General features: G+C 35.8%; 1 protein-coding gene across 2 annotated transcripts; it reads left to right on the top strand.

Annotated features, from left to right (window-relative positions):
- The first annotated feature begins 23660 nt into the window (after positions 1 to 23660).
- olfm1a (olfactomedin 1a) lies at positions 23661 to 69017 on the top strand. Of its 2 annotated transcripts, none has more exons than XM_007243871.4 (6): positions 23661 to 24196; positions 38690 to 38839; positions 40974 to 41129; positions 44282 to 44501; positions 60346 to 60452; positions 67168 to 69017. In XM_007243871.4, exons 1-6 carry the CDS (start codon positions 24131 to 24133, stop codon positions 67834 to 67836), a joined length of 1368 nt encoding a protein of 455 aa, XP_007243933.3. In that variant the 5' UTR covers positions 23661 to 24130; the 3' UTR covers positions 67837 to 69017. The 2 variants fall into 2 exon arrangements, with proteins under 2 accessions (XP_007243933.3, XP_007243932.3); XM_007243870.4 differs by lacking the exon at positions 23661 to 24196 and adding an exon at positions 32603 to 32987.
- Positions 69018 to 72089: the final 3072 nt, after the last annotated feature.

Below are 72089 nucleotides of genomic sequence, written 5' to 3'. Positions count from 1 at the left end.
CAGGATTAGCTACTAGCAGACTTCCTCTGAGGGAGGGATCTGCACCTACTGTCATTGGCAAGTTGGCAAGTCAGCAGATGAGAGAGGTGAAAGCACTTTTAAATGATGAGTTTTGTGCTTCTATCACAGCTAGTTTGGACACATCCTCTCCCTCATTCAATGTTTTTCTTTTACTTTTTGTTCCTACATTGTAAATGAATACAGAAGTCATTCAGACTATGTATGAATGTGAAATATTTAAGGAATTGTATAGTAACTTAAAAATGAAAATAATTTTTAAAATAATAATAATCTGTAAAGTATTTAGGTTGACTCTTATCTGGGAAGCTGTTAACTTGTGGTTTCTGAGGCTCGTAACTCTTATAAACTCATTCTATGCACGAGGGGAAACTTTTGCTCTTCCTTTCCTGGGGCTGTCCTGATGAGAGCCAGTTCCATCATAAAGTTTTTTAATGGTGTTTACAACTGCGCTTGAGGATACTTTCAAAGTTTTAGATTGACAGATACTATGCCATAATAAGGAATAGAACATTACTAAAATAGGGCTGTCAACTGTATACCAACTTTACCTCTTCACAACACAACTAGTACTGTATTTGGTCAGTAAGCGAAATTGTATCTTCTATGCTGGTTTGGCAATAACAGTTGTACAGATGATTGTATGGTAGCAATGTAGGACGAAGCCAGTAGTCGGTGTGCTAATGCTACTTTAGCGATGTTAGACAAGGCAAAATCTACAGATGATTATATGGTAGCAATGTAGGATGAAGGCGGTAGTCAGTGGGCTAATGCTACTTTAGTGATGTTAGACAAGGCAAAATCTACAGATGATTGTATGGTAGCAATGTAGGATGAAGCCGGTAGTCGGTGTGCTAATGCTAATTTAGCGATGTTAGACAAAGTATATTTGGTATCCTTGACGAAAATAGCGTTTCTCTTCAACAGAAATGGATTTTATATTGCGTCACTCATATAACCCTTTGTAGCACCCTTATTGCTATGAGTGTGGGACAAGAAACATATTTATTTTTCCCATTTCATACAGAGTAAAATCACTAGCATATGCAGTCATCTTCTTCTCCTACAAAAAACTGGCTAACCGCTTTCATGCAGCTGAAATTGCCTAGAGCAGCTCCATACATGGTTCGGTTCCTAGATCTATGTATAATGTATGGCCTCTCATTGACCACAGTAAATTAACTGAGAGAACCTTTGCCGCCTGCGGGAGTCTGTAAAAGCAGTATTACAGTCCATCAGTGGACCTGAAGCTGCCTCTCCTGTTTCTAATGCTAAAAGAATAAACGTCTTTGTTGTGGCTAATTTTCTCTGGGAGGGAAACTGTAGAAGATGTCTAATGGAATTTGGATGATGGGATCATTCGTGCCTGATCTGCAGTAGTCTGAGAGATGGTGAGTGGAAGATGGTTTTAAAACAGTCAACAGGCTTGTGATTGGAGAGCTGTAGAACACAGTGATAAACTACATTTACAGTATATGGGCTTAAAAAAAAAGATTTTACTTAACAGCCAATGGCTTGGATATACAATGGTTAGAATGTACAATATAGAGCATTTTCATAATTATCATCTCTATTCCTGCTCTGACACTTCTTTGGAAGAGATCTTTGACATTATGTAAAGATTATTTTTTCAATATGTTTTTTAAAGAACCACTGAACACTACATGATATTCTTTTTCATTAATAGCTGGAATGTGTTTCTTAGAAGTAATGAAACATGAAACATACCAATCCTGCTTACATTTTTTTATAAACCTTTCCTAACCTTTAAAAATGCTTTTATTGGGGTAATTTCTGACTCTGTAGCGCCCTCTTAGGTTCAGCTCTGCTAAAGGCGAGGATGATAGTTCAGTGTGCTTTGGTACATGAACAAATCACAATATACAGATCAGTAGATCAATAATACTGCCCCCGCACTCAGCTAATGAGCTCTCCCTCCTGCCCCGCCTCTAAACCCATACTTCATCCAGCGCCACTCCCAAATTACCCCTTACATTTTTGAGCCTGAAATTTGAACTGACAATGGAGTCAACAAAAATCAGGGGTTTTAGTGCCTCTTTAATTAAAGGTTATTCCATACATCAGGTATTACTTATTACAGTAATATTTAACAAGTTAACTAAACAAAATCCAAAGTTTTCTTCATCAGCCTATTTTAATTGAGGCACATCTTCTAAAATAAGCATCTAAAAGTAGACAACCATGCCCAAATTTTACAAATCCCAAAGGAAGAAACACACAGCCACACAGATAATTAATTCTTTTTATACCTTCTGTTATCCAACCCAGTATTTTATACTGATATTGCCCTCATGCCTGGACCCATCCATTCAGATATTCAATTTAATTCAATCAGGGCACCATGGGGGATTTCTTTTTTGTACGACATCACTTCAAATCAACTTTTTAGAATCTTCATTTTAAATAGAAAATATGTCAAGCTTTTAGCATCTGACAAAATTCTAAATTTCCAATTTAAATATAATTCAGGTGGAAATACACAGAAAAAACAGGTAGAATAAGTACATCATCACACAGCTGGAACGTTAAAACGTGAACCGACAAACATCGAGTCGAGAAACGCTACGAAAAGAGAGAAGAAAAGTAAAAGTAAAATAATTACATATTGCCCAGCCATAGCAGCTAGCCTAGGACCTGATCAGCATTAGGCTTGGTGGTCACCCTGTTGTGTTTATTGGGTTTATACTGTTTAAATGGGATTAAGTGGCAGTTCCAATGGTGGAGAATACTCTAAGGTGTTGGGCCAAAGGGTGGATGGGGTCTCCACCAGTAGGCCACCACTTTATGAGAGAATCACTGTGCATTTGGCACTCATTCACGTTCTCTCCTGTTCTAAATTTGCTCTAAGTCTGATCAACAGGACTATGACCTTGCCTTGTTACTCTATCCAAAGTGATGCCACAATACCAAATGATCATAACACTAAACACTTTCATTTTCTATCAGTAAATATGATTTAAAATTTATAACATCTTAAGGAAACTGGGCTATATTTCTACATTATTTGGCCCACCAATGTACAGGCTAATTAATTTAACTTTGAAAGTACACTGCAAACTCTACCCTCATGCACCTTGTAACTTTATCCCTCTCCCGTAGCCTGATATCTCTTCTGCTCTACTAAGAAGACCTTTTTATAGCCTTATTGATCTCCAAATTTATCTCATAGCTCTGTATTAACCGTACTGCTTGCCAGACCAAAATCCAGATTTATTAATCTCCAAATAACACAACAGTCCAATAAGATCATTCTCGCTGAACAGACTTCAACACAGCCTTATTAATTTTTTATAATAGCCCCATATAAATAGCATTAACAGCTAGATACACCCAATCTTCAGTGAAACACAATGTTCTCTACTAAATGTCACACTATCTCAACCTAAAAAAAGCCTTGTTAGGCTACAAGTAATCCCATAATTCTAGATACGTCAACTGTCCCATAAGTTCATTATAAATATTAGCTTATTAATTTCCAAAAGATCTTGTTTTCTCTGACCTTCATTTCTTAATGTATTTTTTTCTTTATTCAGTTGAGTAGTTCTTGCCATAATCAGGATTAGCACATAAGATCCCTCTCACTGAACAGACCATAGCACAGCCTTATTATTCTTTAATAATAGCCTCAGAAAATAGTTCCAAAACTATATATATATATATATATATATATATATATATATATATATATATATATATATATATATATGTTAATGCATATAAACTGCATTAACAGCTAGCCAGACTCAAACACAGGTGCTTAATCTTCAATTAAACACAATGTTCTCTACTAAATGTCACACCCTCTCCACCTAAAACAGCCTTGTTATGCTACAAGTAATCCAATAATTCTAGATGTCCTATTAGTTCATTATAAAAATAATCTTATTAATCTCCAAAAGATCATATAATTTTCTAAATTCATATTATTTTGAGTACACTGCCCTGACCACAAGACCAAAACCAGACCATAGTTCAGCTAATATTGAGAGGAATTCCCCTTTTTTGAGCAGACCAAATTTTGATGGTTTTATTGATGTGCCACCTTTTAGTCCAACTATTTCACCAAAAGATTAGAAGGTCTGGACCAAAAACAATGTTTAAAATGTCAGCTGTTCATTGAAACTAATATTTTCGACATATAATTTTGGTTTGAAGTCAACGTATTACTTTAACAAGACTGAAAAACAGACTTCTGTCAATCTTTAATCTAAACACTGCCCTATTAAAGGGGCCCTCAAATGGAAAACTATGTTTACTTTGGCTAAGAATAATGAGAGTTTGGGAAGTAAAAGGAACAAATCTTGAACTTTACACACTGTTGTGTCCTCCTTCAAATTCTAGTATAAACAGTATTGGAACAAAGTCCGAACCAAGGTTCAGGGTTTTGTTTGATTGTAAATATTTGGTCCAGTTAGTTTTGTTTTCACACTGTGGGTTTTTAAACTAGTGTGGGTGGCATAAAGAACTTTGATACATCACATACATCACCAACATGGTTAATGTAGGCAAGTTCTATTCGGCGAGTTGCCTTACCAAGTTTTGTGCAAAATTCTGCATCCCGGCCAGCAGTCATACACTTACGTACACTTACATTACATTATGTTATGTTACAGAGCTTTGCCAAACATTCATGTAAAGCAATGCTGATTGTTCTTAGACCAGTTCACCAATGGTGGAACAAACTACCTTCACTACCAGATCAGGAGAATCTCTCACTATCTTTAAAAAACACCTAAAGACCTAACTTCACTCCATTCTTTTCCTCCTCTATCCCACTGTCCACTTTGGCTTCCTTTAGGACCTGTCCATTTTTTTCTAATTTTTATCCCATTTTCTTTCCAATTTACACAGCCAATTACCCAACACACTCACTACTAGTGGGACTAGTACCCAACCCACTCATTACTAATAGAAAACACTTTTTTTTTGTAACAGACCAATTTTTTTATGATTTTCAGTCCTGCTATTTGACTGAATGATTTGAAGGTCTGGACCAAAAAAGGCGTCAAAAAATGTCAGCTGTTCATTGAAACTCTGTTCCATTTAAGTTGAAACTCTAATATCAACTCTGCCTGGCAAAAAAAAAAAAAGTTGCCATAAAAAAAAGTCACACACTCTAATATTTGGTTGGACCGCCTTTAGCTTTGATTGCAGCATGCATTAACTGTGGCATTGTTTTAATAAGCTTCTGCAAGGGCACAAGATTTATTGCATTAATTTTCCACCAAGATCTTTGATTGGCATTGATGATAGTAGAGTCTGACCACTGCACAAAGTCTTCTCCATCCAGCACATCCCAAAGATTCTCAATGAGGTTAAGGTCTGGACTCTATGGTGAACTATCTCAATCCATGTGTGAAAATAATGATCTCATGCTCCCTGAATCACTCTTTCACAATTCCAGCCCTATGAATCCTGGCATTGCCATCTTAGAATATGGCCGTATATGCCCATCAGGGAAGAAAGATCCATTGATGGAATAACCTGGTCTATATATTCAGTATATTCAGGTAGTCAGCTGACCTCATTCTTTCAGCACATACTGTTGCTTAACCTAGACCTGCAGACCAACTGCAGCAGAAACCCCACATCATTTACTTATTAAATCCAGGTGGCAGTGTATAAGTAAAGTTTCTTCATGACAACATAAACAACTTACCTGTTAGTACGTATGTTAAAAGACTATAAAATAATAAATAATCAACTCAGAGCCTTTAAAAAAAAAAGTCAACAATAAGAAGAAACCTCAGAGTAGTCTGCAGATTCTCATGTTCTACTTTTTTGTCTTTCCAAGCAGAACAAATGAACATGAAAGTTCTCAACCTGTTATTAAGAGAAAGCTGGAGGGTAGAGGTTATGTAACTTTAATATAAGGTTATTTTAACTTCCAGCTTTCAGAACCTCCGCTCCTTGTATCTTTGCTCATAAAGCAGAGCATCTCTGACAAACATACACAAACAAACCTCATGTCGAGACACACAGAGTTTCGGGATGTGTCAGGAATTTGTCTAACTTCCTGAAAAGAAAAGAGCGAGTGTGGGGTGAGACGAACGTAGCCTCTTGTCACGACATTGGTGGGAAAAAAAAAAAAACAACGCTATGTTGCTTTGTGGTGTTTGTGAATGACGTGTTGAAACAGTGAAGAATGCGCTTACCTGTTGTTTAGTGACGAACGCAGACTCCTGGGATTCACAGCTTTGCAGTGTGAAAGAACGTAATTAGTTATGCAACCCCAAATCAGAAAAAAAAAATTGGGGATAATGGATATTAACCTGGACTATTATTTAATCGCTGACAGTATTAACCTAATAAATCTCATGTTTTGTTTGCTCGACTTAATTTCATTTTAGTCCAGGTATCCAAAAAAAAAAAACATTGTAATCTTACAGAGATGCTTCGGCATTGCAGATATCCAGCAACTAAATAAATGTTTCAGTTTTTCCTATTCTTCCTGCAAACACATATTTTTTGTTCCAAAATCCCCCACACATTCTCGACTGCGGACAGCACTGTGGACAGTACATCATCTTCTTCCCCAGCCATCCCTTTGTAATGTGTGCAGCATTCTGCACACATTCTGCAATGTGCTTACACCACCCCACAAATACTCTGACAGAACTTGGTGTTTGGACTTGTTGCCGATAACAATCTATATGTTCCTTTTCCTATTTGAACCTTTCAAAGATCTAAAATTACAGTCACAATTTTTTAAGAAGCTAAAAGTAATAGTTTTTAGGATATTACTCAAAGAAAGTTTGTAAAACGTGTTGAGCAAAAAGTGGCTCTTATCAGGAGTGCCGTGAACTTGCAGTTTATGGTCATCCTTTCCAGAAGACCTGATGAGAGCCAGTTTCATCACAATATTTCAACTGCACTTGAGGAAACTTCTTCTTTTACATTTTTACATTTTTCAGATTGACCTTCGTTTCTTTAAGTATTTTTTTCTTCACTTAGTTGAGTAGTTCTTGCCATAATATGGATTAGACCATTACTCAAATAGAGCTTTTCGCTGTATACCTGTAACTCTACCTCTTCACAACTTTACAACTGATGCTCTCAAACTAACATTAAGAGACAAGAAATTCAGCAAGCAATTAACTCTTAATGAGTTCAGCACAGCTGTTAACTGAAAGCCTGAATTTCAGGTGACTCTACCTCACAATGCAGAGATGTGCAAAGCTGTCATGTAAGATATATACATACACATACTAAAATATAAAACCTATTATGTTTTGTTTAACACTTTTTTTGTTAACTAAATAACATCATATGTTTTTCTTCATAGTTTGGATGGCTTTAATATTAATCTACAAAACAGAACTTTTGTTAAATAATAAAAACAACACTGAATGAACCTAATGAAACTTTATTATTTTATGTATTATTTATATTATTATTATCATTTAACCCCAGTATATGTGGTGAAGATGATCAGCTTCAGCTTATATTTACTATATTCAAGATATACGTATTTATATATTTTTTTTTAACAATTCTACCAAAAGACTTTTGAAAATGTCAATTTACAAGAAAAAAAACAGCTCTGACAAAAATGTAACAATTTAATAGAAGATGGTATGGAAAAAACTGAAGTCCCATTGTTACCCAAGGTTTTGTAACATCTCAGACATCCCAAGTTGCGAAAGTTGATTTCAGGGAGGTCTTTGCAGAGAACAGGCCAATCAGAACCCTCTCTGTTTTCTCTCTCTCCTTCCCACACACAATTAGAGAAAAAAAGTCTGTCGCCTGTATGCGCGTTTGTGTGCAGTGCACTCTTGGGGCACTCGTTCTGATGTTATATGTGTCTCGCGGGCATCAGGGAGCCACTACCGAAACGCGGTTGGTTTGTCTGACATCTAGACTCTTATGGATTCAGATGTACATTTAAGGTAAGGGTGGGACCAATGCTAAAACATCTGGGTGGAGTTCAAAATGGTGACAGGCACTGATTTGTGTAAATCGAGGTGTTTTAAAACAGCTGAAAGCTGGTTATTGGTCAATGTAAAGACCCCTCCTAGTATAAATGTTGAGCCTTTTCAATAAATAACCATATATATATTATCAATTATAGGTTCATAAATATAAGTCTAATCCAGGTCCAATGCTGCATTCCATTCCTTTGGATATCAGATTTTTCAGTTCTCAGTGGAAAGCTTTGTCTGCAATGCTCCTACAGGTTGTATGTTCTGTATGAGTAGGTGCACAGATGTTCCAAATAAAATAATGTTCAGCTAATGCACCCACTGTAATTGTACCATAAAGCATGAGCTCTTCATTGTTGCCATGGATCCTGCTCTGTTGCATGGAAGCCATTACATACTGAAGAAGATAGAAGATGTTATTCCATGTTACTCATGGTCATTTATGGATGAGCACAAAACATAAAGACCTGGAGAACAAACACTCCCAACACTCCAACATCCAGCAGTGTGCGTGCATTCGATTCATGCGTTTTATTGATGTGAACCTCACATCAAAAGTTTGCAGAGCCCCGAGCATCAGTACAACAGTACTGGCAGTGTTCTGCAGAGCTATTCTCCTAATGAGGCTATAAACCAGGGCTGCTAATGCTGCTGCTGCTGCTGCTGCTGCTGCTGGAGCTGCTGGAGCTAGAAGCTGATGGGGCCGACCGGTGAATGCTGTTGATTAGGATAATTGAGATAAATGTGTCTTTTTCATTCATAATTCAGCACGCTTTTGCTTTGCTTCCATTTGTGGTGATCATTTGGCAGTTGGAGGAGCTATTCTCACTGTGGCACCGCGGAATTACTTCACCACACATTTCATTGTGAGCGATATCGTCTTACGTTTGAGTCAGGAAGGAAAGAATTGAATGAAATGGGCTGCAATTCTAAGCAATCCAAAGACATTTACATAATGACGTGAACAGGCACTTTTTCCAGGCTGCTCTACAGTATTTAGACTAGAGGAATAAGAAAATATCGATTTGGATTAGATACAGCAGCAGTGCTGCTGGAGTTTTTAAACACTGTGTCCACTCACTGTCCTCCACTCTCTTAGACACTTTCACACAGGGGCGTTGCCTGGGTTTGTAAAGATCCGGGGCTCAGCCCAGTTAATTATATATATATATATATATATATATATATATATATATATATATATATATATATATTTACAATATGTTTCCTGATATATAATGTTTACCACTATAATGTGTAGTAAAATATTTTTTATTCAGTTAATTTAAAACTGAACAAAAGGTGCACAAAATCTGCAAAATAACTGTTGGTTACCTAAAAATAGTATCATGAGCTTTTGTTAAAGGACATGGACCAGATATATTTCATCAGTAAATCCATTCTTTAATAAATGATGCAAAACAGTACGTCAACATATTTCATGTAACAATGTAATAATGCAAACAAATTCACTTGTTTCTAAGTTGTTCTTTTACCTTTTATGACACGCTGAAACAAATTATTGAAAGAAATCCACAACATCCAGCTTCTAACTAACTAGTTAACTAAATTATTTTTGTCCCCAATAGCTTACAGAAAGTCCTGCAATCCTAAATTAATAAACACAATTTAAAAAATGAAATAGTGATTAGCTGATCAAGGACATCAGGGCAGATTACACATTACAAATATAGTTTTTTCTCAAACCTTGATTACATATCTATCTAATTCCAAATTTAAGCTAACTGACTCACAAGCTGTAATTTATTATCTGTGTGTTTTGATTCATGTATTTTTAACCAGCTATCAGAAACAGTGTCATCACAGTTTACATGGTTCTCTCCGTTACCTTCTTTTAGAAAATCTCTGTATATCCATATATGCTGCAGCCCGTTGTTAAAACTCACAGTGACATTACTCACATTACATTTTTTGCTCAGATCAGATTTGGCTATCTTGACTGTTCACATTCAACAAATGTAAGTGATCTGTACCTGTTTGTAATGTGTGTAACAAATCTGTCCCTGAAACGCCTCACATGCGCACACTGATACGTGTATAAACGTCGCCTTCTTCACCAACAACAAAAAACGTCAAATTTGAGAGAAGAGGGACTCGTAGCTTTATAAAGGGAAATTGATGCGTTTGTTAGCAGCTCATATGTGAAGCATCTTTTGCTGGAGTGGAGAAACAGCAAACAGCTGGTCTGAAGTTTATGCTCAGGTTGAGGAGGTGAAAAAAGGCCAGGCGGTTTGCTTTTGCTGTTTTTTTGCAGCTATAGCTGCACAGCTGCACCAAGAGATGTGTGGGTACGAGATAGAAGCATGTAGCAGCACGTGTAAAAGCAAAAAGAAGCATAAGAATTCTGATTTGACCGTTCACATTCATGTTGCATGACCATGGATTGGATACTAATCTAAATTAGTGGCTCAAATCTGATTTGAAAAAAAATGGATTTGGCACGTTCACACAACCATAAAAAAAATCAGATCTCAGCCACATTGAGCAAACATTTGGCCTGGTAATGTGAACGTAGCCAGAGAGAGACAGAAGTTCACTGTTGTTCCATAGTTTTTTTTTTGTCATCCTCCCAACTAACAGAGAACATTATAAGAATGTTTAGCAACATTTTGAAAAGGTTTCAGGAAGGTTAGCCTGTAATATTACAGAAACCATTATATTCTGAAGAATATAGAAGGTGATATTCCATGTTACTTCTGAAAATGTATAGATTTAAAGTCAGACAGAGATAGAAATTCATCTGTTGCTGCACAGTTTGTGTTTCTTATCCTCCCAGCTTACAGAGAACGTTATAAGAACGTTTAGCAATGTTTTGAAAAGATCCCAGGAAGGTTAGACTCTAATGTTTTGGAAATAATGGAACCTGAAAACCTGTGACATAATAATGGTTTGCATCACATCATGTTATTAGAACGTTTCTTACATAATATTCCCAGCTAGGTGGATATTAACATTATGGAAATGTTACAAGTAACTTTCCCAAAAGTACAAATTAAAACATTGACACAAATGGTGCTGCAGTACTAAGCCCCTAAAGTGATTATGTAAAAAAAAAAAAGGGCATGGGAACGAGATCCTAAGGGGTGGGAATGAGATAATTAAGGTGTGGGAACAAGATCCTAATGCTTGGGAAAGAGATAATTAAGGTGTGGCCACAACTTATTAAGGTGTGGGAACGAGTTAATTAAATCATAGCCATAATGATCTCGCTCCCTCGCCTTAAATATCTCATCTCAATTATTACTATTTTATTACATGATATCACCTTAGGGCCCTGTGTACTGCAGCGATTTACAAATATTAAATAAAAACACTAATAGGAGCATCCAGAAAAAATACTGATTAAACATTCAAAAAAACATTCTATATACCAATTTTTTTTTGCTTTTTTGGTATTCTTCTTTTTTGGTAGTCCTTCATTATTGGTCCACAGGATTTTGCCCACAGATCACTATTGGTGTACTGTTCTTCGTCCAGCAGTGAGACAAAGGTGTTTAAGAACTCCAGCAGCACTGCTGCTCTGTCTGATCCATTCCACATGAACCAGCAAAACACTAACTAATACTAACTACTAACAAACTCCACCAGCATGTCAATCAGTGCCAATACAGTGCTGATAATGAATAACCCAACACTCAATTAATGGCTGTCCTGCAGTGGTCCTGTGGGGTCCTGACCATTGAAGAACAAGGTGACGTAAGGAAAAGTATGCAGAGAAACAGATACAGGACTACAGTCTGTAAATACTGTATAAAAATTATGTTTTTTTTAATGATTATTATGATAGGGGGGAAAAAACAATAAGGTGGTCATAATGTTTGATCGATATACCCCAGTACTCAGCTCTAATATAGACTTCATAATATGACAGGAAACAGGAATCAGCTGGAATAGATGTTTTAAGGGACAGGTGGCCTTGAAACGGCAGCCCCTAATTGAAAGCCTCCCATGTGGGCAAAACGCATTTTCCCGTGAAGCATCAATCAAACCTGGTTTTATTGGAATATGTGTCCTTCTACGACGTGATTCATCTACAGATCTCGAAAAACCTCTTTATTGCTTTTCTGCTTGTAATTAAAAGTACATTACCGACAACAATGGGGCCTGGTGTAATTGTAAAAGTGCCATCTTTATGAGGTTATGGCTCAGAGGGTCTCAGCGTTGGAAACGATTAAACAGAACACACACCCGGCATTGTTTTCCTCCCCTAATCTCGGAATCAAAAAGCAGGCAAGAGACAGCAGAAGAAAGTAGGGCATGCTTGTCTTGGATTTCTCAGGGGCTTCATTTTGGCTAAGCGCACCACATTGCTTATGCATTCATTAGAAAACTGAAAAAAAAAAAAAAAACATGCAATTCCTCTGACACGCAGTGCAATCGATTTATGTCTTGGCACAACAGCGGCTTACCTGCTGCCAACATATAAATAGACTCTTATCAAACACAGGTCGACTCCAATAGGAAAAAAGATCAGAACCCGTATCAGAATCTCTCTTATTTTTACATGCGCTTTATATTCTGTGAACATTTCATGAAGAACGAAAACTAGAATGGGGCTAAATTTACATGGGACAAAACTGCATTATGTTAGCATACATATAGAGTATCGTTTTTCTCCTTTCTCCTATTGGCTTATTGGCTTACCATCACAAATTAGTATACAAAACATTACTGTACTATGGTGACCATGGGAAACCTCTGAACCCACAAAGTGTGATTGGCTGAGATATGCTCTAGGAGTGCTGCCAATATTGCCATATAATGGCACTCTGACCGAAGCTCTTCAAGTATTACTCCACCACATAAAAACATTAGCCATTATAATGCAGCAACATTATTACTGTTATTTATTTTGTTTGAACATTCTCTACTTTCCTTCTGTAGTTTTACTTTAAGCATATGTGCAACATGTGGTTTTGCATGGTTTTGTTGAAACCATTGGCTGAGATTAGCTCTAGTAGTGCTGCCTATATTAAACTACAGGGGTTGGACAATGAGACTGGTTTTAGAGCACAATAATTTATTGTCCTGAAAGACAGTTCTGGTGGAAACAGGAGAGCTGAGGTGAACATTGAATTCTGTTGTGATTTGGGCAGCTGTGGTTTTATGTTTTTTGGATAAAATCCGGGTTAGCAAGCGAACATCCCTTTCAGACAGCTTCCTCTTACAGCGTCCACAGTTAATCCTGTTGGATGTGGTTTGTCCTTCTTGGTGGTATGCTGACATTACCCTGGATACCGTGGCTCTTTATGCATCACAAAGACTTGCTGTCTTGATCACAGATGCGCCTGCAAGACGTGCACCAACAATTTGTCCTCTTTTGAACCCTGGTATGTCACCCATAATGTTTTGTGCATTGCAATATTTTGAGCAGAACTGTGCTCTTACCCTGCTAACTGAACCTTCACACTCTGCACTTACTGGTTCAATGTGCAATTAATGAAGATTGGTCACCAGGCTGCTCATATTTAGCCATGAAACCTACCACACTAAAATGACAGGCGTTTCAGTTTCATTTTCCAACCCCTGTATAATGGCACTCTGACTGAAGCTCTTCAAGTATTATTCCACCACATAAACATGTAAGCAATAATACACAAGAGGGACTGCTGTAACTTGTAATACTGGCACTGCTGTGCTGATCTGTAGCAATGAGATATGCTAAGAAGTGTTCTATGAGTGCCATTATCAGCCGGTAATGCACTGTAACCGAAGCTCTCTATGTGTTACTCGCAACATACAGGTAACCAAGCAATGATGCAGCGCTTACAAGCCAAACAGCGCAGCTACAAACAAAGCAGCAATGGAACTATTTTAACTTGCGGAGTAACTGCGGCCTTGTGCCTATGACCGCAGAACAGCAGTGCCAATATTACACATTATAGCACAAATCTCAAGGGTATTATTACGATAATACCACAGTTCCATTATCGCTGTTTATTGATAGATTTAAAAATGAGTTAAAGAGGATAAGGAAATACAATCTGTCTGGTTATAAACACTCCGCGAGTTAAAGTAGTTCCATTGCTGCTCTGTCTTTTTATAGCTGCACAATTTGGTTTGTAAGCGCTGCATCGATGCTAGTTTAACTTTATATGATGGAGTAATACAGGAAGAGCTTCAGTTACAGTGCATTACCGGCTGATAATGGTACTCATAGCATGCCTCTCAGCCAATCACATTGCCAGGTCACAACTAACTGTGATATAATGGCCTTTATAAAGTAGCAACATTATTAATTATGATTAATTTTGTTAAAAAAAATCTCTACTCTCTTTCTGTAGCTATAATTTTACCTTATATATGCAACATTATAACCTTATATTTGCATTGTCTTGTTGAAAAATGCAAAAGTTGTCTTGAAGGCTCCATATATAAAACAACCCCTCAACGTGATTGGCTGAGATATGCTCTAATTGTGCAGCCTATATTGCACTATAATGACACTATAATCTGACTGAACGGCTTCAAGTATTACTTAAATACATACACATGTATCCTAGCAACAACATAAGGGCATATACGAAAAAACTTTGGCCATTACAAAGCAACATTTTTGTCATTATTAATTTTGTTTTTTAAAAGTCTCTATTCTTCTTTTTAGCCATGCTTTTCCAATCTATTGTTATAAAAAATGCAAGTCATTTTGGAGGCTGCATATGTTTTAGGCTCTAACATCTATATATACTTTTAGGCATTAATGCTGCTGTCACATAACAGACCCTGACTTTGGATGGATATACAGTATATCAACAAATTATAATAAAGTTGACTAAATAAAACACGACATAGCTAAGCAGCAGGAAAACACATTTTTATGCTAGTGACCTCAGATCTTAGAAAAGATCAATCTGGGTCAGGAATATGGCAAGAATATATGAATAGAATGAAAAAAAAAAAATCATGAAAGCAGAGCCTGTAGTGAGGCAATGCCTGGAGTCTCCAGAGGCCCTGATAAAGCGGAGGATGAGCAATAAATTGGATTCATTTCTTGCTAATGTCATGCATCCATTACACAGTAGAGTGATTGTAATTTAGGAGCACTTTTAGCCGACCATTCATGCATTCAGAATACAGTTTTCAACACTTTAAACGATCTATTCCATCAGTACTTGAATAGTTACAGTAATAATTATCATTTTGGCTGTTTTATATTTGCATGCTTATTTTTAGAAAACACAGAAAGAAATTTAAACAAAAAAAAAACACAAAATATCATACTTTGCCATAGCTGTGCCAATGCTATAAATTCCCAGTTTCTGTCAACACCAGAACATATGTAATTTAAAGAGTTTTTAAAACCACTACCAACATTTAGGAAAATCATTTCTCAACATTTTAAATGCTCTTTTATTAGATCTATTGGACAAATGTAAAATGTAAAAAAATGCAGAGTAGTAGAAAGTCTGGTTAGACACCTTTGTACATGGGAAAGACAAAAAGAGAAGTCCAAGACAATAGTTTTAGTATGATTGTGGCACATATAGTTGAGTTTACACTACAGAAAGAGCCTAATCCAGAGGTAGGCAGGCATCAGCACCCAACCATGAATGATCTTGCTTCAGCATCACCAAATTTATCCATAAACTCACTCAATATGTGATCACTGCCATCAGAATTTAAGCTGAGACAAAATATTAAAATCGCAATATACAGTATCATACCGTTTTCATTTGCGATACATTATTGATATGTGGCGTCAAATGTTGATATTTGTGTTGAAACACAGGCACTCCCTAAGGCTCCCTCACTTGCCTGCCTTGGTAAACCTGAAGTGAAGAATATTGGTTGTTAAATTCTGTGAAACTATTTGCTTATTTAAGTGTATTTAAATAAAAGATAACACACAACCCTTATGCCATGTACTTGAAGAAGAATTGAGAAAACAGTATCACTACAGCTGCATTTATGCTATTTTTTCTGTTATGTAGCTTCTGAAAATAAATTCATGCGGTGACAAATATTGGTTGTCAAATTCTGTAAAAAAATGACATAAATAAATCTATAATTCCCGGATATTTGCTTATTTGAGACTATTTTATCTCTTTTCAGTTACACAAAATCGGAGAATCACAGTATTGTGATAATATCATTATTGTGTGCACTGTACTGTGTCATGATAATATTGTTTTTCAGTATTCCTACACCTATTCAAGGTCCTACCTCTTTAATATATTTTAAAATTATTGTGTTGCAGCAGTGTTTGGTGCTGTGCCATTTGGATTGTCAGTCTCAAAACATTACTCTGATTTTGTAGTATATCTGACTTCCTCAACAATACATCTTGGAAATGTCTGTTTCCCCTATCCTGATTGGATAAGAGATGCCCTTCATTACAGTTTAGAAAGAATTAAATGCACTCTAAACTAGGGGTTGGACAATATATTGATATCACACAATACATTGTATAATTTCTTGGCGCCCACTTCATTACTTCATGTGATGGTGCTAATCAAATGAATAGGGTAAACCTGTGGTGACGAATATTGGCTGTGAAATAAATCTATAATTCCTGGTATTTGCTTATTTAGGAGTTTTTCATCCTTTTCAGTAACAGAGATGCTTTGAATTGTTTGTATTGTAGAGAATCATTACATTATATGGGAAATGTATTGTGACAATATCATAGCGTGGGATGTCTTGTTTTTTCCTCCCCTACTCTGAACAATTCTTCTGGAAAGTGTTAAAAGGTTTTTATTTTTACTTTTATAGAAATACTTTCACTTACACCCATTTAAAAATAACTGTGGAATATTTCTCTCCCTGTAATCAGTTATTATTCATATGCATATAAAAGATTGATACAATGTTAGCCGCTAGGTGCTACATCAAAGTATGTGCTGTGTGTCCAAGGACTTTATATATTTGTAAATGTAGAGTATACACATATTTGTTTTATTTTTTATCATTTATTTTGCCTCTATAATGACATTGTCTCTTCATTAAATTCACATTATTTGTATTTATTTATTTATTTCACATTTATTACATTAATATTTGTTGTTGTGTTGTTGGTGGGTATGTGTCATTGCTGGACAGCAGCCAGAGAGATAACACATACCATAAACATGCAGGGCACCAACAGGCTGTGAATAAACGATCAAAGTTATATCATCACTGTCCTATGGAAAACACTTATCTCCATATTTGTACATTTTTAGTTTTGTACATAATTTAATAACAGACAAACTGTCATTTACACGGTTCCAAAATGTCTTGATGAACGGACCAATAGAAACTCTTCAAAACGACCTGAAATGAACTCTTTTTACATTGACTTCCATTGAAAGTTTACAAGTTTTTTTCTCTCTCCTGTAAAGTTGCTGTTTTGCACATAAGTGTTTTAATTGGACAGCGATGATATATGAGAGACAAACACAGGCAAAGGAAACAATACTTTGTAATGTGGGTAAACAGACAATACTTGGCGAGGTGTGTGTGTGTGTGTAGTGAAGGTGTATATATAGTGGGGTGAACAAGTGAAATCAACACTCCGGTGATTGACTTCCTGGTGCATGATGAGCAAAGATTGGAGCTTGCAGGCAGAGCTGGAGCGCCCTTGGAACCAGACGTGACAGTATGTGCGTTTTCTACTGCCTGAGCTATAAAATATAATGTAATAAAATAATATAATAAACTCTCTGTAAGACAGAAGCAGAGATATGTTATTTTTATTCATGAATTTATTTATTAACTGATAAATCTGATAAAATGGCATTGCATTGTGCAGCTGGCATCCGACTAGACTCTCAATGTACAGCTCCCACACAGTGCTATGTGTCATCTGTCACAATCAGCTTTGAGTTTTGTTTTGCTTGTAGTGTCTCTTCACTTGGCAGAGCTTTCTCTTCTTCGTGATTAGCCTCCAGAGTGCCAGTCAGCTCGCCTGCTTTCTGGTTTTGAAAAAGTTTTGCTGATATATTTAGAATAAAGTTTCTTTCTGAATTTTTTTTTATTGGTTTGTTTTTCTCTGACAATATCAGCAGTCATAATCTGAGATTTGTTCATCTTGCCAAGACTTGTGCAAGCTTTGCACAAACATTTTTCATTTTTGTATCACTTTTGTCTGTCGGATAGTATTTAGCATATTTGAACATGATGCTTTACTCTGATGAAGCTGGGGCATAAATTTCAATGGGTTAATGTTTTTTTTGCTGGTAATTTATTGAATTCATTCTTTCTTCTGTCAGTAAAATGTTCTCATTGTGTCACTGGCTGCAACACAACCCCAAAGCATAATCCATCCACCATCATGTTTAATAGTTGGAGAGGTAAAAAAAAAAGATTTTTTTTTATTATTTACACCATAGCTTCTGTCATCTGGTCAATAGACTGCATGGACTTTTTACATTTTACATTTTAGAGAGGAATTGTTCAGAGCAGGGGTCTGAATCACAGGACATCCCATGTATCAAAGATAATTGTCTTATAAGAGTATTATAATATTATCGTTATTGTGAGCGATATATCGTGTTAATACAGTATTATTAACACGATATATCGCTCACAATAACGATAATATTCTAACACTCTTATAAGACAATTATCTATGATACTTCATACTAAAAAGGATAAAATACTCCTAAATAAGCAAATGCCAGGAGACCTCAAATCATGATCCATCCACCTTCATGTTCAACAGTTGAAGAGGTGATCTTTTCATGAAATTCTTTACCCTTCTTCTACAATCATGATTTTGTTTACAATACAAATACATATACAACTAAAAGTGTAGCTCAAAAATACATTTGTAACATTTCTATTAAAATATTTTGAGCAGTTTTTGATACCATATTTATTGATTGACACCATAGCTCTTTTACTCACCTTTCTGCCGTGTACTTGAAGAAGAATTGAGAAAACAATATCAACTACATTTTTGCTATTTTATTTCTGCTATGTAGCTTCTAAAAATTAATTAATTTGTGGAAACCTTATGCAGAAGTGGTAATTTCACATTTCACAGTTAATTATAATTACACGGAGGTAACCCGTAGGTTTTAGGTTTAAAGTTTATAACTAAGGTGAAAGTCTGAGCAGGTTAAACAGTCATATGCACAAATGTGCAGTGTAACCTAAATGAATTAATGTGAGGATGTAGTGCAAGACATCATTAGATCGGGAGGCAGGCCAGGCAACATTGGGAAAGGATTATTGTGGCAAATATTATGAGTAATGAGTTTTTACTACAGAAGAAGCCTGATCCAGAGGAAGGCAGGCATCAGCACCCAACCATAAATGCTCTCGCTCTTGCATCCCCTACTTATTTAGTTTTTACTGTGCTTGGGAGCTGCTTAGAGGAGTCTGGCTTCTGATTTTTGAGACAATGTTTGCATTATAATTGCATTATAATCCATAAACAATCCATAAACATTTTGACCCAGCTGCTTTTACTTTATATATAACGTTATGAAGATCACCCTTTCCATTCAGTGTTTTTTTTTTTTATAATAAAAAATAATAATATTTAAAAATAGAAAAGCTTCATGTGACCTTTGAGGCAAGGGGCTTTGCACTGTGGACAGGCTGACACATCATTTCTACAGTTTGTGAGCCTTCAGTGTGTCTTAAGCTGCCATGGTGATGGCATTTAGTGCTGCAACAGAACAGTTCATTACTGTCAGCGAGTGGAGAACGGTTCGTCTGTAATGACATCATGTGAGGATGCTCATGCTCAATAAATGATGCTTCAGAGAGTTAAACACTGAAATAAAGTGTTGGAACACCTGCTCACTAATTGTTTAAGAGTCTATCCTGTTTTTTGTGTTGGAGTTACTGTCTCTACTGTCCAGGAATTGATGTGAAGATTTGATTGCATTCAGCTACAAGAGAGTTAGTGAGGTCAGAATGTTGGATATTGATCACCACCTCACATCATCATCAACTCAACCCATCTTTTCTTTTTTCTCTCTTTTCATTTTTTCATTTTTTGTTTACTTCATGTAACCCCTTTTTCTTTGTATCTTTAGTTTTTTGTTTCTATCTCCTATCTTCATTTTCTTGTTTTCTGTCCTCCAGTGTCCTTCCAATTGTCCTCCTTTCTATTCTAGTTTCTTTCTCAGAATTTCAACCTTTCCTTCATTTATTTTCTTGCACCCACTTTTTTTGTTGTTTTTTTAGTTTGCTTCTTTTGCTTTTGTTATCTTTTATTTCTTGTCCCTATGTTTTTTTTTTTGGCAATTATTTTCTGTATTTTTAGTAATTTTCTTCCCTCTTTCTACTTCTTATTTTCTTTGTTTCCCTCTTTCTTTTTCCCCTCACTGTTCCCTTTTTTATTTCCCTTTCCCTTTTTGCTCTATGTTTATTTTTATTCTCTCCCTTTTTATTTTTGTTCTTATTGTTTCTGTTTGTCTTTCACTCAGTATTTCTACTTTAATATGTTTCCTTCTTTTGTCTGTTTTCCTCTTTTTCTTGTTGCTTCCTTATTTTCCCTTTTTATTTTCATATTTCCATTTTCTTCCCTTTCTTTTCTCTTTTTCTGTCTGTTTTCATCATTTCTTCTTTCTTATTGTTTCCTAATTTTATATTTTTCCCCTTCCTTCCCCCATTCTGTTTCCCCTGTCTTTCCTTTTTCACTTGCTCTCATTATTTTCCTCTCTTCTCCTTGTTTCCGTCTTTCCTATTTTAATCCCCTCTCTCTATTGCTCTCTTTTCTCCCTTTTTCCCCTCACACATTTTCTCTCCCTCGTTCTCTCCTTTCTATCTCCCCCTCTCTCTCCCTCTCTCTCTCTCTCTCTCTCTCTCTCTCTCTCTCCTGCTACAGTCTCCCAGTTCTGCCAACTCGCTGAATAACGAAATCCACTTCATCTTCCACAAATCAAGAAGCTAAGGTTGGTCGTAGTGGGGGGTGTGTGGGGGGGTGTGAGGAGCAGGGGTGCGCAGTCGCCATGACAACCAGTCGTTCCCAGTGTCACAGTTCCCAGATTCACCAGATTCAATTTATATGGACCTGAAATCCCCTGTCCAAACTTGCTGATATATCCATCCTTAAGATCTTCTCCTGTGAGTGAGATAACACTGTTACAAAATAAGAAAATAAAAAAATAAAAAAAATATTCTGGCAGCAGGAATGGCAAAAAATAATAGTTTCTTTTTTTTCTTAGAGTTATAAACTGATTTTGACAGTGATATATCTGGATAACAACAGTCCTTTTCAGTAAAATGACGTGAACATAAAAATTGTTTTTTTTTTTTTTTGTTACAAGTGGAAGCTAAACACTGGTAAAACTGTTAAAAATCACGTATGTTTTTTTAACCATACAGTTTAAAAAATGTTTTCATAAAATTAAAAGACACGTTTCAATAAATAATAGTGATTCTTGTCATTTCAAGGTGGTTTTACAAATAAAAGATAATAAAAGAAAAGTATTGTAAATTCTGTTGGGGTAAGCCAACGTATGTGAGGATGTGATCTGTATTTGGGAGTTTTAAACAGTATTTAACAGTGATATATGCATAACAACGCTAATTTTGTTTAAAACTACAGCATGTGTTGCTACTGTTTAAACAAAGAATGCTTAGTGTGGTTGAAATTGACAGCTAAATGCTGACAGTGGGAGGCAAATGAAATTCAGTCCCCAGACACATAGAGAAAATGCATCGATGGCTTTGATAAAACTGTGAATAAACACATTAAAATTGGTTATGCTGCGTTCCTTGCAATTACACATTCTTACCACAGAGGCCTCTAAAATCCTCAAAAGCTCCAAATTTGCAGACTGTCTCTTTAAGAAAATATTTTACATTTTTTGCTAATTAAAAAAAATATTTTTATTTATTTTTTTATTTTTTCATTTTCTAGCACCCTAATAAAATGCATCAAGGAAAGCTTGAGAAAAAAAATAAATAAACAAATTGAAATAAAAAGACATTTTTTGTAGGCTTTTGCATCTCTGGGAAGCTTGAGCTGAGCCCCCCAAACCTGCTACCTTTGATTAATCTTTCAAAATCAATACATAATTCAGCATTGATTTAACTGATCCACGCATTGATTCAGCTCTGAATAAACAAATTGAAATACAAGCTGGGTCTGCAGTGCTCACTGCAATTACACATTTTCACCAGAGAAGTCTCTAAACCACTAAATACCCCAAACATGTGGACTGTCCTTTTAAGATCATTTTGCAGAATTTTTTTTTTGCAAGTTAATTAGATTTAAATACATTTTTTGCTTTTTTCTTCTTGTCAGACATTGCCAACATTGCTTCATCAAATGAACTGATCCATGATGTTGATTCAAATGCTTTAGGATCATTTAACAGAGAAAAACAGTGTTTTTAAACCAACTAAAACCTTGAAGAACCTTATTTTTTAACAGTGTACAAGAATGTAGAATGAACAATACACTTAATTTATTATTAATTAATTCATTATTAATTAATTGATTGATTATTAATTGTAATTAATAATATTTGAATTGTATGATGTATTATTTATTTATTTTTTTATGCCAGGTATTTTCTAGCAGTAGTTGATTCACCTTTCAAAATTGAAACATAATTCAGCGTCTGTAAATCCCTGAATCCCCTTAACTTGCAGACTGCTGCTTTAAGATCATATTGCAGAGATTTTTTTTTTTTTGCAAAATAATTAGCATGCAAAATTATATAACTGTTTATATGTATTTGGAAAAGATTCTGGGAAAAATTCTCTTCTCTTTCTACATAGCCCCCGTCCGCACTTCCTCAACCCCACCCACCCAATAAATAAATAATTTAACATCGATTTAACTGATCCATGACTGAAGGGTCTGCAGTTTTGGCTGCATTTACACATTCTCACCAGAGAGGTCTCTAAATCCCCAAATCCCCTGAACTTGCAGACTGTTGCTTTAAGATCATATTACAGATAACTTCTTTTTAGGTTTTTGTTTGCCAATTAATTAGCTTTCAATAAAATATATATTTTTCTTTATGTATTTGGGAAAGGTTGTGGGGAAACATAAAATATATTTTTTGTAGGCTACAGCTTCTGCTCCTGCCGAGACCCCAATATCCACTCCCTTCAATCCCACCCACCCAATAAATAAATCATAATTCAACATTGATTCATGACTGATCCATGACCGAAGGGTCTGCAGTATTTACACATTCTCACCAGAGAGGTCTCTGAATCTACAAATCCCCTGAACTTGCAGACTGTTGCTTTAAGATCATATTGCAGATCTTTTATTATTATTATTATTTTTTGCAAAATAAGTAGCATGCAAAATTATATAACTGTTTTTATGTATTTGGGAAAGATTCTAGAAAAAAGTATCTTCTCTTCCTACATAGGCCCCATCCCCACTTTCTGCAGTGTCTGCAGTGTTGGCTGCATTTACACATGCTCACCAGAGAGGTCTCTAAATCCCCAAATCCCCTGAACATGCAGACTGCTGCTTTAAGATCATACTGCAGAGAATTTTTTTTTTCAGTTTTTTTTGCAAATTAATTAGCTTGTTAAAAATATATATATATATATATCTTTTGTAATGTATCCCGAATATAAATCCCCAATATAAATCCCCATAATAAATGTTGCTAAAAAAAAACACAAACAAAAAAAAAAACATTTTTTTTTGAGGCTACAGCATCTCTTCCTGCTGAGCCCCCCCATCCCCACTTCCTCAACCCCACCCACCTTCCCTCACTCCATCCTCCCCCTCCTCTCAGACCCCTGCTTGAATTTCCCACGCCTGCTCGTGTCACATCCGGTTCAGCACCACGGCTAGCTGCCCTCCTCTCCCCCAGATCCGCGCGCTGCTCTCCTCCACACCTCCTGCTCATCCTCCTGCTCATCCTCCAGCCTCCACAACTTTCCCCCAGTGATGAAGTGATCTGATCTCTCCGGGCTTTATTCCTGCTGGGTGGTCCTGCCTGCGTTCAGCCTCGCGCTCGGAGGAACAGGGGGGCTTTCAGAGAGAGAGAGAGAGAGAGAGAGAGCAGCGGAGCGGCGACAGACAGCGCGAGCTGCATGCAGTAAATATGCTAAAAGACGCCGAGCTGAGCTCATCCTCGCCTTCCTTCTGATCCTGAGGGCGCGAGAGAGGCTCGAGACGGGGGTCTGAGAGACGATCGAGACTCAGGGGGGCGACCAGAGCGCGAGAGAGGGGCGAGGACCGAGCTGCATGTGAGAGAGCGAGCCCCGGGATCAGCTGGTGGAGGAAGATGCAGCCTGCAAGCAAGCTCCTGACTCTCAGCCTCCTCGTTCTGATGGGCACTGAACTCACCCAAGTAGGTCTATAAACGCCATTTTCCTCCCATATCCAGCCACTGCAGGGCTAATTAGTCTGATAGGCGAGCAGTGAGACAGCTCTAACAATGCTAACCATAGATAATCCAGCTGCTGTACCTAATAATGTGGCTGCAGGGGGTACCAGCTATTCTTAGACCACATAAATACACAGTTTGAGTCCAAACTTTTGATTTAAAAAGGTAAGAAGACGAGAAAATAAAGCTTTATACGTCTTTATACTTCGTACAATTTTCAGTGCCTCATGAAATTTAGCCATGCATGTTGATTTCTATATATATAGAAATAAATAGACTATATATAGTGTAATTGGTAGATTATGCTTTTAATCCAGTTGTACTAGCTAATGATGTGGCTGCAGGGGGTACCAGATATTCATAGACCACGTAGAGAGAGGTTTTGAGTCCAAACTTTTGGTTTAAAAAGGTGAGAAAACACTAAAATACAGCTTTATGCTTCTTTACACTCCAGGGACTGACCTGAGCAGGTTATGGATGTTGGAAAAGACTTAACAATATGGCTTGTAATCTTTATAGACTGTGAGAAGTGCAGGAATCAGTGGGCAGCAGGGAGAATTAGTCCGATAAGCGAGCAACGAGCCTGCTCTGCCTCTGCAAATCAAATATTTTGTTGTGTAAATTGGTTTGTTATGCTTTTAATCCAGTTGTAGTAGCTAATAAGGTGGCTGCATGGTGTACCAGCACATCTAAAACCACATAGATTAGGCTATGAGTCCAAACCTTTGGTTTATAAAAGGTGCCTCAAAGAAATCAGTCGTGCATGTTGAAAAAAAGACTTAGAATATATAAATCATGGATTATATGTATTGTAATTGTTAGATTTTGCTTTTTATTAAATTGTAGTAGCTAATGATGTGGCTGCAGGGGATACAATCTCTTCTTAGACCACATTAACAGACAGTTTGAGTCCAAACTTTTGGTTTAAAAAGATAAAAAGACAGCAAAATATAGCTTTACACTTCTTTATGCTTCTTACAGTTTCCAGGGACTAACCCGAGCAGGTTATGGGTGTCCTATTAGTTAAGCACCTTTATATTATACTATCCAGATGTTGCTGAATTCTAAGATTTAATTGTTTTTATTATGCGTACTAAAAGCAGTGCTTAGTGAAAATCAGACATGCATGCTGGAAAAGACTTGTACAATATGGCTTGCAATCTTGATAGTCTCTGGGAAGTGCAGGAATCAGTGGGCAACAGGGAGACGAGCCTGCTCTGCCACTGCAAATCATATATTATATAGTGTAATTGGTAGATTATGCTATTAATAAATAATATATTAATATATTAATATATTATTAATATATAATAATGTGGCTGCAATGGGTACCAACTATCCTTAGACCACGTAGATGGACGTTTTGAGTCCAAACTTTTGGTTTAATAAGGAAAAAAGACACTAAAATATATTTCAGGACACTTGTATGCTTCTTTCAGCAAATTTCAGTGATCTGAGCAATATATGAGTGTCCTATTAAATATACAAATACATATACTATCTTGATGTTGTATATCAAGCGTTATTTTTTAATAAATAATTGATCACATACTCTAATTGGTAGATTTTGCTTTTAAACCAGTTGTAGTCGCTAACAAATCAGTGCAGGGGTACCAGCTCTTCTTAGACCACAAATAAAAACAGTTTGAGTCCAAACGTTTGGTTTAAAAAAGTAAGAAGACACTAAAATAACAGATAATGGAACACTTCTTCATAATTGTGACCTTAATAAGCTTTGAGTGACCCATTTATCCATAGATCACTTTATTAATTTTAGAGAAGGAGCATAAACACAACATTTGAAAAGTAAGAATTCACTCAAATACAGCTAATTCATATATAATATCTTGCAGTACGAGTACACCTGTAATTTCCTTTACAATTGTCAGTGACCTGAGCAAGCTATATATATATATAGGAGTACTATTAGATATGTAGTTATATATTCCATAGCTTTAGCACAGCCAATTAGGCCGATATGGTATAAGTGAGCCAAGCTCTGTCACTGCAAATCTCAGATTATGCTTTTTTTAATGTAACAATGTGGTCATGCATGCTGGCAAAGTCTTAAAAATGACTAAAAGAAATATGGCCAATAATCTTCATAATCTCTGAGAAGTACAGCAAATAGCCACTCACCATATAGACAGTGTGCAGCAGGGATGATTTAGCCATATATTCCACTGCAAATCATAAATTATATAATGTAAATGGCAGATTATGATTTTTAAGACAGCTGCAGTTAGATAGCTAGTAATGTGGGTAGGTCTATTTGGAAGGATCCATCACTGCAGGTGGTATCTGACCATACTTTTGGTTTGAAAAGTAAGAAAATGCCAAAGCCTGAACTTATTTGGTGCAATGTTTCTCAAGACTAAATTGTAATAGATGCTTAATAAAGATCAGCATGGATGTTGTTGGAAAAAGCTTTAAAATTTGATCAAATAATCTTTATAAGTAGTATAGTAGTAAATCTTACCTGGCCATATAAACAATGGACAGCAGAAAGCAGTAGTCCAATAAGTGATAGACAACCAAGCTCTGTCACTGAAAACCTCAAATTATATAGTGTAATTGATAGATTATGCTTTTAATCCAGCTGTAGTAGGTAATAATGTGGGTACAAAGGGAAACCACTCTTCTTAGACCCCATATATAGAGATTTTGAGTCCAAACTTTTGTTGCAAAGTATGAGGACTCTAAAATAACAGCTAAATCATCGCTATCTTTGAATTTCAGGGACCTGAGAAAGCGATAGATGTCCCAATCTTCCATAGATAGATGTTCTGACTCTACCATCTCCTCAAACTTTTAGTTTAAACAGTATCCACACACCAAAATACAGCTAACTCATCACTATCTCACAGTATGTGACAGCACACTGCCTTGAGGAAGCTATTGGAGTCCCATTAGACATACAATTAGACAATCCTGACTAAACTGTAATAGTAATTGATGCTACTCTCACAAAACAATAGTACTAAACTCACTCACTGAGGTGGTCCCCCTCGTGTCACTGGGCTAATTAGTCTGATATGGGAGGAATGATCCGGCTCTGCCACTGCAGATTTCATATTGTAAGTGGTAGATTATGCTTTTAATCCAGCTGAGGTATAATGTGGTAAGCCTATTGCAGAGGATTCATCACTGCAGGGAGCACGTCCACTTCGGAAATCACATAGACATTTCGACAAACTTTTAGTTTGGAAAAAGGAGCAAGACCTCAAAATACAGCTAATTTGGTACATTTCTTTATGATGTTAGCTATCTGTATCTTTATTCTTACTGTAAATGGTGCTAGAAAAAAAAAAACATGCATGTTGAGAAAAGATTTAAACATATAAATATAGGTTTTATATAAATCTAATGGAGAAGTACAGCAAATCTTGACTAGTAACTCTTGATTATGGGTGTGAATCACAGGACATATTTGCACGATACATTGTCCACAATAACGATGATATCACGATACTGTGATTCTTCTCGATACTCGATATATCACAAGTCAGTTCTCTATACGAAACTTCACACCATCTGTATTACTGAAGAGGATAAAATACTATTAAATAAGCATTCTGGATTTATTTGTGTCAGTTTTACAGAAACCCAACACAACCAATATTCTTCACAGCAGGTTTAGCCTATTCATTTGATTAGCGCCATCATGTGAAGTAATGAAGTAGTAACTTTAGTAAGTTTGCAGACCACGCCTAAAGAAGTAGAGAAAGAAGAAGAAAAAAGGGGAGGGAACTCAGGGAAAATTGGGCTGGAGTTCTGAACTGCGTGCTTGAAGAAGCGTGCAGTTATATCCCCCCCTTTTATTTAATAAGACGTGAAAGAGTAGATAAAGGGGGTTGTTGGGGAGGAGGTGGGTTGCGAACTTTCGTCACGAGACGTAGTTAGTTAGGGCAGGTATTTGTAGGAGGGTTGATTGATACGGGGTGGAGTTAGAACGTAGAGTTCGGGTGTGGTCCTTCTCCCAAACTTTTGTTATTACATAACATCATTTAAAGCTAAAAAAAACAAGTCTAATAGAGCCCTTAGAGAGAGTTTAGAGCATCTATGTTTTAATAAAAATACTGATATTTGACCTCACTTATTGATAGGATATGATAAGGTATGACACAACATATTTTTCCACCCTTAAAATGGACTGTATACAAACAGCTCTGAAAAAAAATAAGAGAACACTCCAGTTTCTGAATCTGTTTCTCTGATTTGACTATTTATAGATTTATGTTTGAGTAAAATTAACATTGTTGTTTTATTCTATAAATCACAGATAACATTTCTCCCAAATTCCAAATAAAAAAATAGTCATTGACAGCATTTGTTTGCAGAAAATGAAAAATTTTAGACCTCAAATAATGCAAAGAAAACAAGTTCATATTCATGAAGTTTTAATCACAGTTTTCATGCATCTTGGCATCATGTTCTCCTCCACCAGTCTAACACACTGCTTTTGGATAACTTTATGCCTTTACTCCTGGTGCAAAAATTCAAGCAGTTCAGCTTGGCTTGTTGGCTTGTGATCATCCATCTTCCTCTTGATTATATTGCAGAGGATTTCAATTTGGTAAAATCAAAGTTACTCATAATTTTTTTCCAGAGCTATAGTTCTAAAATCAAATTATAGTCAGTTGTATTGTTGATCAATTAAAGCTCATAGTAGGTATACACAGTAAATTTGCCAGTGTTACATCAACACATACATGACACATTAACAAGTGTCAAAATTGAACATGCACACTGTGTTAATATAACAGTAACAATGTTGATTAAACTAATGATGTACTGATACTATTTTTTCCTTTCTCGGATACCCATGTGCCAGTGTCTGTGCTGATACAGATAAATTATCAGCTCAAAACTAGATTTAATTCTGAAAAAAATATTGTGTATCTTTCATTGACAGCTGGTGGTTCAGCAAATAAAAGGTACAGTAATAAGGTGTTCAGTATCAGCATGGTCAGCATGTTTATATTAATCTAGGACTTGAAATGTAACTAAAAGTGTTAGTATTAAAAAAAACTTTTGAAAATATTTCAAGAAGTTTGTGGGAAGTACTTCTCCGCAGTTCAGAAGTATGTATGTACCAACACCTTTGGTGTGGAGAACATTGTCAGCGTGCTAATTGATGTGATGACTAACGCTGGCATATAGTGATGAAAAGCATCCAGAGTGAGGTGGAAATTCAAAAATCAAAAATAACTCGACGGGTGATTTGAACACATCTAACAAACATAAAAAGAATGCATCTGTACTTTTGGAAAAAGGGTTATTATCAGCACTATATTAAAATATATATATATGCATGATGTTTGTGAACAGTGAAAAATGTTTGAGGCATTTTCCCAGTAAAATGAAGGAATCCATAAATATATTAATACAGTAAATTAATACAAAAACTAAAATAGGCAACATTTGCACTTTCTGTGGTAACAAGCAATTTACCTGGGTTCATTTAACTCAATTAAATACTTTGAATGATTTAGAGAATTTATTTAAATGTTAAATGAACACAAGGTTAATTGTTTGTTCCCACAGAAGGTGAATTAGAAGAGATTTATACTAGGTTTATTTGGCTCTAATAAACTTTTTAATTAATCATGGGAATATAATATAATATAAGAATAGCTTAAGCCACTTTTTACATTGTGTTTTTTTTAAATAATTTGACATGGTATGTTAAAAAAAAACAGCTCCAGAATATTACCTTTGAAGCCAATTATTTAAAAATATGTATTTTAGTGTTTTAGTGGTGTGGACATGTGTTTTTTCCCTAAATTAGTGCTTATATAATCATATAAGGGATGGATGTATAATGTAGGCAGAGGTGCAGAGGTGCAATACAACCAAAAAAAAAAAGGAAAATTTAATCAACAAGTTATATATATTTTTAATTTTTTTAATATTTTTAGTTAAATATATTTTTAAAAGTAATAAGCATTTATACGCAGAATATTTCTGGGTTTATATGGAGATCAGGTTTATAAAGGCTGAAATTATGGTACACTATAAGGAGGATCAGTACAGAAGGTCAGTAGCCAGGAGGATAAAGCTGCACTGCCCCCTGTTGGATAGTACATGTCTTACCAATCACATGAATTCTGAGTTAGCAATGCTCACTTATAATTCTCATCACTTTTTAATCATCTACGTATAAATGTATTAAAAATGGAAAAATTGTAACAATTTGATCAGTTATGGGTTTAACAGATATATTTTTTTATTTTATTTTCATGCCATTGATGTTTGGGATATTCCTAAAATAGTTGAGTTGAGCATTTCACTTTAAACTAATCCATTTAAAGCATTTTAAAATTTATTACACTTTACAGTGAACACTGGAGTCAAATCTACAAGATGACATCAAAGCCACTATTTTATCATGTCCATGTCTATCTTAAAAACAGCTCTATTTTAGTACTCTCAACTAAAGAGCTAGTTTGAGTGCATTGGAAAAAATAGTGATACATTCAATTTAATTTATTGCATTTAGCTGTATAAAAAAACAAAGCTGAAGTCCAGCTTTTCCAGTACCTGCTTTTAGAAAGTCTAAACTGGTTTTGGTAAAAGGTCAGGGTGGTTGAAAAGCTGATCATCAAGTAGAAAACTTCAGTGTAGAATCCATATGGATGTAATTTAGCATTAGCATTAGCATTAGCTCTTTATCATCATAAAATAGGCCAATGTTCGCATTAGACTTTGATGGACTAGCTGATGTTAGCTGGTCTACGAGCATGAACTACCAGTACTTTTGGCCAAACTGTTCATCAGGTTGGTTAAACTTGTTAGGGATTTATCCTAGAGAGCGAGATACTGTCCTGCAGCCAGTTTACACCTCCACCCCTAATCAAACATATACCTCATTCAGATGATCAGGCTCTGGCAGAGTCAGTAATCAGATGGATCAGGTGGAATTGATTAGTGGTTGAAAGTAGCTCTGCAGGAGCAGGGTTGGTGTGACCCCTGCTGTATGTACGTTATGTACCACTATACTAGCTAAAAGCTAAGGTAACAAGGTAAGGTAATCAATAGAATCTCTCAAAAACATGAAATGTATGGGTTTTTTTTTACTATATCTTAAAGCTTTTTCGTTATACAATCAGACTTGTGAACAATTTTACGGCTTAAAACATGAAAACATATTTTTTGCAGTATTTCAATATAAATACTACATATAATAGACATAGCAACCTGTTTGCATCACTAATATCTCTCAATAATGTAAATTTCTGCTGTTGGCTCATATGGTGTCAAATTTGGACTAACAGCATTAATAGATAGATTTTTTCCTGTAACGTACTTCAAATCACAGTGAGTCTCACTCACCAAGTGTTCCTATGAAAAAAAAAAAATCTTCTTGAAACCTACTAACGCATTTAACATATTTTTTTAACGAAGACTAATTTCCTGATGTGTTCTTAATTGGTACAGTGTTTGCTTAGTTTCCAAGAACACTGAGATCTATCATTATAAAAGCTTCAAGAAGTTCAAATCACAATGGGTCTCTTTCTCCAAGCGTTTTTATGAAATCATTTCTTCTTAAAAACTACTTGCGTAGATTTTTTTTGGTACGAAGATTCTGACACATTTTCAATCTGTTCTAAATTGGTATAGTGTTTGTTTAATTTGCAAGAACAATGAGATCCGTCATTATAAGATGCAGAACGAAGTTCAAATCACAATAGGTCTCATTTACCAGGCGTTCTTGCGAAGAAAATTCTTCTTAAATCCTATGTACGCAGTTTTTTTGTACAAAAATTCTGACGTTTTCCAAAGTTTTTTTTTTAAATAGTATTTATTTAATTTGCAAGAACAATGAGTTCTATCATTATAAAAGCAGAATGAAGTTCAACTCACAATGGCTCTCATTCACCAAGCATTTTTACGAATTCATTTCTTCTTAAAAACTACTTTCTTTTTTGGTACCAGGATTCTGACATTTCCAAATGTGTTCTTAATTGGTACAGTGTTTGTTTAATTTGCGAGAACAGTGTGATCCATCAATGCTGCGTTTTAAATACATCATTTTGTTAAAGCATTAAGACGTTTAGAAACAAATGTAAGATTTTTTTTTTTTTTTAAGATATCAGTGTTCTATATTTGGCTTAAGGTTGCCAGATTGTACCTACAGGAACTTTCCCTCCCTCGTAAGAGATCGTGAGTGGAGGGAACAGGAGGAGGAGGAGAGGGGGGAGGGTGGGCAGGAGGATGGATGGGGAGGGTGGAGGTAGAGGTTGGGGGAGGGGGAGGGGTTGAAAGCGGAGTGGTTGATGAATATTTAATGAGATGGGCGTGTCCGCCGGGCCAATGAGGCGCCTTGCCGTGTCTCGGCGGTTTGCATTACTCGAGTGCAGGCGCGCGCGCGGAGAGAGAGAGACAGAGAGAGACAGTGACGGTCCTCGGCAGCTCTTCCTCCCGCTCCTCTTCCTCGCTCAGTGTTCGACTCCGGACAGACAGGATACGGCCGGCATGTCCCGCGCGGATAAGGGTGCGGGGGTCTCCCCGCCGCGAGCCCACGTTTCCTCCGGCCAACCCGGCCGCCTGAGCCCCCCTGCCCCGCTATGAAGGATTTAGAGGAGCGAGCGCGCGCGCAGAGATGTCGGTGCCTTTGCTGAAGATCGGAGTGGTGCTCAGCACCATGGCCATGATCACCAACTGGATGTCCCAGACTCTGCCCAGCCTGGTGGGGCTCAACGCCACCAAGCTCGCGGCGGCTCCTCCAGGGGTCCCGGACCGGAGCACCGGAGTGAGTGACACCGAGAAAGAGAGAGAAAAAGAGAGAGAAAGAGAGAGGTGGTCTTAGACTGGGAGAGACTATAGAACTGATGGTAGGATAGTGGGGTGATGCTTCTTATTAGAGAGTGTATATATATATATATATATATATATATATATATATATATATATATATATATATATATATATATATATATAGAATTAGAATATTAGTACATGAAGATATAGTTTGGTAAGCAATATAGATAGATAGATAGATAGATAGATAGATAGATAGATAGATACTTTATTTATATACTATATATATATATATATATATATATATATATATATATATATATATATATATACATTGCTTTACCTAATATATTTAAAATTGATGGTAACACTGTATTAATTAATGATTAATAGTTAAAACCTATTCATGTGTAGCCAGGCCTGTCAGTACAATTAACTTTCTTTGAGCAATATATAATTATATTGTTATTACAAATAATTGCATTGCTGTTTAAAGGCCACAGATAATATAACATCATAATAATTTACAGTGTTAATATTCTATTCACCCGTACACCAAGTTATTTAATAATTTATTTATTTAATAATTTATTTATTTATTTTGTTGACATATATGTAGTATGTAGCATTCGTTAATGTGGTGGTAAAAGCAGAGCTAAAATATATATTATATGTATCAATGTATATATATATATATATATATATATATATATATATATATATATATATATATATATATATATATATATATATATATATATATATGAATGAATTAAGAGTGACCTGGAAAACACAGTAAGTTTAAATGGGATAGTTTAGGTATACAACCTTTATTTCTATCTTGGATAACCTGAAAAAAAAATATATATATATAACGTTTTTGCAAAGCCCTACTACATCAAAATGTTTATTTTCAGTATTACAGAATTAGACCACTTGATTAACCATTAATAGTTAGAAAGCCCCAGAACTGTCCCAATCATTCTTACTTAATGAATATGTAATATTTTTTGTACAATCCATAGTTCTCGCATTTAAAACTTCCTCATATATCACTAATATATCGCTAATATATCCTTATATATTGCTGATCTTTTCCTCACTGCCTGTTCCTGCAGACAGGCCTTAACACCAATTACAGAAGGTGCCAATTACCCAAGCATCTTCTAATTGCACTCACATCAGGATTTAACATGGCTAGAAAGGCGAGCCTGATGGAATTAACACTGCGTTCTTTGTCTTTCTGTAGCTGTAAAGCTGAAGGCTCTGCAGTACAGCATGCAGTCAGCATGCACAGGCATGTGTGTTACTGCAACATGTGAACTGGGGAGGAAGCTGAGGAAAATATATATCAGTAATGATAGTAATGAGCTGGATTTGCCTGTGTGACAGAGTGCTGCAGTGCACTGAACTGTGATTGCGAGAGCTGATCTAACCTGAGAGAAATTATTTCAACTTGCATATTGAATTTCTCAAACACAGAAAGTCTGAGACAGACGAGGTGATGGGGCTCGGTGTAGAGGCAGCATCACACAGCAGAAAGTAATGTGTTCCAGCATTGGGATAATTGCTCTGAGCACATTACCAGAGCAGAAGTGCTGTAGGATGCTTATCAATCATCAGGAGCCTGCCTGCGTCTTTCATGGCAGGGCAGAGAGCGACGCTGCTGTAAGCTGCTGAAGCTGAGTGTGTGTGTGTGTGAGAGAGAGAGAGAGAGAGAGAGAGAGAGGATGAAAGAGATAAAAGAAATAGAAAGGCAGGGAGGGGTTCTTTAAAGGTGTGCCCAAGCAACCTGTCTTGAAAATGTGTTGTTTTCCGTGTCCAAATACTTAGCTATTTTTTGTCGATTATACAACAGCATGTTTCAGGTTGCCAAATAGTAGTTTTAAAGTGTACTGGACTTTTTAATGTTTAAAAATATTTAGACCTTTAAATTAAAATGTAGCATTTTTAATTTTCTCACTTTCATTTTTAATTTTCATTATCTACATCAACAGAAAATGACTGCATAAGTCCATATATTGTACAATATATCGATAATGTAATTATCATAACAGGACAAAATCTTATATAATTCAATTAAAATAAAAACAAGATATTTTTAACAAAGGTAACATACCAAATCATTTACATTAAATCGCCCTCCTCAAAGTCTAAATAATTTAAGTTGTGTCTATAAATTGTTTATATATTGTTATGTAGTCTATAATATAATTAGCATGACAGGCCTAATTGATAACTATGTAGATCCAATGTTTGAATGAATAAAATAAATTTGCGATTTTTGTTTGAACAATATGCTAGCCTAAAAATTTAACTAAATATTTTAGTAGTTTTAATGACCAATGAATGCCATTGATGTAATGTTTAATCATTAGGAATAATTTGATATAGCAATTGGAACTTTACATAATGTTTAACAAAATGTCTTAAATAAATAAGTAAATTAAAATAAGCAAATTAAATTAAATAAAAAAAGTTGATGTACTGAATTAATATACTGAATTATTGAACAAAACAATATAAAAAAAAAAAAATTACCGAACAATTAATTTCCATTATTTTAGAGCTGGACAGTATTGACTTTTAAATTGTATTAATGCAATATGATTCTGATATCAGTATGAGCAATATAAAGTCCAATATAAAAAGTACTTTTTTTTGTAATTTTTTAAGTTTTTATTGAAAGTTTTGTACACATAAAAAGTACTTATAAATATATTTAAAAAAAATGAATGTAATGCACCCTGTAATGAAAAATGATGTCACCTTTTTTCCTATATACTTCTATATATTGTGATATATTGGTATTGAATTATCGCCCAGCCCTACATTAGCCTGCATTAAAAGTACTCTTCCACATGTTTGCTGCAATTACACATTCTCACCAGAGGGGTGTCTTAATCCTTAATTTTTTTTAAAACCTATGAACTGTCGCTTTAATTTACCTTATATGGCATTGAAAGGGTAATGCTATCTGAAAGGATATATAGTGCAGCTTCATATTTTAAACCTTCTGAACCTTCTGAGGTTCGAGATTATGGTTCAATACATAAGCTCAGCTCAGCACACAGCGATGCACACAGTACAGCAGTCGATTTACAGAGATGCCCTGCCTTCAATCTGCTCAAAATCTCCTTGCCATCCCCATTAGAATTGAATAGATTGGAATATGGAGAATCCATTTGAGTACTGGAGATTAGATTGAGACATAGGGAAGAGGACAGTTCCTACGTTCCGCAGATCCAGATGGCTGTCTCACGTCAAGCCACGTGATCATACAGCTGTACCAAATCCCCTTTGAGAACAAAAAAAACTGTAGCTCATCCAGTAACATGGAAGCTCCAGTTTTGTGTAACTGTGAGCCGAACCGAGGCTCCTTCATTCGGAGGTGCGGGTCCTGGGACTGGAAGAGGTTCAGCAGAGGCTTTCAGCTTGGGTGGATGTGTCATCAGCCGCATATGGCTGGAGGCAAAGTGGAGGAAATAAGTGAAATGTCTTGCCGTGCTCAAGGAGAAGAAGAGGAAGTCATGAAAATTTAGAGAAAAGGCTATAATGACAATACACACTGTGGTTGACGCTGTGGTTGGACCCATTGACCCCTAATCTAAAAATAAGGGGTCGGCAATGGATGCTTAGATCTAGCTACACTCAATTACCTAAACTCCAGACCTACTAAACTTAGATTTGGAGTGGAATCTGGTTTGCTTGAGCAGTAATCCAGCCTTTCAGCTCCAGTTTTGGTCCACATCGAGTGCAATTACTCTATTCACACCTGAATATGGATAAAAAAATGAACCAGAGTCTAATTTAAAAGTGCAGGTGTGAAACCTAACTGCAGAAGTTCAACAGCCTATTAATAAACACCTTAAAATACAGAGCTCTTCAATTGTTGTAACAAATTCGTAAATGTAGTGCTTGTTCCATTAGTTTGGTTCCAAGCGCAACAAAATTGACCAAAATAAACCATGTAAGAGCATTCTCTCTCAACGTATTAGTTAGAACTGGAGTAAATGATGATGATGGTTGCATAGTAAGCTCTAGGTCAGATCACATTCTCACACACAAGCGAATCACTCTCACACTCTTCTCAAGGGTCTCGAAGTGGTTGTTTTGTTCCACATCCGGTGTGATTACTGTGTTCACACCTGCTAAAATGATTCACATCAAGGGTAAAACTTGTTCTCATACAGAGTTCCCAATGGTGGAACAAACTACCTTCCACTACCAGATCAGGAGAATCTCTCGCTATCTTTAATAAACCCCTGAAGACAGAGCTCTTCAAAGAGCACTTACTCTCCTAACACCTCTAACAAACTACCTTCCACTACCAGATCAGGAGAATCTCTCGCTATCTTTAATAAACTCCTGAAGACAGAGCTCTTCAAAGAGCACTTACTCTCCTAACACCTCTAACAAACTACCTTCCACTACCAGATCAGGAGAATCTCTCACTATCTTTAATAAACTCCTGAAGACAGAGCTCTTCAAAGAGCACTTACTCTCTTAACACCTCTAACACACTAACTACTTCTAACCCCATTTCCTTCTTCCCCTCCTTCATTTCTCTATCCCTTTATTTCCCTTTGACCTCCTTTAAGCCCTATCTAAAAATGGGTTATCTTAATTCCTATTACTTTTGTACTTCATTATTGTAAGTCGCTTTGGACAAAAGCGTCTGCCAAATGTAATGTAATGTAATGTAATGTAAAACCAAACAATACCTGATTTAAATAGACTTAACAGCGCAGGTGTGAAAACACTGCAAGTCCGCTAATCTATTATTCCACACTTGTTTGCTCATAGTTGGATTGCTTTGGTCCGAATCAGTTAACAAATCGGTAAACTCAGAGCATTTCACCTGGTTTTGTTTGTTTTCACATAGAAAAATCTTGGTGTGGTTGTTTTTACATGACATCCAAGTGTGTTCAGATGATTCACACCAGGAGTAAATATGAACCAGTATCTGATCTAAACAGACTATAATGCTATAGGTCATGTTCACACCTATAGTTGGTTCACTTTGGTCTTAATCAGTTTATGTTACGAGTTTTCCCATCGATTTGATTTGTTTTCACACAGGGAAAAAAAGCCCAACCCATTTTTTTTTGCATAGGTGACATGTTATCTGAGTGGCAGTGTAAACAGCAAAAAAAGTGTTGAATCTTACATTTTCAGTTCTGCAACTGATTTAAATCCAATTTTCACATCAAATACAATGTTTTCTAGGGTTTTCATGCTGTATACATCTTTTTAACCTGTAACCTGTATCAGTTTTGGTTTAAACCAGTGTGCTTACTGTGTTCACACGCAGTTCTCAGCAAAACCTCTCATTGTTCCTTAAAAGCATTTATTTGAGTGGCTTTAGCTGTGATTTGACATGGGAATGGTCATTAGGGAACCAAAAGTGGTTCTCCGTCCCTCTAGAGATAGAGAAGCCTAGTCCTTTGGGCCCAAGATACTTTTTTTTAATTTTTATTTCTACTCCAAATACAATTGTTCCAGGTAATGAAGGGGGTGGGGAGTGTTTTCTGGGTCAGATGCTGAGGTTCAGGACTGTGAGAAATGGTGAAATGAGGAACAGTCAGGGATGCTCACAGTTTTACTGTTGGGCTGAGATCCTCTACTGTGACCTATCTCTTTACGCTCTCTCTCACTGACCTCGTTTGTCTGTGTGTGACGTGTTTTGACCAGGTGCTGCCTGCGAACCCGGAGGAGTCCTGGCAGGTGTACAGCTCGGCGCAGGACAGCGAGGGCCGCTGCGTGTGCACCGTGGTGGCTCCTCAGCAGACCATGTGTTCACGGGACGCCAGGACCAAACAGCTACGGCAGCTTCTGGAAAAAGTAACCCTTGCTTTCACAGACAGGAAAACACTCTGGGCCTTATCATACGCCCTTGTGATTCTCATTGCTAACTCAAACCATGCCAAAACTCTATTTTCACACCTTGCACCTGCACTGTTTAAATAGCAAAGACGCTTATAAATATATCTACACAAAATAAAAAATGTGCGCCACTGACTGATCTAAATCCTGACAACAGTCAACCATCAGCCTTCCATACGTATCTTAGCTATGCAGCTTTTTTTCCTTGTTACACATACAAGGACATGGATGCACCATAGTGCACCAACCCAACTTTTAAATCATGAATAAACACAATACACACAATACACAATGAACGAGCAGATCAGTTTGAGAAGCTGAGAAGCACAGAAGCATTGCACCTTTAAAATAGCTATGCCCCAAAGTCAGAGCACACGTGGCTCTTAAAGAATGGCAAGTGACACACTGATTTTTTTTTTTTTTTCATGTTACGCCCAAAACACAGCCATGATTAATTAAGAGAATTAGTGCATGCTTATGGCACATTTCCAACGGAGCAAAGTGTACTTTTCCCGCCGTTACGATATCAAAGACACATTGACGTGCCCTTAATCAAGCTGCGCGTGTGTAGTGTGTAGTCACTGCACTGTCCAGTAATTACAGTTTTTACGTAATTACTGGACAGTGCAGTGAAAACACATCATATAAGCCATTAATTACCACCCACAGTTAGCAGTGCAGTTGGTTGGTAATGATCATGACTGGTGTCTTCTGGCTAGATTTGTCCATGCGTACAGGCAATGTTCTTCAATGGTCAGGACCCCACAGGATCACCGCATAGCTGGTATTATTATTTGGGTGGTGGGTCATTCATTCTCAGCACTGCAGATACACTGATTGACATGGTGGTGGTGTGTTAGTAGTGTGTGTTGTGCTGGTACAAATAGATCAGATACAGCAGCAGTGCTGCTGGAGTTTTTAAACACTGTATCCACTTACTGTCCAATATATTAGACACTCCTACCTTGTAGATGTCTGGGATAAAAGCTTTGAATCTATTGTTGCACAGTTTGTGTTGGTCATCCTCTAGTCCTTCATCAGTGATCACCGTTGGATCAGGACGCAATTGACTGGATCTTTCTGGTTGGTGGACTTGAGGTGACACTGAGGTGTTTAAAAACTCCAGCAGCACTGCTGTACTGTCTGATCCACCAAACACCAGCAAACACACAATATAAAAACGCTTCACTGAAAGAAATGATGAGTTAATTTAAATTCAAAATGTTTCGCAACTTTCTGCATTTGCTTTTTCTGCATTTAAGTTTTATTTTTTTTTATTTCAGTTAAATTTAAGTAACTTCAACTCAATTTTCAAGACTTAAATGTTACATAGAGTAAATAAGTGAACTGAACTTCAGTCAATCCTTTCTTTTAGTAAACTTTACTTAATTTATTTTTGCTGAATCAGTCCTTTCTTTTAGTAACCTTTACTAAATTTCTGCATACAATATTACCTAATTACAATTACTTAATTTATACAATATTACTCAAATATTTTTAGTTAAAACACACATATTGCACATATATCTCAACATATGGATGTTATACATTCTTTTTAGTATACTAAAAAAATAAGTCTGTTTACAAAATAAATCTTTGAGATCATGTAAATATTTGAATGTGTGTTTTTACCAACAACTATTAAATTTCATTAATATTGTATTAATTTAGTAATTGTAATTAGGTAATATAGTGTATGCAGAAATTAAGTAAAGTTTACTAAAATAAAGGTTTGACTGAAGTTCAGTTCAGTTATTTACTCTATGTAACATTTAAATCTTGAAACTGAATTGAAGTTACTTAAATTTATCTGAAATAAAAATTTACTTAAAAAAAGCGAATGCAGAAAGTTGCGAAACTTTTTTAAAGTTAATTTATGCATAATTTTTTTTCATTGTACCACCATTGCAATCAGTGTCACTGCAGTGCTGAGAATTAATGACGCACCACCCAAATAATAATGCGGTGGTCCTGTAGGGTCCTGACCATTGAAGGACAGGTTGAAAGCTACATGATTGTACATAATTGCTAAAACATTGAGCTCCATACCTTGGTAACCTTTTCTTGTCCTTATCTCACGTTCTTCTTCCAGGTGCAGAACATGACCCAGTCCATCCAGACGTTGGACCAGAGAACACAGAAAGACCTGCAGTACGTCCAGAGGATGGAGGTTCAGCTACGAGGCCTGGAGTCCAAATTCAAACAGGTGGAGGAGAGCCACAAGCAGAACATTGCCAAGCAATACAAGGTACGAATAAACGATGTGCTCGTCCAATCATTCTGCTCTTCTTCAGTTGCTTTTCTCTTCTTCATTTATAACAACATGCAATATTTCCCTCTTCCAAAATCCTGCTTTATTGCTGAGTTTGTGTACTGTACTGCTTTCCATTTTAATATGCCTTTCCTAAAATAATAATAATAACAATGTTGATTCCATGTGTTTGATTACGTAGTTTATTACAGAACAAATAACAAATCAGGCAGGGAAAGAAATGTTTAGGTCTAGTAGTCTTATCACTGAGACCAGAATGCAAAGTGTTTAGTAATTGTTTGGATTTAGATATCATCAGACATCATCCTCTGCATGATACTTAAAGGAATAATCGTGTGTTTTTCAACTCATAATAGAAGAAAATGAACAGAAGAAAGAAAACGCTCATTGGCTTTTTGATTAGAACAGTATTTTTTAGCTTCCGTGACTAAAGTCTTTTTCAAACAGGGTTAGTTTAACCTGGGGAGAAAGGAGTAATATGTATTACTACTGGATGTCTTGTCAAATTTAGAACAGATTCGCACTGGTTAAGAAAACTTGGCATTTATGGCTGAGATGGGAGTGGCTACTTGATTTACACACTGCAGTCACCTCTAAAAAAATGTATCCAATCTTATCAAAATTAACCAACTTGAACCCATGACACTTTTGTTTTAGTGAAAAAATAGCAGCTACATATTCATAACGATTAAGATTTAAGTGAGGTTTGCCACAGACTTAAACAACTTAATATATCTTTTTAAGGCTGCAAGGTATATCATTTTAGCATTGATTGTGCAGTGTACACATATGCAATAGTCACACTGCAGAGTGTGCAATGTTATGTGCAATGTCATATTTCATTTTTTAAAACCTTTTTACTCCTTAAAACAAAAAAAAAGTATAATTGTTCTTATTTAACATGGTAATATTTAATGTATTTTTTACTTTAATCATTGATACACATTGCATTAATGGCAACATTTTAAATATTGCAATATATCGCGAAACAACGAAATATCACAATGTAGATTTTATCTAATATCATGAAGCTATATATCTTTTCCATGCAAAACAAAAATGAACACCTCCTTTAGCACCTCAGGTCACAACCTGAGGTCATTTTTCTGACACTATTTTCTGACACAGGAGAGTGCAGTCAGTAAAATTAAAGATGACTGTAATTGCAGTCATTTGAAAGTGATGAAAATCACTGAGAAACGTTAAATTACCTTACCTCTACCCCTTGATAAACTTTTCCTGTCTAAATAGGGCTAAAGATGCTGATATTATTGCTTGGGGATTGTGAGTTTGAATCCCAGGCCATGCTGCTTCTGCATCAGCAGCCGGAGTCTGAGAGAGCACAATTGGCCGTACTCTCTCTCTCTCTCCCCTGATCAGTTCCATTGTGACATTGTGTCTATAAGCCGGCATTTTCCTCAGGGTAGCTTGTTGAATGTGTAGTGATGATGCTCTGGCTGCAGTCGGAAAAGAGGCGGTCACTCACTTTACATGTATTGATTGTCCTCTGATTGGGTGGGTTAATTGGATCTGCTAAATTGAGGAGAAAATTGGATAAAAATTAAACTAATTCTATAGTAATCATTCAGTATGCTACAGCTGTGGTAGATAGAGATAAGGTTGAAAAACACTGGAGTATTCCTTTAAAGCCCAAACTTTCCAGTAAGTAATATCCACCATACAGCATGTTCAGGCATGTACAAACATGGCATTTCAGCCACATGATGAATTCATAAAGAGCTGTGCTTTGATCCAGGCGGATCGCTGGATTGGAGGAGATGGGTCTATAGAGAGCCCTGTTGGCTGTTTATAAAGGAGCAATTTGCCACTTCAAGATGTCCTCGTTGTCTCGGGGGGGGTTTACCACTGTGCTTTATGAATTCATAATGAGGCTCTAATGCTTGTATAGAGGATCTATACAGTATTTGTACAGTAGCTTTGATGGTTATGTTGAATAAAACATTTAAATCATTTAAATCCATAACTTTACTTTATCCTGATTATTTGTACTTGGCAAATAATCTGAGCTCTTGCATGTTGGATTCTTCACCACGTTCATTCCATCCATGTGGTTCAGTGCCTAAACCTGCATCTGGGTACAGTGTGAGTGTGTGTGTGTGTGTTTCAGACAGGCTAGGTGAGTTAGCTACTCAACAGTATCTTATCTATCTTCTTGCTTGCAGGGCTAACATTATGAATTATATCAAAGCTGCAGAGACTGAAGAGCAAGTTCACAAATCCCATTGTAATCCCGAGCTGGCCTACCTGAACGATTCTTTTTTTGGGGCACCATTTAGTTTATTTTTTGAACCAAAAAGCACCTTTAAGGCTCCATGTTCCGCTCTCTCTCTCTCTTTCTCTTTCTCTCTCTCTCTCTCTCTCTCTCTCTCTCTTTCTGTGCATGCCACTGTAGAAGCATTCCATGAGTAGACATTTATTTATGTTATGGTGATTATTATCTTTTCCATGTCTTTCCTCATTCAGGCTTGTTTAATGCATATTTTATTACCAATGGTGGGGGAAATTATAACGAAGTAATGAGTAAAACAATGTTGTATGTGACGAAAAAGCATGTAATCACTTTTAAAAAAAAGAAGACAAGTTGCATTTTAAACATTGAAAAATAAAAAGTTTTCCCAATTGTTCTTCGTGTACTGAGGGCTTGTTTATGGTGCTTAATAATGTGTTACATGCTGTATATCGTCACTGTCACGCAAAAATCTTGTATCTCCAGTTTTGCATTTTTTAAATTCTCGGCACTGTTTAAATCTGGCACTAGTTATTTACGTTGTGTCCAAATTTAATGAAGATTGGTAAAGAGGAAGTGCTGATAATAATAATGAGTACAACTAATGTAGTACTAATATTATACGTGGATGATGCATTAACAAGCATTGCAACATTTTGGAGATGCGATGATTTTTGAGTTACGTTGATGATATATGTGTTAATATATTATTATATTAAAATGTGTATATGTTAGGCACATATTACACTCATCCTAGGGTAGATAGAGAGGGCAATGGTAGGGACAGATAGGTGTTTGGACGGTTGAAAATAATAATAATTAAAAAAAAAGAAACGGTTGCACGCATGCCTACTGAACCAAGCCTATTTTAACCTTACAGGCCATAAAAGCGAAAATGGAGGAACTTAGGCCAATGATACCAGTGTTGGAGGAATACAAGGCCGATGCAAAATTGGTATTGCAGTTTAAAGAGGAGGTGAAGAATTTGACGTCAGTGCTAAGCGAGCTGCAGGAGGAGATGGGAGCCTTTGACTACGAGGAGCTCCACAACAGGGTGTCAAATCTTGAGGAGAGGCTCCGTGCATGCATGCAAAAATTAGGTAGGCTGAGTTTAAGCACTAACACCACCACGCTTTCTGTCCCTGAGAGTGTGGCTCACAATTAGATAGATATATGTATATGCATATATATATATTCACACCAGTACATAATACAAAACACATGTAGCCTATGCACATACACATGCACATACATGACTGAGCTATAGCACATGTGCAGCTGGATTCCATTACAATACAGGTAAGTTCAACAGATCAACATAGAAAACAAGGGTCACATACAAGAATCTACACAATGACAATGAAATGTGTTACTTTGTAACAAATGTACAAAGAAAACAAGAGTGATCATAGCAAACAGAGCTAGCTTGTATGCACTTACATTGAAATACTATGAAATGTGTTTTTTCTTTACTTTTTAACAAATGCAGCTTTAGAAAAATGAAGAGACCACTTCAGTTTCAGAATCAATTTGTCTGATTTTGCTATTTATAGGTATATATTTGAGTAAAATAAACATTGTTCTTTTATTCTATAAACTTCTGACAAAATTTCTCCCAAATTCCAAATATAAATATTTTCATTTAGAGCATTTATTTGCAGAAAATGAGAAATGGCAAAAAAATTGCATAGATTCAGAGAGATCAGAAATCAATATTTGATGAAATAACCCTGGTTTTTAATTAGAGTTTTGATGCATCTTGGCATGTTCTCCTCCACCAGTCTTACACACTGATTTTAGATAACTTTATGCTTTACACTCCTGGTGCAGAAATTTAAGCAGTTCAGTTTGGTTTGATGGATTTTGATCATCCATCTTCCTCTTGATTATATTCTATCATTTTTAAGTGGTCTCTTATTTTTTTCCAGAGCTGTATACAAGACAAGGGTGATCATGAAAAATACAATGAAAAATAACATGGAACAATTAAAGATGTTACAGTTTTAACAAATCAATGCAAAATCAAAGTAACTGTGTATTTATTAATATCCAATAACATGATACTACAAAAGGTGTTACTTTTCAAAAAATCAACATGGGAAACAAGTTATATTGAATAAGGAGTAAATGTAGATGTGTTTTATTCAGAAACATACTATTAAAGATCTTACTAAAGATAGAATACAAGAGTATTTTAGAACAAATAACAAATAACTTGTATTTAATAAAGTGGTTCTAAAATAGGTGTTACTTTTTAATAAATCAGTACAGAGTGTTAGCATTATCCTGAATACATAAACTCGATAAAATAAGATAATCCTTTATTTATCCAGCAGCAGGAATTTTTCAACTCAGTACCACAAAAGGTATCACCTCCAACAAATCAAGAGAATACAAATAGCAATAATTACTGAATGCAAATTGTGTTTAATAAGTCAGTGCTGTTAAAGGGGTTAGTTTCTAACAATCTAAAATTGTTTAAGCTTTAGTAATTGACGTGTATGCAAAACATAACAAAATAACACAACAAGATTAATGAGAAAAAGCAAAATAGCAGACACAACTTGTATATAATACTCAAGCAATAATACACTCAAGCTTCATGATGCCACGTGTTATATTGGCACTGCTGTGCTGCGGTTGTACAATGGAGGTAGCACTAAACTCAAGTGTATTATTGTGATTATACAAAAGTTCCATTATCACTTTTTATTAATAGATTTTAAGTTAAGATGACAAGAAAATATGATCTGTTTGGTTATAAAAACTCCGCTAGTTAAAATGTTTGGTTTGTAAGCGCTGCATCATTGCTAGGTTACCTGTATGTGAGTAAAACATGAAGAGCTTTGGTTAAAGTGCATTACCGGCTGATAGCGGCACTCACAGAACGCCTCTCAGCCAACCACAATGCAGGGTCAGAACTAACTGTGGTTTAATTTGGTACTATAAATGTAGCTTACTTTGAACAAAACCTCAAAGAAAATAAGAGTTATCATAAATAAAATGCAATAGGTTTATTTATAGTATTATAATAACTTTGTTCTATAAAAAAGGTTCATTTTTAAAAGATATACACAGGATACAACAGTGGTCATAAATAAGAATCTGATTTATGTTATATACAGTAACATTGTGCTGCATTACCATTGTATTATTAACATAGAAAACAAAGGTTATCATGAAAAAATGCTAAACGCAACTTGTACTATGTAACTCTGTAATTACTCTGCACTGTTAAATGTGTTTACTTTAGAATATAAACTCAGAATACAGCAGTGATCATGAATAAGAAGCACATACATTATATATGTGGAACTATATATTGTACTATAAGAGTATATATATACTGCAAAACATAAGTAACCATGAATAAATAACAAACACAACTTTTATGAAGTAATATTATAAAAAAAAAACATATTACATATTAATAAATCAACAAGGAAAATAAGGGTAATCATAAATCAATAGCATTTACAACTGGTAGGAAACAGCAATATGCCATAAAAGATGTTTCTTTAACTGTGTACACTGTAAACTGTAACATGGCACTATAAAAATGCTACTTTTTAATAAACTGAAAGAAAATGGATAACATGAATAATACAAATATATATACAAATACAAACTCCATATAATATTATGGCACAGTGCAGAGGTATACATACATTTGCAAGAGAGATTGGAGTGCACAGAGGTTTGAATTTCACACACACAAAAAAAATTCTTTGCTGATGCATGAATGCTGTTGTCATCCTCAATTTTATGAGCGGCGGCGCTGATTTTGACACCCGGCCAGAATTGATAGCTCCAGAGTGACACGCCTTGCTCCACCATAATGAATAAATCAAGGTCTTCTGGAGACATGACATTAATGCGGGGGGTTAGACAGAGATAAATCAGATTATCTTTGGTGTCAGAGTCGGTGCTCTAAGATGCTGACACGCTCTTTGTTCAGATTTAACACAGGCTGTCTTATGAATACAGAAATTCTAATATGAAGTTTTCACAGAAATTTTTCCACAGAAAATCCATAAAGCATAAACTGAAGTCTCAAAGACAGCCAATACTGCCTGCAGCCTTTAAAAATAAATGGCCGTTTCAGAGCGACGCTGTAGGAGAACCACTCCCAGAAGCTTTTAAAAGAGTGAACAGATCATACACCCGACCGAGCGTAACATTATGACCATTGTTTTAGCTCTAATGAGCAAAAAAGGACACTTTGTAGTTCTATAAAAACACACTGTAGTCCTGTAATCTGTTTCTCTGCATACATTATTATCTTCCTTTCACCCTCCTGTTCTACAATGGTCAAGACCATTAAAGAACTACGAGAAATGCTTGTAGAAACAGGAAGTTGGTTATGCTTGATTGGTATGGTTGTAAAAGAATCTCTCTATTTATTACTACAATATCTGAAGCCCCTGTCAACTTAAATCTGTTTTTTTGCTTCCAATTATGTTATATATATATATACTGTATATATGTAAATATCTGCTTTATTTGACCATTATTGCATGGCTCTTGGTGTAGAACTGGCAAACCTAAAAGTGGTAGAGTGAAACCTGGACAGCTAAAGCTAAACCTGAAGAGCTAAAGCTAAACCTAGAGAGCTAAAGCTAAACCTGAAGATGCAACTGAGTCTGAAGAGCTTAAATTAAATGTGTAAAGCTAAAACTAAACCTGGAGTTCTACATCATAAACTGTGGAGAGAAAACTACACCTGGAGTTCACCAGCTGAAACTGTAGAGTTTTAACTAAAAATGTAGAGCTACAGCTAAACCAAGAGAGCTAAAGCTAAACATAGAGAGCTTAAAATAAAAATGGAGCGCTAAAGCTAAAGCTAGAGAGCTAAAGCTAAAGCTAGAGAGCTTAAAGTAAATGTGAAGAGCTAAAGCTAAATCTGAAGAGCTAAAAATAAGATCAAACCCAGAGAGCTAAAACTAAACATAGAGAGCTAAAGCTAAACCTAGAGAGCTTAGAGTAAAAGTGAGGAGCTAAAGCTAAACCTAGAGAGCTAAAGCAAAATCTGAAGAGCTAAAAATAAGATCAAACCCAGAGAGCTAAAACTAAACATAGAGAGCTAAAGCTAAACATAGAGAGCTTAGAGTAAAAGTGAGGAGCTAAAGCTAAACATAGAGAGCTTAGAGTAAAAGTGAGGAGCTAAAGCTAAACATAGAGAGCTTAGAGTAAAAGTGAGGAGCTAAAGCTAAACATAGAGAGCTAAAGCTAAACCTAGAGAGCTTAGAGTAAAAGTGAGGAGCTAAAGCTAAACATAGAGAGCTAAAGCTAAATCTGAAGAGCTAAAAATAAGATCAAACCCAGAGAGCTAAAACTAAACATAGAGAGCTAAAGCTAAACCTAGAGAGCTAAAGCTAAATCTGAAGAGCTAAAAAAAGATCAAACCCAGAGAGCTAAAGCTAACCCTAGAGAGCTAAAGCTAAACCTAGAGAGCTAAAGCTAAACCTAGAGAGCTTAAAGTAAAAGTGAAGAGCTAAAACCAAACCTGGAGAGCTAAAGCAAAACTGGGAGAGTTAAATATAAACTTGGAAAGCTAAAGCTAAACTGGGAGAGTTAAAGCTAAACCTGGAGGACTAAAGCTAAACCAAGAAAGCCAAAGCTAAGACTAAACTCTGAGAGCTAAGCTAGAAACACACCTTCTCTCACCATCTCAAGGCTGAATTCAGTGTCATTGTAACACAAATTAATTATAATTTTTAAGTGATAAAGGCCTATCAGTCATGCACATTAGGATCACACCCACACTGTTCTCAGAGAAGTCTGATAAGTGCATTTTTGTGATTTCTGCTATGGGTTTTATATTTAAACTTTGCTCAGCACAAAGAATCTATCTATCTATCTATCTATCTATCTATCTATCTATCTATATATATATATATATATATATATATATATATATATATATATATATATATATATATATATATATATATATATATATATATAAAAAGAGGCAAAGAGCTAGAGCTATACCTGAACTGCTAAAGCTAAACCTAGAGAGTTAAAGCTAAACCTGAAGATACAACTGAGTCTAAAGAGCTTAAATTAAATGTGTAAAGCTAAAACTAAACCTGGAGTTCTACATCATAAACTGTGGAGTTAAAACTACACCTGGAGTTCACCAGCTGAAACTGTAGAGGTTAAACTAAAAGTAGACAGCTAAAGCTAAACCTAGAGCGCTAAAGCTAAACATTGAAAGCTAAAGCTAAACCTAGAGAGTTAAAGCTAAATCTGAAGACCTAAAAATAAGATCAAACCCAGAGAGCCTAAGCTAAACCAGGAAAGCTAAAGCAAAACTGGGAGAGATAAAGCTAAACCTGGAGAGCTAAAGCAAAACTGTGAGAGTTAAAACTAAACCTGGAGAGCTAAGGCAAAACTGTGAGAGTTAAAACTAAACCAGGAAAGCTAAGGCAAAACTGTGAGAGTTTAAACCAGGAAAGCTAAGGCAAAACTGTGAGTGTGTGTTAAAACTAAACCTGGAGAGCTAAAGCAAAACTGTGAGAGTTAAAACTAAACCTGGAGAGCTAAAACTAAACTAAGAAAGCCAAAACTAAGGCTAAACTCTGAGAGCTAAGCTAGAAACACACCTTCTCTCACCGTCTCAAGGCTGAATTCAGTGTCATTGTAACACAAATTAATTATTATTTTTCAGTGATAAAGGCCTATCAGTCATGCACATTAATATCACACCCACACTGTTCTCAGAAAAGTCTGATAAGTGCATTTTTGTGATTGTTAAAAAGCATTTTAACACATTTCTGCTATGGGTTTTATATTTAAACTTAGCTCAGCACATTATTTAATACCCAAATGTAATATTATAGCAAATACACACACACACACAAATATATATATATATATATATATATATATATATATATATTTGTGTGTGTGTGTGTGTGTCTCCAGAGGCTTTAAATACAGAATCCTCTATCCTACACACCCTTATTGTAAGGTAGAGTAAGAAGGTACTTAGTGATACATTGGGTTGTTTTTGTCTTATCTGGAACAACAGATTTATTTCCTGCACAGGGTGTAATTTTGGCCTAGTTTACATTAGTTTAGAGGAGGAACCATGCTGGGATTTGGCTGTCAACCGTTAGCACTAAAGTGAGCTACAGGCTTATGTCTCCTTCTGGGCCAAAAACTACGTACACGGGTAAAGACAATCATCTAAAAATAGAGGCAGGATTTGAGGGCTGAAAGATTATTCTTCTTGGTACAGTAATCTCCTGCCTTTATGAACTGCTCACAATTCACTACGCAAGGTTAACCACTGCCTCAACCTTTTGAAGGTTTTAAACCAAAGCCAGCGGGATGGCTTTAATACATAAAGGTCATCCCTTTGACAGGTACACATAAACATAAACACAATTTTACATGCAATAGTAAGTGCTTAACAGCCCACAGAATATTGTAATTTAATATTATTAGTGAATATATACTATTCCAATAGATGTGTAGTAACATAAAAAAAAAACTATAGTGATTTTAGTGTAAAGAAATGATGAAGTGCTATGTGCTGTATCTTTAATATTAATATTAAATATAATATAAATATTTAATAACAAATTAACTATATGAAGTAACAATACATTCTATAAAATTTAGACTGATTTAATGTTCTTTTTTTAAACAACACATAGAGAAGTAGTGTGCTATGCATGTGTAACCCTGCAACATGCCAGATGTCTCAGCATGGAGTTGTAGAGGTTCCTAATGGTGTGCTGCGAAAATCCACAAAAATTTAAACAAAAAATCACAAAAGTTTGAATAACTGCATAGTAGAGTGCTTGTGCTTTTGTGTATATATATATATATATATATATATATATATATATATATATATATATATATATATATATATATATATATATAGTGCTGGTCAACGAATTAGAATAACCTCTCAACCGGAATAGTGGCTCAAATTCAAGCCCTTTGCCAACAAGGCTTGACCCAAACTAAAATTGCTGAGCAGCTCGTCTTCCGTCTGCAAAGCTCTCAAGAAAAACTGCAGCAAGCGCATCAACTGTTCCGGCGTCCGAAAAACTTCTGCTCGCGACAACAAGCAGCTGAGAAAGATCGCAGTCAGCAACCGGTTCAAGTCCACTTCCGAGCTCACCGACTTGTGGAAAAAGCAGACCGGCGCTGACGTCTCCAGATCAACCACTTACCGTCGTCTGCGCGAACTCGGCTTCAAATCTCGCGTTCCAGCAGTAAAACCGATGCTGAACAAGAAACAAATGGAGAAACGGCTGAAGTGGGCCAAAGAACACGGCGAGTGGACTGCTGAAGACTGGCAGAAAGTGGTCTTCAGTGACGAATCACGCTTCTGCATCTCCTTCGGTGACCAAGGTCCTCGTGTCTGGCGTCCTGGTGGCGAAACCTACAACCACGAGTGCGTGAAAAGATCCGTCAAGTTTCCCCAGAGCGTTATGGTCTGGGGATGCATGTCCGCTCGAGGTGTAGGGAAACTCTGCTTCCTCAAGAAGACTGTCAATGCTGCCGTATATCAAGATGTTCTGGAAACGTTCCTGATTCCGACTGTTGAGGAACAGTTCGGCGAAGAAGACTTCATATTTCAACAGGATCTTGCACCGGCTCATGCGGCAAAGTCGACCAAAGATTGGTTCACTAAAAAACAGCTTGAAGTTTTGGCATGGCCGGCCAACTCGCCTGACCTCAATGTCATTGAAAACCTTTGGGCCATCGTCAAGCGGAAAATTCGCGACAGAAAGCCTACTACACTGGACCAACTGAAGCAGAACATCGCCACTGCCTGGGAAGCTGTGAGTGCGGAAACTTGTGACAAGCTGGTCAAATCGATGCCGCGGAGACTTCAGGCAGTCATACAAGCCAAGGGGGCAGCCACAAAATACTGAGAAAGTGATGATTGTAATTATAATAAAAATTATTCTAATTCAATGAAACGGTTTCTCCATTATTCTAATTCAATAAAACAACAGTGTCACAGTTAAATGGCCTAAATGGGCCTTTTGGAAAGCTCAGCTGAGCAAATTTTTTTCCAGGTAACGAGTTCTGTGATTAGTCTAACGAGTAGGACAGGTGCGGTGAACACCTGATTTGCTTTCTGCACAAAAAATGCATTCAAAGAATTTCATGATTGCACTATTTCAAATTATTCTAATTCGTTGACCAGCACCTGTATATCTATAGTATTTATAGTATATGTATAGTAATCTATATAAATGCTTGTGTATTCATATCAAATTCCTGTTTTCAAGTAGACGAATAAAATATTTGATATAGCACAATTTATATAGTATTATTTGATTATTGTAAAAACTTTAAAATCACTGTACAGTACAGTAGTGCTGATCTATAATATTTACTCCTGCAGACATGCCACAAGCTTCATCTACACAAAATGTGCTAATCTGACCTATACAGGATTACTTTAAACCAGTGAATTTATCCTACTGCCCGGTATTATTCCCGCAAGAAAAGGACACGACCCCAATGCTGCTTGCTTGCAGTATGTTGCAGCATAATTGCATCAACAGGCTCACCGACCGAGGGCCATGTCCTCAGATTTCTGTAGCTTTAGTGGCCTCTATTCTGCAGGACCTTCTCACAATGCTGAAGCAGAAAAAGCTGAAATGATGACGATTCCCTGTTGTTCACTACTAGTCCCATTAGCTAACATTTGCACATCCGAACGCTTCCAGTGATTACCCATCTGTGCCGAGACGATTAATCTAACGGTTATTTATTGAATATTAATTTCCACGGAGGATTGTTGGAAAGTGGGTTATGTTTGCAGCGGTAAGCCCAGAATGGAGAGCGGGGAGGAATAAATCACAGCTTGTCCAATCCCACAGAGATTATGGAATTACACAGGTCAATATTAGCAGATTGCTGCTTGCTGGCGTGTAGAAGTCAAGCCATAGTCACGCCCTGGCTCACGCCTTGTCTTTTTTTGTCATTCTGTACTATATTTTATGGTTACACCAACTATTATATGTAAACAAATTACCATATTAGTATTATAGTGTGAACAAAAGCCCTCTTTAACACTGAAATGGAAACTATTTAAAAATATATATTTTATTTGAACACAATAGAAACAAAAATGTTATGCCATTCTAAAAAGAGATTATCTGACTTCTTCTGTATGATTAAAATGACTTTTCCTTCATAAAAGTTGATAATATTTATTCATACCTGACATCAAATAAAATATTATTTATTATATTTATTAATATGACATTTTTAAATCTGACATTGTTTTTTTTTTTCAAATAACACAAGAAAAATTCAACAGAAAACAAAATGTAAAAAAGTCCAAATTCCCATCAGTGCAAGGCCAGATAGGTCTGCAGTAATTAACTTGGAAAAAACTTTAAGATACAGAATAAATCCCATTTGGATTTAGGGATTAAATAGAATGTATATAATAATCCAAGTGTGGCTAACAACACCAGTAGATCAGGAGAGGAGAGAAAAAGGAGAGAGCCAGGTGGTAACATAGACATTTTTATAAAAAACTTTTGGATCTGCAGCCTTAAATTAAAGGGAAACTAATGACTAATAACTGTGTCTAAGTACTACATTTTTTGAAAGGCTATACAAAAAAGTTCTTGTAGATTTGTAGAAGATTTCTAAATGGATTTTTTTCAAAATCTGTTTTTGCATACAATGTTTATGTATATACAGCTCTGGAAAAAAAATAAGAGACCACTTCAGTTTCTGAATCAGTTTCTCTGATTTTGCTATTTGTAGATATTTTGAGTAAAATGAATATTGTTGTTTTATTCTATAAACTACAGACAACATTTCTTTTAAGTTTGAAATAAAAAATATTGTCATTTAGAGCATTTATTTGCAGAAAATGAGAAATGTCTGAACTAACAAAAAAGATGCAGAGATTTCAGACAAACTAGTTCATATTTATTATAAGGTTTAAGAGTTCAGAAATCAATATTTTTGGTGGAATAACCCTGGTTTTCGATAACAGTTTTCATGCATCATGTCTTATGCATGTTCTCCTCCACCAGTTGTACACACTGCTTTCGGATAACTTTATGCCCGCACTCCTGGTGCAAAAATTCAAGCAGTTTATTTGAATGGTCATTTTAATGCTTGTGATCATCCATCTTCCTCTTGATTATATTCCAGAGGTTTTCAAATTGGTAAAATCAAAGAAACTCATCATTTTTCTTAAGTGGTCGCTTATTTATTTTTTTCAGAGCTGTATATTCAATATATTCAGCATATATTCAATGTATCACTTGCACACAAATGGTAAAAAACATTGGTTTGAGGAAACAGTGACAGTAACTATACTATGGTGCTGCTGACAGTAGGGGTGTGCCATATCGTATCGTACGCGATAATATTGCCAAAGATTTTGAATATCGGGAACGATATTATACCCTGAAATATCGTGATATTTCAGGGAACGATATTATACCATGAAATATCGTGACATATCACCCACCATCAATAGACTACTTTTTTGCCATTTTTAGCAAAAGAAAAATTCACACTGTCATCATCTCCCATTATATATCTACTAGAGACTAGATATATATATATATATATATCTACTGGAGTGCATTACTGATAAAAAATCTGATAAAATTATTATTTTTTTAATATCTCAGTTAGCCATATCATATTGCATGCAATAATACAATGCAATAATACATTTTTCGAATTCAGTGTTTTTTTGTCATATCGCGAAAAGTATCGTTATCGTGAAAATACCATGAAATATCATGATATTATTTTAGAGCCATATCGCCTACCCCTAGCTGACAGTACTGTAAAACAAAGTAATGTTCTACAATAAGCCTCACAGCTGAATATATCGCACTCCACATTACAGCACTGTATCAGGTTATTACTCAGATAGATTCCCACAGTTTACCAATGATCACAAACTTGAAACAACAGTACAATGGAGAAAATACAGCCAAGCCAGTGAAATATAAAGCAATATATTGATCCGAATTAATGGCCATCGTGCTTTATTTAAACAACTCAACGAGGTTCGGTTTCTGTGTTGGGTACAAAATATTTCAGGGGAAACAGTAGATGAGCTAAAAATATATTTTTATTGGTAAAAGAATGCAGTAGCCAGTGCTCCAGTGTCAGGAGAGAGGGAACGAGAGAAAGAGAGAGAAAGAGAGAGAGAGGGGGAAACAATGTCAAGTAGAGTTTATTTTCAGCTGTGGAAAGATGGATGAAACCATGAGTCATAGATATGAATGAACTAGTGAGATAAAAAGTCGGATCCTGACACTAGCCCAAGGGTGTTCACTTATCTGTGTGTGTGTGTGTGTGTGTGTTGTGTGTGTGTGTGTGTGCATGCGCTAGAGAGAAAGAGAGAAAAGCCATCCATATTCCATTTTCCACACACTGACAACACTGCTAACGTCCACACAAGTCGCGCCTGACTGCTTTTGTCTAGCACTGTGTCAAAACAGAAAGTATGAGCCCTCTGCTGATGTCCTGAAACTTCTGCCCAAGCTCCTCCTTCCCCTCACACTGCAGTCTGATAGAAGCTCTGCTTACAGTTAATGAGGGTTTCATGCACCAGATGCTGCTCTGCTCTCAGGTTTAAAGGAATAGGAAGATAATAGGGGTGTCACGATTCTCTAAATCCTCGATTCGATTTTATGTCCGATTTTAGGGTCACGATTCGATTCAATTTGATTCTCGATTTTCTTTTTCCCTTTTTTTACAGCAGAGAGGCCTATGCCAGTTTTAGATTAGTCTATGGTCAGTCATTGGTTCGATTCATCAAATTTACAATATCTTATTTAAAGAGGTGGGCTTGATATAATGCATGATGCAAAGTGATACAAGTGTTCTGTAACACAACACTAGAGGCACTAATGGTCAAATTTAAATAATTTAATTAAGATATATATATATATATGTAATGCCATCTAGTGGCTTTTTGGTAGCAGCAGTGTACACATTACAAAATAAATAATGAAAAAAAAAATACTGGAACAGTCATGTAAAAAATAATAGAACAATTAGAGCCTTAACAAACTGAACTCTATCCTACTATAACAGTTAAACATGAAAAATAAGACTTTAAGACTTTTTCGGTCCCTGAGAATGACAAAGATGTATTATTAACTTTATCTGAGAGAAAGATGCTCCTTAAGGTACCAAAACTATTAACATATTTGAGGCTAGACAAAACAACTGTTAAGTTTTTCTTTAAGACGATGAGAATGTCCACATTCTCTGGAGAAAGGGCTGATCTTTGAGCTACAGCATGCTGCGCCATTTGCCATCATGGCATAATTTTGATCGATTTCGATGAAAAATCTAAATCGTGACACCCCTAGAAGATAACCCAAAAGGTTCTATGTTTCCCCAAACACCCATTATTTTCGTTGAGTATTAGGGATGCACTGATCAGATAGTAGGATCAGATATCTGTCCCTACACAGCAAATTCTGTTTTTTGGAATAAACTGCCTGAGAGTTAATATCAACTCATTTTATGTGTATATATACGTGACCATCGAATACACTCTATGACTCTATGAGTTCAAGTAACTCTTTTCTGGAAGTTTTTGGCCTTTTACCTCTGTTCAGGAGTTAAATCTGAACTGTTGTGGGAGTTCAAATATTTATCCTATCTAGAGTAAAAAACAGCTCTCAGCTGCTAGAGTTAATTTTACCATAAACTTCTTCACAGTGTTAACAAATAATGCAAAAAATTGTATTGCATGGCAACTTTAATCCTGCATTGCAGTTCTCAGTGCATTGACAGCACATTGTCACACTTAACAATGCAGAAGATGGTAACTTGCTCTTATAGCCAACAACAAGTCAGCAAGGCAAACAACCATTATATAAAACATCATGAAATACCCCATGGAATGTAACCCTGGTGGGCAAGACTTCACACTGATGGTATGCTAGGATTGGGGGACACGCCCATTAGAAATAAACTCTACGCCACCAAAGAGTTCTACTTAACTTGTAGTTTAAGTTGGAGAATAAACTCACACAGTTTAACACTTCCACACATTTTTGTTTAACTCCAGATTTTTGAACTCCAGAAATTTGCTGTGTATTTTAACTAAATTAGTTGAGTTAGGTATCTGATAATTAGGCTGTACCATGGGTCCAGTCCATTCACTGAACCCAAAGCCTGCACTGTGGCAGAGATATTATTAATAACTAGATCAACTGCTGGTTGAAATATGACTGGAAGTTCTTGTAACTCTCAACCCAGCATCTGTCTGTTCAAGAATAAAGCCCCGCCCTCCATCAAAAACATCCAGTCAGCTTTTACGCTATCATTTTTATGCTATAAGTAAAGGAGGGTCATCATGCTTGTGGGGAAAGCACCACCATGATGAGGAGATCTGTGCAGGCGCAGTAGCCATATCAAGCCAAATCAATCAGTCATATCAATCTTGCATGGCATGCATTTTATATTTCTCTCTGCCATGTGGGCTAGTTGGCACCTGATTTGTGTAAAAGGACTTTAGTTTTATATTTTGATAGAACACAAAGAAGTCGCAATTAGTAAGCAGCAAGTGCAGCAGAGTGCAAAACAAATGTAGAAACAACAATTATGCCCCTTTGAGCAATATGGCTTCTTTAAAGTGCTGCTTCGACACAAAGACTTGACCAAGTTAAAAGCATAAACATTTACTTGATTTACTGTTCATTTAAATTTCTGAACAAAATTCAAAACTGTAACGTGTTAAAATCTTCTTGACAGTATAATGGCCTCATAAGAGGACACCAGGCCTTCGTAGAGCAAATTTTAGTGTTGTGGACGTGTGGACATGTGGACGCCAGGTCCAAGAGGTTAAAGGTTAAACAATAAACTAATCATCAGCTTTTGTCAGTGCTTTTATCTGTGATGCAAAATATGTTGTTGTGCAGTTGTTAATCTGATCTTCTGTTTACAGAGTGTTTTGTTGTCTACCCATTTAAAGAGATGAAAGGCTGGATATAACTGCCATTGTAAAGATGGCTGCTGAGTAAACTGACTTTCACTGTGGGCATCTACATTCCATTATTCCAGGCTCCATAGCACAGGTTCTGGATAAACCACAGACGTGAAACATATATCAAAGCAAACTAGTTACATGACTTACCCTATTGAATAAGCAAATGTCCTCTATCTGTCCTCAATTATCAGTGGGTAATCCAGCTTAAAAAAAAAAACAGCATCATAGTTAACCTTCTATTCTAAGCTTCATAATGCAGGTTTAGAACAACATACAGATATGATACACTGATGATAAAAGAGTAAGACTTCAAATCCAAACAGTGTGGCTTTCATCTGTCATCAATTATCAGCAAGTAATCCAGCTCAGAAAAACAGCTAAAATCCACTTATTACAGAAAATCAGTACAGTTAAGACCCAGTAGCACCTGTCTAGTGCATATGTACTAGTCTGTCCATATATTCTCCAGTTTGTCCCTCAGTGTAGTATGTGATACTTTTTTAAAATTAGTTTTACAAAGTTAAAAGGTTGAGTAAACCACAATACCTTAAGTCTTTACCACATGTAAAGTATATGAATTATTCATTCAACAATGGTATTGGTTTGTATCAGGTATCGACTGATATGCAAGTTTATGTGTCGAAACATAACTGAAAATAATTGACTGATGCCATATTTGCATATTTATTATGTTGGGTCTGATTTTATACGAATGGTATTGGATGGATTTTTTATGTCTATAGAAAGTCTATAATCTTATTAAGAAAGCTTCCTTTAGGTTTTTATACTGGTCCTCAGGGACCTTCAGAGGCTCCAGATGTTTGTTCCAACCTAATTCACAATCAATAGGAAACAAGCAAACACATTTGAACCATCTGTGGGTCCCTAAGGATCAGTTTAAGACACGCGGCACTAATGAACAAGTCAATATATTTTGTAAGCCATGTGACTGGAGAACCTTGTGGCAGCCATATTGCCGCTGGTTGACAAAAACCTTGTTTTTCCATTTATGTTTTTTAGTTTTGGACAGTAAAAACCAGGCTTTTTTTATTATTGAGAGACCACTTTAGTTTCTGAATCATTTTCTCTGATTTTGCTTTTTATAGGTTTATGTTTGAGTAAAATAAACATTGTTGTTTTATTCTATAAACTACAGACAACATATCTCCCTAATTCCTAAAATAAATATTGTCATTTGCAGCATTTATGTGCAAAAATGAGAAATGGTTGAAATAACAAAAAAATACCTCAAATAATGCAAAGAAAACACGTTCATATTCATAAAGTTTTAAGAGTTTAGAAATCAATATTTAGTGGAATAACCCTGGTTTTTAATCACAGTTTTCATGCATCTTGGCATGTTCTCCTCCACCAGTCTTTCACACTGCTTTTTGCATTCCTGGTGCAAAAATTCAAGAAGTTCAGCTTGCTTTTTTGATAGTGCATTAGTACATTGTATTAAAATTTTGAAAATGTATGACTTGATCTGATTTATTGTTTCATGGTTTTATGATAAATGGCTCCATAAAAATCCTCCAAACTTTTGGTTTGAATTTTTTGTTTGAAACTAGTTTGAGATCTATCAATTAAACTTTCATTTTTTTTTTTAATTATTAGAGTGTGAAGAGCCTTTTTATCTTTTAAATGATCAATTTGTGATACATTTCTTCCAATGTACATTTTGCTTTCTTTATCTTAAAAAACTCCAAATAATGTTTTTACGGTTCTTAGTTAAGGTTAGATAAGGTTATTAGTTTATTCCTTGTATTAAATAAAATGCTATGGTTGGGGGATTGGATGTGTTTGCTCATATATAAATTAACTTCTAAACTTACAAACAAATTATTACAACATTCTTACATAGAGCTTAAACCTACATGAGCTACACAAGCACCTGTTTAAAAACCCCAACTTCTTAAAAAGTCATTACAGTTCTTCACTAATTTTTTCTTTATCCTTTGCAGCCTGTGGGAAACTGACAGGTATAAGTGAGCCCGTCACTACAAAGACATCCGGATCGAGATACGGATCATGGATGACTGATCCCCTCGCTCCTGACGGCGATTCGAGGGTAAGTTCATTAATGAAAACCCTTTCTGTTATAATGCTTCCTTTTATTTAGTTCAAACAAAGAAACAAAAGCTTTTACAAAGGCGTGAAGTGGAAGGTGAATGTTGCTGGCTTTGAGTGCCGTGCCCTTGACTTTTGTCATGACGCTGCATAGTTTAGGGTGCTAAATACACTTTTCTGTGCCATATCAGCACTCTTGTTTGTCCCCACAGTGTATTTGTGCTTGGAAACTGTCCAAATCTGTAGCATATTAAATTAGCAATGCGCATTCAGATGCAAATGCCAGATATAAATCTTGATAGATATCATCAGCTTGGCGGCAGAGTCGTTTTAAATTATGAGTCAATAAACACGTGTCAGTTTTTTTAAATGCAGCATGACTTTCTGCTATTTCACAGATCTTTTTTATTATTAGATTTTTTGTTTGATGGTTAATAAACAGCTACATCATGTTTTAAGGGGGCAAAAATCAAAGTATTCTTATGACCCCAATGAGATGTGAATGTAGCCTGTTTGTCCATATATTGTTTTATTTGATGATCTGAGCAAAAATATTTATTATATTTTAATTTAAAAAATGTTGGCTTTTTGTTAGCTGACAGATTTTTACAGTATCTTTTTAAATCAAAGGTTAATACCCAGCTATATTAATCTGGCTGTATCAGTTTCTCTGATTTTGCTATTTATAGGTAAATGTTTGAGTAAAATGAAAATTGCTTTGTTATTCTATAAACTTCAGAATATGAGAAATGGCTGAAATAACAAAAAAGATGCAGAGCTTCCAGACCTCACATAATGCAAAGAAAACAAATATATATTTTTAAAGTTCAGAAATCAGTATTTGGTGGAATAACCCTGGTTTTTAATCACAGTTTTCATGCATCTTGGCATGTTCTCCTCCACCAGTCTTATACACTGTTTTTTGATAACTTTACACCACTCCTGGTGCAAAAATTCAAGCAGTTCAGTTTGGTTTGATGGCTTGTGATCACCCATCTTCCTCTTTATTATATTCCAGAGGTTTTCAATTTGGTCAAATCAAAGAAACTCATCATTTTTAAGTGGTCTCTTATTTTTTGCAGAGCTGTATAATCGCTCCACAATTACGTTTGTCTGACTATTTGAGTCAAGATCTAAGCTAAGCAAAAAATCTGAATTGATTAATAAGGCATGTAATGTGAACATACAAAATAGGAGGGATTTTATTCTGGTTTCTAAGATACAAGTCAATAAACACCTGTCAGGGCTTTCTGCTATTTTACACATGCTTTTTCTTTTGAATCTAGTGCTACTATTGTCTGATCCTTTAAGTTAATATTCAATCTAAGCTAAATCCAATCTGAGCCTAAAAATCCATTCATTGGTTAATTCCATTTTAATCCCTTTATGTTGTAAAAGCCATTAATGTCTGCTGCTGTGAGGGCCAAGTGAAAATAAAGGTTGATTGATTTATTGATTGATTAAGGAGTCAATATCAATATATTGCGCCTTTTGAGTAAATTAAATACAAATACTGTGCAACAATACATAGTTTGAAATTTACTTTGAATGAACGCTTTATTTTAAACATAGAGGACTGTTGACTTTCACTTTATAGAACTTTTTATTAATTTAATACAGTTTCTTCTCTGTCATCTTGGGATAACTCTGCCTTTACTTTAAGAAACGTAAACTTTTATATCAGTGACATCACAACCTTTATACTGTTTCATTTTGAAGGGACTGAAGACACTTGCTGCTGCATGTTTAGTAATTAATGCTATTTTTAATTATTCTTAATAATTCTCATATTGTCCATGACAGGAAATAAAAATGAGTTAGCTGGGTTAATATGATTTTTAGCTAGCCTTATGAATATGAGAAATAGTCAGAAGAATTCAAAATAAATTTTAAACGTCAATTTGTCATGATTTGAGGGCCAATAATCACAGTATAATCACAATGAGATGTGAATGTAGCTTGTTTGTCCATATATTCGGAGTGTAATAAACTATTGATATATTGAAGCATCATGATATTTTGTTTTACAATACTGCATCAATTTTCAAAAGCACATTATTGATTTTTTTTATTTTTAGTTTCAAAAAGTGAAGATTGGTGTCAGATTTATTTTCATTCTACAGTGTTTAAACCACGCCCACTAGATAGCGAATATATTAATATATTTGTCACATCCTGGCCCTGTCTCTTGTCTGGTCTCATGTCTTTGTGTGTTATTCCCACGTGACCCGTGCTCCTTTGTGTTTCTTGCCCTCAAATTTTCCATCACGTGTGTCCCATTTGTAGCTTCACCTTTACCCCAGGTGTTCATGTTTAGTGTGTGTTTCCTGTTTGTATATATAGTCCGCTTGTCAGGTCTTTTGTCTGTCTGCTTCTCATGTCTGTGTTATTCTCAGGTCTGTGTTTCATTCCCAGTGTTTTTCCACTCACCTGTGTTCATTTGTAGCTCCGCCCCTTCGTCCCAGGTGTTTCCTGTTTCCTGTGTGTGTGCACCTCTATTTAAGGTCCGTGTTCCATATCCCCGGTGTCGATCCTTGTACGTTTATCGTCTGTCAGTGCTCCATGTTTTCCCCAGTTTCCTCAGTCCTGTTTTCGGTAGTTCCCTGTGTATTTTGTATTTGTTTTTCGTTAATAAATCCCATTTTGTTTGCATTTGCGTCCGCCTCCGCGTCCTCCCTGCACCCGCACCTGACACCTCTTGTGGCACTTTGTCCTTGTCGGTCTTTGGACCAACTCCTGTCGTTTGTCTCTCTGCGTTTCTTAGTTTTCATAGCCTTAGACCTAGCCCTAGTCCTTTATTCCTTGTTATCTTCTTGTTTAATTCTTGTTTTTTTCCAGTTGAGCCTTTCTTTTTTATTTCTCATTGATCAGTTTTTGGTTTATAAAAATGGATTGAATCAATTGCAAGATGTGTCCTTACTTACAATATCACAATATACTGAATATACTGAATTGTAACCTCTGTATCATGATAAATGGTATTGTATCGCCAAGTTCTTGCTAATACACAGCCTTACTATGGACTTGGGGAATAAGATTTTATTTATTTTTTTTATAACATAATAATACAATTCTACCCAGATGCTTCATGTCGTGATCATTACCACTGCACTAATGCATTTAGATCATTCATATTGCCTTGCCATGAACATGCTGGGTATTGTTTAGCCTCACTCAGTAGATAACACCTCACAATTTATACAGGTGTGAGTGCTTACTAGCTGGGCTCTAAGTTAACACTGGTCGTGCCAATGCACAGTTTTTATTCGTTTAAATGATACAAGTTAATAAACATGTCAGTATTTTAAATGCAGTGCGACGTTCTGCTAGTTTACAGACTTTGTCGCTGTATCTTTTGAATTTAATGGTAAATAATGAAGCACAGCTCTCGCCACCGCTACGTTTGTCTGGCTGTTTTAGTGTTCATTCTCTTTGTACAAGCTCTCCAGCCTTTTTGCAATTTGTTGAACAGCGTCTGCACATCATTCTTTGTTAGATGTCAGGATGGGGATTGGCAAGTAATCCATGGGCCTGTCATATATTAATGCACTGCTTCAAAGAGAATAGCTGGAGGTGAGCCGCTAGGTTTTTAAGCTCCTATGAGAGAAAAAGAGAAAAGACAGAGACAGAGATATTCACCCTTTAGATCTGTGCCCATCCTGAATGATTGATGAAGAAGGGCCAGGGCATTGCCCTTGAGATTACCCTTTGAAAAACTTTAATATACTTAAGAAGCCCTAAACCTGTAGAAGAAAAAAGGGATTAGCATTAGCCAGGTTCGTCTCAATCAAGGCCTAATTAAAATGCCTCGTAGGATTAGTTAGATAGGACCTGTTTACACCTGGCATTAACATGAGTCTTGGGTAATTCAATCACAAAATGTATATATGTATAGTCTTTCACAGTCAGTACAACACTTATCAGTTACATTTTCACGCCTTTAGGGCTGAAATTTTCAATAGAATAAGGTGCTTTAAATACAATCTTGAAGATCGCTGATTATGCTGCTTCGCCCTCAGCAGCCAGAGTCTGAGAGAATGCAATTGACCATGCTTTCTCTCTGTTGGTAGAGTACATGGTGCATCACTTTTAAAGCGATGTTTTTCAGCACAAGCATCTGTTAGCTGATGTATCGGAGCTTGGGAGCTGCCCTGGAGGAGTCTTAATCATTGGGTGAAATAAATAGTGGAGAAAATTGGATTAAATTAGAAATTATATATTCTAATATATATTCTTTATTCTTTCATTTTGCCCTTTTGGCATGGTAAAGTAAAAATAGGTATTCTTTAGTTTTTTCCAATTTTTTTACATTTTCATTTCTGCCTCTTACAATCTAAATTCCTGTAAAAAAATATATATTAATTTTAGATTTTTTATTGTTCTATGTTTTCATCTTGTAACAAAAGTAGATGTAATTAAAATGCGAAAATTGAAAAATCAGAAAAATGATTTTTTTTAAATATTTTCATATATTTTTATGAGGGGTGGAAATGAAAATGTTTAAAATGGAAAGACAAAAAAATATATCAGATTTCCCCCCTTTTTTTCTTTAGAGGAGGGATGGGGCCAGTTGTAGTCAGTTTTCTTTGGATGGAGTATTCATGATAGTATTCCTGATTTGGAAGGGGCCAAAATATTATTATTAATGGGATCAGTGTACTGGCACAACTATTCCCGTGATGTTTAATATATTAATTCTAAAACAGAACAGAGTGGTCTGTTAGGTTTGTTGGAAACTATTTCATACATGAAAAAGATAAACAAAACAATGTACTCAAAACCACAGAATTTAATTTATTATTGTACTGTATTTACATTAACCTGCATTAAAAGTACTCTTCCATAATAAATAATCAGTGTAATTACACATTCTTACCAGAGAGGTCTCTAAACTCCCCAAACTTTCACCCTGTTGCTTTAATATAATGCACAAACCTGAAATTTTGGACTACTCCTAGAAAGTAATATTTTATTAAAAAAAACAGATCCTACAAATGAACTGTCCCTGCTCTGAACTGCATCCTACACTTTGATGCTACAGAGGCTGATTTTGTTTTGCTCATTTAGTTGCTCAATTAAAATGTTCTAATGTAAAAACATCCCACACTGTCAAACAGAAAAACAGCATATCTGGCAACCAGCAAAACCAGCATAGGCCTATGCTGTTTTTTGAACCAGCAAAAGTAACTTATGCAAATTCAAAGCAAAAACAGAATATGTTGTATATAAGATGCACAGTCCAGCAAAACAAATTTAGAGCCTCATGGGAATTTGTGGAATCATCTAAGCTATATAAGCTACTATATATTAAATATGCATCGGAAACAAAATATAAACATATTTTCTTACAAACTCTGTTTTAGACTGATATATAAGCTAGATTCATATATCAGGTCATGTTTTACTTCATATATGACACAGCTGTCTCATATGTGTGGCTATGTGAATAACAAAATACACTAAATCTAATATTTTCAATTGTGATTTGGGACACTTAAATATATGGTATTAATGTCCAGTACAGCATTTCACTTTTGAGCAAGGGCTTCAGTTTAGGAGCTTGAACTGTTCAGATTAATTCAGAATAGGTCACGTTAATAAAAACAGTATGTACAACCTAAACATGGGATTTTGTGAGAAAAAAAAATTATTTTGGACTTTTTTACCTGTTGTATGAACGTAGTCTATGTAAATGTCTTTTGTATATGTTCTGATTGGCTGCCATGTATTGTGCCTCATTTAAAAAACAGTCCTGGCCAAAATTCTCATTTATATTTTCCATAAGCTAAATAGATTGATTTTATTTAAACTGACTGTTTTGCTGATTGGGCTATGTTCACATTGCCAGACTGAAGTGACTTAAATCTTTTTTTTTTTAACCTAATTTGAATCAAATCAGATTTTTTCAGGGCTGTGTGAACATGTTAAATCTGATATTTTTTTAAATGTGACCCTATGATTGGATATGTATTTGTATACATCCAATATTTTTGGACATGCAACGTGAACATGAATGGTCAGATTAATATCATATTTTGTATCGAATTCTGTCGAAAAATCTCAATAGATTACTTAGGCTTGTAATATGAACGTAACCTTACTGTCTATATATGGATTGTTATACAGTGTTTTAATGTTAGTGTCACACTGACCAGACACAAGACAGACACACACAGATACTTTACACAAGCTTACAAGAGTAATGAGGGACAGGCAAGGTCAATCAGAATAGAGCAGTGAGAAAAAAACAACATATCAGAGAGAGTAGTGAAGTAAGTCAGGGTCATATATGGGAAATACAACACAGCAAAAGGGGAAGTCAAAAGAGGATTAAAAAATACAGGGCAAAACTGGGCAAGGCAAATATGATAATACAGCAGCAATACAAAAAAGGATAAAAAAGTACAAAAGAAACATGTTGAAGAAGAGCTATTAAACTAGATTCAATACTTGGAAATGAGGAGAGCAAACAGAGGGGTATATATACATAGGAGTTCAGGTGGGAACAATCAGAAGCTCGGAGAGCGGGAACAGTGGAGTCAGGAAAGTACAATGTGAGAGCATGCTGGGAAGTGGAGTTTTGTTTTGACAGGTAGTGTAGGTTATATAATAAAATGATCTAATAATTCTCATTGGTTTATTTCCATAATGTGATCTGTGATTTCATGCATTTTACACTAATCTACACTACCACTATCTTCTTCTCCACCTCCTAGGTCTACTACATGGACGGCTACCACAACAACCGCTTCGTCCGCGAGTACCAGTCCATGACGGACTTCATGAACTCGGACAACTTCACCTCCCATCGCCTGCCTCACCCGTGGTCCGGCACCGGCCAGGTGGTCTACAACGGCTCCATTTACTTCAACAAGTTCCAGAGTCACACCATCATCAAGTTTGACTTCAAGACCTCCACCATCAGCAAGACCAGCCAGCTGGATTATGCTGGCTTCAACAACCGCTACCACTACTCGTGGGGCGGCCATTCTGACATTGACCTGATGGTGGACGAGGGTGGTCTCTGGGCGGTCTACGCCACCAATCAGAACGCAGGGAACATTGTCATCAGCAAGCTGAACCCAGCCACGCTGCAGGTCATCAAGAGCTGGACCACCAACCACCCAAAACGGAGCGCCGGCGAGGCCTTCATGATCTGCGGGACTCTGTACGTTACTAACGGATACTCCGGAGGAACCAAGGTCTACTACGCCTTCCACACCAACTCCTCCACCTACGAGTACATCGACATCCCCTTCCAGAACAAGTACTCCCACATCTCTATGCTGGACTACAACCCCAAGGACAGAGCGCTGTATGCTTGGAACAATGGGCACCAGGTGCTGTACAACGTCACGCTGTACCACCTCATCCGCTCTGAGTAGCCGTAGATCTCCACGCAGCGACCTTCTCCATCCACGAGATGAGGTGTAAAGGAGTAGATCCGATAGAGTACTGAAGAGTAGAGTAATACCAGTGATTGTTCAATAAAAGAAGACGTCAAAAATATATTCAAAGTAATAGTAAGGCAACATTATTAACAGCTGCCAAACAGTTATGCCTTTCGTTTTTTGGTTTTCGCCTTTTTTTTTTATATTTGGACACTGAGTTCATTCTTTCTTTAGATGATTGATTGTGTTCCTCAATTTTGTATCACAGAGTACTTGTACAGCTTTGTCTATGAATATGAATATGAATATGACTGAAAAAAAATTCTGCTGGCCAAAAAAAAAAGAAAGAAAGAGAGAATTATGTTTTATTAGAAATGAAGACATTACTGTTTCATTTACACAATCATATCATTTGTATCAAGAGCAATCAATTAAAAAAAAAACAACACCAACTAAAGAAATGAAGGCACTGACTGTTGAAGGCACTCTGTTTAAGTGAAACAAACAAACAAAAAAGAAAAACAAAAAGAATAATAATGTCATTGTGATTGTATGTAGCGTTTTTGGATTTTCTCGATTTTTTTGCATGGACATTTTTTAGCACTAAGAGATCCACATGGATGTATGTACGTATTTCGCAGTAATATGACACATGACGTATGTGAAACGAGAGATTACGTTAGATTAGCAACGGGTTACATTTTTTGCTACATTTTTAAACTCTTAATTTTTTTTGCAATGTTTCATTTGTGTCTATTTTGAAATTTTAATTTATTTATCAGCTTCACATTTTAATCATGCATATATTTTTACATTTGTTTTGTGTTTTTAAATACAATTTGAAGTTGGTAGCTTGGATTGTAACACACAAAAAAAAAGAATAAATCATAAAAGAATCTATCAAAACCCATATCTCTATGTCAGCAAAAAATTATATATATATAATAATATATATATATATATATATATATATATATTACAATAGAATGTATTAAACAAAAATGTATTTATGAGATAGCAATGTATACTTTGGTTGTATTTCAAAAATTGACTTCACAAGTCAGTTGTCTTCGTAGTTTAGAAGAGATTGATGGTGGCATCCAAAACTGTTGCGCTTGCATATATGTTGTACCTGCAATGTGATTCATATCAATAAAACCAAGTCTTTATTTTAATTTAATGTCGCCTGTCATGGTGAAGCCCAGAAATGACAGAAATGCACAGTATGCACAATAGGGATGATCTGAATGCTTAGTAGCCAAAAATATTCTACAGAAAATGGTTAAATTAAAATAATTTATACCGAAATACGAGCTGATAAAGGTTTAAGTTCATTTTTACACTGTACTCACAGATATTAACCTTACTTTTACACAAACTGTCGGCTTTCCAGCTGAAATATACAAGGTGTACAGAGCTAAGAAAGGAATGTTAGCTTAGCTAACTAGTTAACTTAGCCTTAGCTTTAGCATCTGTTTGTTTACCAAAAGACTGGCTTCCTTTGTCTGTGTAAATTTCACTTACAAGTTACTTAAGTAGCACTACTGAGGAACAGTTATGATGAAAATAGCACTTCTGAGGTACATTTATAACAGGAAAAGCACTAATAAACTAAAATTCATGATAAAATTTACCTTAGCCTTGCTGAGGTAGCTAAACAGCTAGCTAAATGTTTAATTTAGAGGTAGTTAAAGGTATTTGAGGTAATTGTGCTTTGTTAGTATATCTGCTGGGAGTTTAGAAAATCTAAGTGTTCATATTCTTTAAATTGTATTTTTGTAGTTTTCTTTGAAAAATAAGACAAAAATACATTAATTGTAATTATTTATTCAATGGTGAAAAAACTGGCAAAATGAAATTAAAATCTGCATCTGGTTTCAGAGGACAAGTAATCCAGCACTATTATTTGAAAGAGATAGCAAATTATACTTTGGTTGATTGATTCATATATCACCTGCAATGTGATTCATATCAGTAAAACCAGGTCTTTATGTAACTTTAGGTTGCCTGTCATGGTGGAGCCCAAAAATGACAGAAATGCACAGTATGGACAACAGGAAGCAATGAATATTTGTCAAAAGTAAAATTTCAATAAGTTTGTAAGTTTATTACATCTGTTTACATTTTAAATACCTTTAAAGACCATAATTTATCTTAAAATGACCTAAATCCTCATGCCAAATTTCTTAAAGATGTCACAGACAATTAAAAAATTGGCCTTATTGTTGCACACTGCATTTCACAGTTTCCAAATTCCATATGCAAGTTAGTTTACTGATTTAATGACAGACTGAACTATGTGGAACCAAAAACATTATTTTTAGCTGCTTTTAGCTAGCAAAGACTGTACTATAGACATGAGGAATTGTACATTTAATAAAAATCAGCTACATAATCAGAGGTTTGGTTCTGGACCATGTTATTCAGGGTATGGAAAAAAAAGTTTTGATTTATGTTTATTTGTAGTATTAGTTTGTCAAAAAACAAAGAAATCATAATCTTACTGTATAGTCTATAAACCTAATATTGCTGTTATGTTTTTAACCATTTGTTATTGTGAAAGTGGCCCTAATTCTGTCTTTGACTGGTAATATAAAGTCTTAATTCTCTAACTATGTTCGCTATTTGGGCTTCAGCCAAATGTTATATTTTTTCTGATTTGGGTTTCGACCAATTTTTTTTTTTTTAGTGCATCTCTAATTACCTAATTTAAATTAAAATAAGTATCTTTATTTTACACATTGCCTGTTAAGGTGAAGCCCAGATATTACAGAAATGCATGCTCATTAGCAAAAGACTGAATATTTGGCAACCCAAAATATTTAGCAATCAAAAGAAAATGAAAATATTTTAATGTTTTCTTCTAAATGTTTCATTTGATTCAGTTTGGATTTCAGCCAGAAATTGTCTTTTCAGTGCATCTCTAATGCATCAGTAATCCAGCACTATTATCTGAAAGACATGTTCCTACAGCAGGCGGATGTAAATCCAATCAAAATAGGCTTTGGAGGAAAAAAATAATAATAATCTTCTGTCTTTTCTGAGAATGGAAAACCTTGCTCAAGATAACCTGACTTCAAAGGGAACCTTATCAGCCCCCCAAAGCCCAGGGGACGCAGGGATCAGAACGGATAGTCCGATGGAAAAATGAAACCCGTCCCAGGGTGGATGTCATTACCAGCCTCCGATTGGTTGTCCGTGGCAACGGGGCTGGAATGTGATGACCTCATCTGTTTGAGTGCGGGGAAACAGCTGATCAGGACGGCGCAGGAGAGACCTGGGCGGTGCCACGCAAGACAAAGTGGCTCATTAGCTTTGAGCTGTTCTCCCAAGGCTAAGAAAAATTGAATTGTCTGGTCTACCTGTACTACACCAAAGTGAGCATCCAATTTGAGCCACACTGAGAGACACAGCGGCCCTCTTTGAAAATGTTCGGCTCTCTTTGTAGATGGTAAAAAGCTCAGATCTGAATGGGATTTTCTCTTCTTCTTGGGCTTTTAAAGTTGGCAGCAGGTTTTTAGCAGTTTCAGCAGTTTTGTAATGTCTTTTACCTTTTTTACTCCCGGTCAATTCATGTGTCTTAGTATCTGGGTTATATCTTGATACGGTGAAGCCACTGAAAAATGTGAAAATGTAAACACATCATCATAGACACTTTTAAAACATACTGTATGTGATGCATCAAATGTGGTCAATCAAATCTCTTCAGGAGGTGGGCAAAGAGGTTTGATTACTAAATATAAATTCATGTGGCAAAAATCTAATAAGGAGACAAACCAGATCAGGAGATCGCCGATTCGTTCATGTAGCTTCCTATCAGCTGCTGGAGCCCTGAGAGAGCACAATTGGCCTTGCTCCCTCTGGGTGGATAGATGCCGTTCTTTCCCGTCATCACTCCAAAGGGTGATGTTGATCAGCACAAGGCATCTGTGAGCTGATGTATTGGGACTGAATCGAAAACAAACCAGATAAACAGGTTTACAGTTTTTTTTTATTATTATTTTAACTGGACTGCTTTCTGGATGTTTTTTTTATGTTTTTTTTTACTTCTGTAGTATAAAAACAGAACAGTGGACATGCTTTTATTCTGGAAAGCACTCACTTCAGTGCATTTTTAAAATGAAAGCTTTGCATCCATAATAGTTTCCAACCTCATTGTTTGCTCTGTATTAAATATGATATTGTGATTTGCTGTTTTAATCTGAAGTATTTAAGACCATTCTACAAATAGCCCACCATTTCACCCT

The sequence above is a fragment of the Astyanax mexicanus genome, chromosome 22 (genome assembly GCF_023375975.1).
Source record: "Astyanax mexicanus isolate ESR-SI-001 chromosome 22, AstMex3_surface, whole genome shotgun sequence".
Lineage (NCBI taxonomy): Eukaryota > Metazoa > Chordata > Actinopteri > Characiformes > Acestrorhamphidae > Astyanax > Astyanax mexicanus.
This window is presented reverse-complemented; position numbering and strand designations above follow the sequence as displayed.

Coding starts and splice junctions, on each gene's coding strand:
- olfm1a (XM_007243870.4), top strand. CDS start 32,838: ATGTCGGTGCCTTTGCTGAAGATCGGAGTGGTGCTCAGCACCATGGCC. Junction 32,988..38,689: donor TCCCGGACCGGAGCACCGGA/GTGAGTGACACC, acceptor TGTTTTGACCAG/GTGCTGCCTGCGAACCCGGA. Junction 41,130..44,281: donor ACATTGCCAAGCAATACAAG/GTACGAATAAAC, acceptor TTAACCTTACAG/GCCATAAAAGCGAAAATGGA.